General features: G+C 45.6%; 2 protein-coding genes across 2 annotated transcripts; both read right to left on the bottom strand.

Moving 5' to 3' along the window:
• Positions 1-17,963: 17,963 nt before the first annotated feature.
• Positions 17,964-26,022, bottom strand: GARIN1A (golgi associated RAB2 interactor 1A; the record flags this gene model as incomplete). Its single annotated transcript, XM_080701648.1, has 5 exons — positions 17,964-18,159; positions 19,575-19,693; positions 22,015-22,264; positions 23,883-24,067; positions 25,870-26,022. 5 exons carry the CDS (start codon positions 26,020-26,022, stop codon positions 17,964-17,966), a joined length of 903 nt encoding a protein of 300 aa, XP_080557774.1.
• Positions 26,023-35,780: 9,758 nt separating this feature from the next.
• On the bottom strand, positions 35,781-35,975 carry HILPDA (hypoxia inducible lipid droplet associated; the record flags this gene model as incomplete). The annotated part of the gene is made up of 1 exon (XM_080700967.1): positions 35,781-35,975. One exon carries the CDS (start codon positions 35,973-35,975, stop codon positions 35,781-35,783), a length of 195 nt encoding a protein of 64 aa, XP_080557093.1.
• Between the last annotated feature and the right edge of the window lie 24,973 nt (positions 35,976-60,948).

Here is a 60,948-nt window from a genome sequence, read left to right as displayed (position 1 = left end):
CTTGGGAGGCTGAGACAGGAGGATCGCGCAGGTTCGAAGCCAGCCTCAGCTACTTAGTGAGGCTCTCAGCAACTTAGTGAGACCCTGTTTCCAAATAAAGTATAAAATAGGTCTGGGAGTATAGCCCGGAGGTAAAAAGCCCCTGAGTTCCACCCCAGTACCACCAAAAACAAAACAAAACAAAAAAAACAAAAACAAAAAACAGTTGAACCACTAGCACAGTTTAACTTTAAAACATGGATATGTAATATAAAATTTTAAGTTAAAAAGCCATAAATATATACAAATAAAGAAGAAATACAGGTTTCTGGGGAAAGGTAGTGACATAAAGTTATATTACTCAAGATTTAGTAAAAGACCCAAAATAGAGTTTTGATTTTTCTCTTACACAGGAGTTCAAAGGCAAGGCAGCTGAAGTTGGTACAGTACTTCTGCCATTCCCTACAGGTGGCCCTCATCTCTGAGTTCCAAGGTGGCTGCTCCAGCTCCTGCCATCAGGTTGGCATCCTGGCCAGTAAGAAAAGGGAAAGGAAAGGGGCGTGCACACACATACCTTTCAAAGGCATGACCTAGAAATGGCATAATCACTATTGCTCACGTCCCATTGGTCAGAATTCAAACACATGGCCACACCCAGATACAAGGGAAGCTGGGAAATGTAGTTTGTAGTGGAGTGGCCACAAGCCTACCTAGACCTGGGGATTTGTAGTATTTATTACTTCAGGATGAAGGATACATGTGGACCATTAGCAGCTTCTGTGGAGAAGCCATGCCACAGAACTACTCCCCGCTGATATTCAGATTAACTGCAAAACATTTTTTAAAAGCAGAAGATGAACTAGGGAAGAGCTAACAAGGAAAAAGGTTAAGTCAATTGGCCCAAGAGCAGAGAGAACATAAGATCTGAATGTAGACTGATAATAGAGAAAAAGGCTAATTCATACAATGTGTGTGTTCTCCCAAATTACTTCCTCTACTTCCACACAAACTGGAGAGAGTCTGAGGAAGTGAGAAATCAGCTCAGAGAAAACAGTTCAAGAAAAATCTTCTCAAAGCCCTGTCAATCCCAGCGCAGTCAGACTCAGCAGAGGCAAGAAAGCTGAGCTGGACTCATTATTTTTTAGACTCTCAGGCTGAACTGATGGAAGATGACCCCAGGAGAGTACAAAACAGCCCCAACTAGAGAAGAGGGCGCAAAAACAAACCTTTCAGGTAGGCAGCTGAGAGCTGCTACACTGCTAGTTGAGGGGTGTAGCTTGGAGGTAGAATGTCCCTAGTTTCAATCCCCATTACCAAAACAGAAACAAAATGAGAGAGAGAAGCTGGGGGTGGAGGCTATCTATGGCCCTAATGGTATTGATGGTTTCACAGGTGTATACTTATCCCCAGACTCACTGAGTTGTGTACATTGAATGTGTACACCTTTTTACATGTCGATCATATCTCCATAAAGGAGTTTTAGAATAATTTCAGAGCTGGGTGTGGTGGTGCTCTCTTGTAATCCCAGTCCTTGGGAGGCTGGCACAGGAGGATCCCAGGTTTGCGGCCAGCCTCAGTTACTTAGTGAGGCCTTCCTCAACTTAGTGAGACCCTGTTTCAAAAGTAAAAAATAGAGCCAGGCATGGTGGCGCACACTTGTAATCCCAGTACTTGGGAGGCTGAGACAGGAGGATCACATTTTCATAGCCAGTCTCAGCTACTTCCTGAGACCCTCCGCAACTTAGTGAGACCTGTTTCAACATAAAGAATAAAAAGTAGGGCTGGGGGTGTAGCTCAGAAGTAGAATATCCCGGGGTTCAACCTCCAGTACCACTAAACAAACAAACAAACAAACAAACAAACAAATAAATAAATAAATAAATAAATAAAATAGTGCTAGGAGTGTAGCTTGGAGGTAGAATGCTTCTGGGTTCAATCCCCAGTTTTGTTTTGTTTTTGTTTTTTAAATAGTTGATTCCAAGTTGGGAAAGGAAAAGCATAAGATAAGACTGGAACATCTTGTTTGTAAGGAAGGAAGAAAGTGCTGGAACAGCATGGGGACAAGTCAGAAGAATGCAGAAGGCGACCTGGAGGCGCCGCCACCGGCCAGCCCTAATATCAGAGCAAATAATGACAGCAGTGACATACAAACCCTTGAATAAAACTTCAACCCACACGTCATGCTAATAGATGTTGAAAGATTCAGTAAATAAAAAGACAAAGCTTTTCCTCACAATAGGATGCTATTAATGGTAGAAGGGGTCATGGAAACCGAATTTGGCACCAGCATTTGGCACCATGGGAGGGGTGTTTGATCCAGACCGGAGTTTTTACTAGAGGTTGACGCTGGTGAACAGAGGAGGTTTGGCAGGAACCAAGTATGGATGCCATCCTGGCCTACCTTCCCAGGAAACCCTAGTGAACTACAAAGGGGAAAGCAGGTGTTACAGTGCAAAAATCTAGCAGACAGTAAGATGCTACCCCCTGATGAGGCTGAGAACGGTGTGGCGCCATTCCCGAGGTGTTCTGCCAAGAGAACAGGACCCAAGCCTGCTGGTGAGCAAACAGCGGCCAGACCCAGGTAGAAACGCAGAGCCTGCACTATCTGAAACTGTTGGGAACTCAAAGATGGGAAAGGCTGAGATACGGCTCCAGATCGGGGTGGGGAGGGGTTCCTGAACAGATGTGAAAAAAACAACAACAACAACTAAATTTCACGCATGTTCATGCATGCAAATGTTTACAGCAGCTTTCCCCACCCAAACCGGAAGCAATCCAGAAGCCTTCCAGCAGGTGAGTGCTATAGGTTACCGACCATTACATCCACACGATGGAATCCCACTGGCAGCAAAAGAATGCACTACAGATTTGTGCAACAGCAAGGCTGAGTGCAAGAAGGCAGAAGCCACGTGTGCACCGCCTGATTTTGTCTATTTCAACCCCTTTCCTCGACAGGGAAAGTTTGCTCTTCTTATAAATATTTTGTCATTTGTCCAATCCTAATCTATAATGCAATGTAGCTTCAGAATTGCTAACTAATATCGAGTGAGAAATGAATTTGCCAATTTAAGTGCAGCATTTCTAAACAGTTCTTTTTGGTCTTCAGTCAATCAGTACATTGTTTCCCAGAGTTACTTAGGTCTACTCCCCTCCCTTTCTCTCTTTCTCCTCATTCTCTTTCCTTTTTTTTTTTTTTTTTTTTTTTTGTAGTGTGGATTGAACCCAGAGGCATTCTACCTCCAAGCCACCCCTAGCCCCTTTAATTTAATTAATTTATTTGTGGTACTGGGGATTGAACCCAGGGGTGTTCTACCTCTGAGCTACACCCCCAGCCCTATTTTACTTTTTTATTTTAAAACGGGGTCTCACAAGCTGGGCGTGGTGGCACATGCTTGTAATCCCCGTGCTTGGGAGGCTGAGACAGGAGGATCACACAGGTGATCCAGCCTCAGCTACTTAGTGAGGCTCTCAGCAACTTAGTGAGACCCTGTTTCCAAATAAAATATAAAATAGGTTTGGGAATGTAGCTCGAAGGTAGAAAGCCCCTGGATGGTACCCCCAGTACCACCAAAATAATAAATAAATAAATAAATAAATAAATAAATAAGTAAATAAAATGGGGTCTCACTAAGTCGCAGAGGGCCTCATTAAGTTGCTAAGGATGGCTGCAAACCCTCAATTTTCCTGTCTCAAATACTTGGATTCCCAAATACTGGTATTAAAAGCATGCGCCACCATACCTAGCTTTTTTTTTTTTTTTTTTTTGAAACAGGGTCTTGCTAAATTGCTGAGGATCTAAGTGGCTGAAGCTGTCTATGAGCCTGAGATGCTCCTGTCCCAGCCTCCCAGGTCCTGAGATTACAGGTGTGTGCTAGCACACTGGGCTGGTCAACTCATTTCTTCTCTACCCCCTTCAATGTAGTGACGCCATTGGTCTGCCGTAGTCTGCATTCCACCTTTGCTTCCTCTGACATTACATTCTGGTTGACTCTTTCTTTCCTTTCCATACAGTAAAACTCACACTTTGTGGCATATGTTCTACAGGTTATGACAAATACACTGTTATGTACCTACAACATGGGGCCACCCAAGCATCGCCTCATGCTCCTTTGTAGTCAAACCTTCCACCCATCCTCCAAGTAGCACCACTGAAGTGCTCACCATCCTGCTGAGCTCAGCAACCAGTAGATTCTGGTATGCCATATCTTAATTTCCATTCAGTTCGTGTGTGTGTGTGTGTGTGTGTGTGTGTGTGTGTGTGTGTGTGATAAAGTCACAATGCAGCCAGACATGGTGGCTCACACTTGTAATCCCAGTACTTGGGAGACTGAGATGGGAGGATCACAGGTTTGTGGCCAGCATCAGCTACTTACTGAGGCCCTGTGCAACTTAGTAAGGCCCTGTTTCAAAATAAAAAATAAAATCAGTCTGGGAGTATAGCTGGGAAATAGATTTCCCCTGGGTTCAATCTCCAGCAACCCCAAAATATGTTTATTGAGTTTAATTCAGCTGGCATCTCATTATACCCCTCAAGGGACAAAGGTGAAACCGAGTCACAGACCACTCTGAGGACTTGAACCAGGTCACCCTGGAGTACAGGAGTGATAAGGAAAGACAATGATGGTAAATCACCACCCCAGAAGGCTGCAGATAATGCAGGACCATGGTTAAGGCCCCGCGAGAACCCTCACCTGCACCGACAGACCAGAAGAGGCTGGAGTTGGAGGCCCAGCTGGCATGAGTCAGGACAGGCGGATTGCAGTCACGGAGGAAGGACGTCCCACAGCTGGGGCTGTGCCTGGGAGGAGGTGAGGCCCGAAGGGGTGTGCTGGCCCTGAGCCAAGGAGAAGGCCTGGGAAGAACTGAGTGAAGAAGCCCAGAGGAGCGGCCCCAGAGGGAGGAAGTGGAGAAGGCGAAGGCGTTGCACTGCACCGAAGTCATCCCGGAAGTAGTGGGGAGGTCAAGGTGGACACAGTGGTTCCCAGCCCTGTCAGACCCCAGTCGGCACTGCCATCTTCTTTTGTGGCAACCAGGGTCCCACACATGATGGGGAAGTGCTCTGCCACTGAGCTATGATCCCAACCCTTTTATTTTTAATTTCTCTTAAAGAGAACTGACCTCCCAAAGCAAAAATAGTAGCAATGCATTGTGGGTTTGTGTGTTAATGTTTGTGGTGCTGAGGATGGAACTAGGGGCATTCTACCTCTGAGCTATATACCCTCAGCCCGATTTTATTCTTTTCTTTTGAAAATAAGGTCTCACTAAGTAGCTGAGGCTGGCCATGAACCTGTGATTCTCCTCTCTCAGCCTCCCAAGTACTGGGATCACAAACATGGGCCACCATGCCCAGCTGTATTGTGGGTCTCACTAAGTTGTGGAGGGCCTCACTGAATTACTGAGGCCAGCAGTCTCAGCCTTCCAAGTACTGGGATTACAAGTGTGTACCACCACACCTGGCTACAAGTCTTTTCTTAGTGACAAATATTTTGTTATATCATTTTACTATCCTGAAATAAATTTCAGTGATTATAACATACCTATACTGCCGGGCGTGGTGGCGTACGCTTGTAATCCCAGCATTTGGGAGGCTGAGACAGGAGAATCCCGGTTCACAAATAGCCGCAGCTACTTAGGCCCTTTGTGATTCAGTGAGACCCTGTTTCAAAATACAGAATAAAAAATAGGGCTAGGGGTATAGTTCAAAGGTAGAATGCCCCTGGGTTCCATCCCCAATATCACAAAAAATTATAAATTAAAAAATTTTAAAAACATACCTGTAGGCCGGGCATGGTCACGCATGTAATCCCTTTGCTTGGGAGGAGGATCGCGCAGGTTCGAAGCCAGCCTTGCTGGCTTAAGAGACCCTGTTTCCAAATAAAAAACATAAAAATAGGTCTGGGAGTGTAGCCCAGAGGTAGAAGGGTTCCATCCCCAGTACCACACACACAAAAAAAAGTACCTGTACATCAGATATAATAAAACAATACATATGCCATTTGTAAATGCTTATGATTGACTCCGTTAGAGACCTTGTACTCAAAGTATAGAAGTTACAAAAATAGACTCCTAAGGGTGTACTGAACAGGCTACTCAAAAACAGTTAGGCAAGCCGGGAATGGTGGCACACGCTTGTAATCCCCGCGCTTGGGAGGCTGAGACAGGAGGATCGCACGGGTTCGAAGCCAGCCGCAGCTACTTAGTGAGGCTTTCAGTAACTTAGTGAGACCCTGTTTCCAAATAAAATATAAAATGGGTCTGGGAGTATAGCCCGGAAGTAGAAAGTCTCTGGGTTCCACCCCCAGTACCACCCAAAAAAGAAAAGAAAAGAAAACAAACAACAACAACAAAACAAAACAAAAAAACAGGCAGCTGAGTATGGTATGTATGCCTATAATTCCAGTACTTGGGAGGCTGAGACAGGAAGGTGGAAAGTTCGAGGACAGCCTTAGTAACCAGCCAGACTCTCAGTAACCGAATGAGAGCCTGTTTAAAAAAAAAAAAAAAAAGTTTAAGTCAGGTGTGGTGGCGCACACTTGTAATCCCAGTACTTGGGAGGCTGAGACAGGAGGGTTGCAGGTTCTTGGCCAGCCTCAGCTACCTAGTGAGGACCTCTCCAACTTAGTGAGACTCTGTTTCAAAATAAATAATAAAAAATCGGGCTGTAGATGTAGCTTGGAGGTAGAATGCTCCAGAGGTCAATTCCTCTGGAATTGTACTGCAAAAATAACAATAATAATAATAATAAAATAAAATAAAAAATAAAAAGAGACTGAGGGTGCAGCTCAGAGATAGGATGCCCCTCAGCCTGCTCCTTAGTACCACCAAAACCAACAAACAAAACCAACCAGACAAGCAAACAAGCACACACACATAGTTAAGCTCCACTGCATTATTGTGAAGTTTATGTCAAGGGGTAAGGGGTCCAGCTTTGGTGTGGTGCCACCTGGTGCCACCTGGTGGCATCTCTCATTTTTCTTACAGAGCCAGGGCCAGGTGAAAAAATTTAGGTCTTGGGGGTGCTGGGATTTCCAGTAGGAGGCAGTAATTCCAGCACTCTCTGGTTACCCGGCACCCATCTCCTGGAGGTCTTGGGAATTTTTGAATTTGTGGAGGTGTAGCTCAGAGGTCAAATGCCTCTGGGTTCCATCCCCAGATCTTCAAAAAAAGAAAAAAAAAAAAAAAAAAAAAAGGACTGGGGTGGTGTTGATTGGACCTGAGGTTCAATCTCCAGTAAAACACACACACACACACACACACACACACACACACACACACACACACACACGGCTGGAGATGAAGTTCATCAGCAGAGCTCTCCTGGCTTCAATTCCAAAAACTGGAAAAAATAAAATCTAAAAAGTAATATTGTGAAACATCATATTATTTGATGCATTATGGCGTATGTAATACAGAATTTGTTCTCATGGGGCAGTTACAGGAAATAAATAAAACTGAAGGAACACAATAAGAAAGTAAAGAGATGCCCAAGAAAGATTGATGTTATTTTTTCTAACTGCATTCATTCTTCAGAGTGCTGGTTTCAAGGCGTACCAATAGAAATTGCAAGAGGAAAAGTGCTCTCAGTTCAAGTGGGTCTGGGCAGTGCGGTATGCGACATCCCCTGGTGGTGATCCTGAAAATGTCTCTGCAGACCCCGAGCTGCCCACAGGCCTCACCTGCGGCCCCCTGGATCCAACACTGCATTTGGGCCCCTGTGACACCTCTAACCACTGCTGCTCCCACCAGCTAGCCAGCACAACGGGGTGGAGGACTCTGGAGGCCACCCCAGGGAGATATGGACTCCCCTAAAGCGCATCTGGCCTGAGGGGCACCTTCCCAGCCTGGCTGAAACCTTCTTGGACTGTGCTCCAGCCTCAGGCTCTTCCCACGTGGGTCTCCATGCTTCTCCATTGGCCAAGTCCAGCCACAGCCAGCGTGGGCACGGGCCTTCAGGGATCTGGCCCCCAGAGGTTGGCATCGGCAGCAGGCAGGATGGGGTAGGTGGAGTGTGGCCTGGCCTGGTGCGGGTGGGGGACAGACCCAGAATAACACCAAGGGACTTGGTTTGGCCTGAACATACAGTAACATCTTTGAAGAACATAGCCGGGTGTGATGGTGCACACCTGTAATCCCAGTACTTAGGAGGCAGAAGGTGACAGAAATTCCATTCTTTGTCCAGAGCAAGTGCTTTCTGGGGGAATTTAGGGTAGTTATGGAACCCAACTTAGGGTAGAATATCTGAATATTTCTTTGCATGTCATGGATATGTGGTGTTTTTCTGGTTGCTATTTCAATATTGACACCTCCAAATGGTGTTTGCTTTGGCATAACTCACAATTTGGGTGGCGCTTTAATGAAACACATTATCCATTTCTGTAGTAGAGAAATATGCTTTATTCTAAGTCAGGGAAGGAATCAGAGACAGAGAGAAAATCAGAATAAACTTTTTGAGAATTCCTCTAGATTTTTGTATTTCTGGTTATTTTCATTCAAGTTATGGTTCCTATAAGTGGCTTTAGCCTTAATAATTGTGTGTGGGGGTACTTAGAATGGAATGCAGAAGCCTTATACCTCCGGGCTACTCTCCCAGACCTATTTTTTTTAATATTTTATTTGGAAACAGGGTTTCACTAAGTTGCTGAGAGCCTCATTAAGTAGCTGAGACTGGCTTTGAACCTGTGTGACCCTCCTGTCTCAGCCTCCCAAGCGCAGGGTTTACGAGTATGTGCCACCACGCCCAACAAGTTTTAATAATTCTAAGTGTTCACTTCAAATCATGGAGCATTACCCCACTCAGTGGTTGGTTCCCTGAGATTGTCTCCTCAAGTTTTGTTTTTCCCCCCTAGTCGATGGCTTGTGGTTTGGGGGAAGGGAGGGTCCACTGGTAAACCCTGTGGTACCTGGATGTGCAGATCAGAACTGCTCATTTCTTTTTTTTTGGTGGGGGGTACTGGGGATTGAACCCAAGGGCATGCTACCTCTGAGCTAAATCCCAGCCCTTTTTATTTTTTTATTTTATTCTGAAACAGGGTTTTGCTAAGTTGCTGAGGCTGGCCTTGAACCTGCAATCCTCCTTAGCCTCCCAAATACTGGGATGATAGGCATGTGTCCCACGTCCACCTGGAGCTGCTCATTTCCAGGCGCTCAGTATTCCCAAACTCTGCACCTCCACTGCCCGCGGCCACATCAGTACCAGCGGAGTCTCACTGACCCTCCATCCATTATTTCTCTAGAGACTTCCAAGAGTAGTCTGAAGTTTTCATCTCATTTCCATCACACACCTTAGGCGGGGGCCTCTTCATGTTATTATTCAAGGGCCTTCTTTTCTCTTTTCTCTAAATTCTATCTCAGAAACTCTGCAACACAAGCCGGGCGTGGTGGCGCACGCTTGTAATCCCGGCATTCGGGAGGCTGAGACAGGAGGATCGCGGTTCGCGGACAGCCTCAGCTACTTAGTGAGGCCCTCTGCAACTCAGTGAGACCCGGTTTCAAAATAAAGAATAAAAAATAGGGCAGGGGGTGTAGCTCGGAGGTCAAATGCTCCTGGGTTCCATCCCCAGACCTGCAAAAAAACCAAAAAAACAAAAAAACAAAACTCTGCAACACATTTTCTCGTTTTGCAAATGTCAAGTCCTGGCAGACTTTAATTGACTCTGGATGACAATGTTTTGTTTCTTTTTTGTTTAAAATGGTATGTTTATCCTATTAAAAGCTTTACCTATCCCTTGTGTGATGTTATTTTCGTTTAGGAAATCATCTCTGGGAATCAATTTCCCTGATAGACTATTCAGCAAAGGCTATAGTTTCCTCCTCCTCCTCCTCCTCCTCCTCCTCCTCCTCCTCCTCCTCCTCCTCCTTCTTGTGTGTTGTTGTTGATTGGGGTGGTGGGGAGACATGTGGATTGTCCTACAGCCTTTAATTGGGCATCTGATAGAAAGCAGGTGCTGGAGGATGCCCACATGCACGCGGTACCCGCCATTGGCATATGGATGCCTGTGTAGCAGCCGCTGTCCTGGAAACAGCACATCAACTAGGTTTGGTGGATGTACGAACAGAAGGGAACAGGTCAACCAGAGCCACGGAGGATTTGTTAGAGAGGAGTCAGGGTCTCTCTTGACACCACCTGGAGGTTAAGGGAACCAGGTATAGAGAACAGGGGAACCACAAGTGGACCACTAAGCTGGAGAGAGGCCAAGATGCTCACAGCCAGAGCCGCCTGCTCAGGATGCTGTCCCCATACCGCATCTGTGCGAAGATGAGTGATGCTTCTGCTCATGTAAAATCCAGTTAGCTAAGTCCATGGCGTGGACCTGAAGGGCAAGGGGAAGAAGAGGTTGCTGGACAGTAAAGGAGATACTCCTGGAAGAGGCTTCAGGACATAAGTGCTTTCCTCTGGTAAGGGACACAGCCAGCTTTATGTGACGCTGAGGGAGAGAAAAGTGGTCCTGACTCATTCTCCTCCTCTCTGGTCTCCACCTAGACTCTCCACTGGCCACTCCCGTGGAAACCGGAGCCCATGAGCCCTTTGGTGTCTGTACAGATCCACTGGGAAATAGGCAGGAACTATGGAATTCCCAACCATGGGAGATGGGAGGTGTGTGTGGGAGGGGCACTACGGATGGAGCCCAGGGGCATTCTACCTCCGAGTTACATACTCCCCCATTTTTCTTTTCTTCTTCTTCTTTTTTTTTTTTTTTTGGTGGTACTGGGGTTCCTGGAAGCCCTTCTACCTCCAGGCTACACTCCCAGACCTATTTTATATTTTTATTTGGAAACAGAGTCTCTTAAGCCAGTGAAGCTGGCTTCGAACCTGCGCGATCCTCCTGTCTCTGCCTTCCAAATGGGGATTACAAGCGTGCACCACCACACCCGGCTTATTTTTATTTTTAAGCAGGGTTTTGCCAGATTGATGAGAGTCTCACTACTTGCCAAGGCTGTCCTCGAACCTGCAATCTTCCTGATTCAGCCTCCCAAGAACTGGGATTATGGGCGTGCAGCACTATGCCTGGGTTATTTCCCTATTCTTCACATACACTGAATTTGTAACTCTCCTCTCAGTACACTCACCATTGGGCATCCCACCACCTTGAGCTCTGTGGAGACACAGGTAGTAGGGTCCTCTCTCCTGCTCCAACAGGAGCTGCTACCCGCCGTCACCCTGGGCTCTCCTCCGCTGTATCCTAAATATTCTAAATATCCTAGGGAATCCTTCACTTCTTTCCTACATGGAACCCACCTCTTTCCTGGGTCCATGTTTTGTTATTTGTGAGTTGACTTCATTTTAATGGAATAAATCATCCAGTAGTTTTCCAAGAGTTGCCTATAATTTAGAGTTGGAAGTTCCCTAAATGCCCACATGCTAAAGGCCTACTCCCCAGCTGGGCTCTAGTCAGAGTGGTTGAAGCTTTCAGAGGAGGAGCCTAGTGGGATGCTTCCTGGTCATTGGGATGTGCCCTTGAAGGTCATATAGGGACCACAGCCCCTTCTTCTTCCTCTCTGTCTTCTGGTCCCTGCCCTGAGGTGAATGGGCTTCCAACATGATATGCCGCCTGGCCACAGGCCCGAAAGCAACAGGGCCACCAACTGTGGACTGAAATCTCCAAAACTGAGCCAAATTAAACCTTTTTAAAAAGTTAGTTATTGCCAGGTGTGGTGGCGCACGCTTGTAATCCCCACGCTTGGGAGGCAGAGACAGGAGGATCGCGCAGGTTCGAAGCCAGCCGCGTGCGCTGGCTTAGGAGACCCTGTTTCCAAATAAAAATGTAAAAATAGGTCTGGGAGTGTAGCTGGGAGGTAGAAGGGCTTCCAGGAACCCCAGTACCACACACACACACACAAAAATAAAATAAAATAAAAAGTTAGTTATTCACACCTTGGGTATGTTGTCACAGTAACAGAGGGATGGTAACACAATATAGAAAATTTTTTCATAACTCGTGTGTCAGAATTTGAGCGATTTCAACATTTAGGAGTGGAAATGATTCCAGTTGGGACACAAAAATCATTCTACTCATTGAAAACTGAAGTAGGTGCTGCCATTTTGGGCTTCCTCTGACTTCAGGGGAGCATGACAATTATGTATATAAGGAGGTTCTGAAGTTGCTTGAAGTAGATTGACCCTTCCTATCAAGGTAAAAAAGAATGGCTTCCATAAAATAAGGGCAGGAATGAGAAAGAATGATATCCAGATGGAACTGAGATATGTCTTTACCATGCCCCACTCAGCCAAGAGAGGATCACAAACACCACACAAGAAAAATCATCAAGGGCTTAGATCTTCAGGAGTGAAAATGTGTGGTCCCCCTGCCAGGGAAATAGCTCCAACCAGGTGCTGGTCAAAGAAAGGAGTACATAAAACAGGTAGTAGAAAAACAAAGTCCTAAGTACCAGATACTAAGACTTTGGGACCAAGATGCAGGGACAAGAACTAAAGATTCTACCCCTACTTCTTTTTCTCTTTCTTTCTTTCTTTCTTTCTTTCTTTCTTTCTTTCTTTCTTTTCTTTCTTTCTTTCTTTCTTTCTTTCTTTTTCTTTTTTTTTTTTTTTTGTGTGTGTGTGGTACTGGAGATAGAACCCAGGGGCATACTATCTCTGAGCTACACTTCCAGCCCTAATTTTTTATTATTTATATTAAATGGGGTCTCACTGAATTGCAAAGGGCCTCACTAGGTAGCTGAGGCTGTCCACGAACTGTGATCTTCCTGTCTCAGCCTCCCAAATGCAGGGATTACAAGTGTGTGCCACCAAGCCCAGCTTGTTACTTCTTTCTTTTCAGTGACATAGATTACTGAAATTATCCTTTCTCTGACTTATTGCATATAGGGTGTGTTTGTGCCATTTAAATTTACCAGTGGGTCTGGAAGTTTGGGAACACCAGAATAAGTCATAAACAAGAGGAAGAATGGACATCCCCTGGCGAATCTGCACTCGGGGATGCACACAGTAACTGAGGAAGTTGCTATGAGCTGAATGTTCCTGTTCCCCAGGATTCAGATGCTGAAGCCTAATCCGTAAGGTATTAATAAGTGGGGTCTTTGGGAGGTGATCAGACCATGAGAGGGCAGCTCTTGTGACTGAGATTAGTGCCCTTATGATAAGCAGGCCCAAGAGAGGCTATCTATTACCTCCACCGCAGCAAGCAGAGGACACAGAGGATGCAGCAGAGATGCTACCCATGAGGAACAGGTTCTCACCAGACACCACATCTGCCAGCACCTTGATCTTGGGCTTCACAGGCTCCAGAACTGCGGCAGATAAATATCTGCTGTTCATAAGCCACCCAGTTTATGGCATTTTTGTTACAGCAGCCTGAACAGAATGAGACAGAGTTTTTGTGTACTTGCTATGAGGAATGTTTACAGCTGGGTATGGTGGCACCTGCCTGTAATCCTGCAAGTTTACAGCCAGCCTCAGTAACCTCTGAGACCCTCAGTAACTTAGCAAGAACCTGTTTCAAAATAAATAAATAAATAAAGTAGGGATGGGACTGTAACTTGGGGGCAGAATGCCCTTGGATTAAATCCCCAGTATCTCACACACACAAAAGGAATGTTTTCTTTAAATTGGAGGCATTATGCCGGGCATGGTGGTGCATATGCTTGTACTTCCAGCTTTCGGTAGGCTAAGGCAGGAAGATTACAAGTTTGAGGTCAGCCTGAGCAAATTAGTGAGACCCTATCTTCAGATTTGAAAATAAATAAATAAAAAGGGCTGGTGATATAGCTCAGCAGTAGAGCATCCCTGGGTCCAATCTATGGCACTGCGAAAGACAAACCCCAACACAAAACAAGACAATAACAACAAGCCAGGCATGGTGGCACACACTTGTAATCCCAGCACTTGGGAGGCTGAGACAGGAGGATTGTACAGGTTCGAAGCCAGCCTCAGCTACTTAGTGAGGCTCTCAGCAACTCAGTGAGACCCTGTTTCCAAATAAAGAATAAAAAATAGAGCCAGGGGTGTAGCTCAGAGGTAGAATGCCCCTGGGTTCAATCCCCAGTACTGAAACAAACAAACAAACAAACAACCTGAGACTGTCCTCAAGCCACAATCCTCCTGCCTCAACCTCCCAAGTACTGGGATTACAAGTGTGCACCATCATGCCCAGCTACATTTTTGTTATTTTTTGATACATCCTCTGTGAGACCTAGATTCTTCTCCAGCAATGCCTCCAAATCAACATATACTCTTATTCTATAATTTTTTACTATTAAAATAATCTCCAACTAACATAATGCTGCTTTGTCTTTTGAGGTTTGTTGGATTTTTGTTTTGTTTTGTCTTTGTTGTGGTGGTTGCTTTGTTTTTTGTTTTTGGTACTGGGGATTGAACCCAGAGGCATTTTACCTCCAAGATACACCTTCAACCTGATTTTATATCTTATTTGTTTTATTTATTTATTGTGATTTTCCTGTCTCAGCCTCCCAAATGCTGGGATTACAAGCATGTGCCACCACGCCCGGTTTAGTCTCCGTTATTTAGTGAGGTCTTCCGCAACTTAGTGAGATGCTGTTTCAAAATGAAGAAAAAATAAATAAAATAGGGCTGGAGGTGTAGCTTGGAGGTAGAATGCCCCTGGGCTCAATCCCCAGTAACACAATAAATAAATAAATAAATAAATAAATAAATAAATAAATAACAGGCATGGTGACACATACTTGTAATCCCAGCATTTGGGAGGCTGAGACAGGAGGATCACAGTTCGTGGCCAGCCTCAGCTACTTAGTGAGGCCCTTTGCAACTCAATGAGACCTCATTTCAAAATGAAGAATAAAAAATAGGGCTGGGGGTGTAGCTCAGAGGAAGACTGTCCCTGGGTTCCATCCCCAGTACCCTCCTCACACACACAAAAATGAAGAACAAAAATATTAAAAAAATTTTTTTGACTAAGTAAGCCAATGTACTTACCACAGTGACAAAGGTACTTAAAGTTGGCAAGAGGATTCACTGGGTGAAAGCAAGACGGTTTATTACCACCAGCAGAGCAAACAGCTGGAGCACAGCATGGCCGTACAGTCACCCTGACCCCAGCAACATGCGGGGCTCAGACAGGGTGGCCCTGCAGCTGAGGCCCACGGCTAAGGGCGCAGAGTCTTCTACAGCTCCCTCCCTGGGAGAGCAAGAAGCTGGAAGGTAATCATGTTGTGGTCACCTTGACCTTCTTAATTGCCTACAGTGACTAGCTACAGAAACAGCTCAGGGTCAGAGGAGAGGTAGGCCTTAAAATCTTGCAAACTTAGCAAGGCTGCGTGGAGATGCTCAACGACCACAGAAGACTGTCTCCCCCAAGAGGAGCAGAGAGTCAGACTACAGTGAACCTTTGTCATTGTCAGCACCAGGCGCCCATTCCTCTGTCCTCTTGTAACACCCCTCGGTCCCTTTGGGGAAACCACCCAGCGGGCTGCAGCACTGGACGAGGGACAATTGGCGGCCCCTCCCCGATCCCCAGGCTGCAGCGGAGTCAGCGCATTCCAAGAGCGGCTTTTTCTTCAGTTGTCCTTTCAGTTCTGTGAGCCAGCCCTTCAATGAATTCCTTTTGGTTTAAATTAGTCAGCTTCCCTTACTGGCAACCAAAGAATTCCAGCTGATACAAAATAGTGTCTGTTCTCAAAGGGTTCACAGTTCCACCATGGAGACAGACACACAAATAACCACAATGGGGTAAAGAAGGCTATAGTACCAGGCGCACACAGAGCATACTGGTAGCACAGAACTCTGCCAATAAGGACAAGAATCTGGAAGACAATAGGTAGGAAAATCTCGAGGGGAGGCGTCTTGGGTGGGGGACAGGATGTGCAGTGTCTGCAGTATCTAAAAGCACACTGCAGCCGGGCGTGGTGGCTCACACTTGTAATCCCAGTACTCGGGAGGCTGAGACAGGAGGATCACAGGTTCGCGGCCAGCCTCAGCTACTTAGTGAGGCCCTCTGCAAGCCAGTGAGACCCTGTTTCAAAATAAAGAATAACAAATAGGGCTGGGGGTATAGCACAGAGGTAGAATGTGCCTGAGTTCCATCCCTAATGCTGCAAAAATAAATAAATAAATAAATAAATAAGCATGGTGCATTTAGGGAACCAGGAGAAATTTGGCACGGTGGGAGCACAAGGTTGAAGAACACTGGCCAGTAGAGAGGCTGGAGTGTGGTTGGCAGTGTCCTGACCATTTTGTGTCAAGCAGTTTGGTTTTATTAAGGGGGAAACTGGCTATATGTATGTTTCAGAAAGGTGACAAGGTGGAAAGATGGTGTGGAAAGGGAGTAGATTGGAAAAAGACTGGAAGACCATCAGGAATGTGGACTTTGAGGTTAGATTAGGCTCAAGACCTAACTGCTACTTATACCTGTATGACCTCAAGCAAGCTCTTGAATCTGTGGCTGGGGTTCATCATCTATAAGATATGATCACGTGCCAGGTGTGGTAACACACACCTGTGATCCCAGTATTTGGGAGGCTGAGACAGGAGGATTGCAGGTTCAAGGACAGCCCCAGCAAGTAGTGAGACTCTCATCAACTTAGGGACACCTTGTTTCCAAATAAGAAATAAAGCTGGGTGTGGTGGTGCACGCTTGTACTCCCAGCATTCGGGAGGCTGAGACTGGAGGATCTTGGTTCGCGGATAGCCTCAGCTACTTAGTGAGGCCCTCTGCAACTTATTGAGACCCTGTTTCAAAATAAAGGATAAAAAAATAGGGCAGGGGGTGTAGCTCAGAGGTCGAATGTCCCTGGGTTCCATCCTCAGACCCGTGAAAGAAAGAAAGAAAAAAGAAAGAAAGAAAGAAAGAAAGAAGAAAGGAAAGAAAGAAAGGATAAAAAAAATAGGGCAGGGGATGTAGCTTGGAGGTCGAATACCCCTGGGTTCCATCCCTAGACCCACATTAAAAAAAAAAAAAAAAAAGGAACAGTTTGAGGAGCAAAATAGGCATGTACCATTGTGCCTGGCTTTATTTGTATTTTTAATGGAGTCAGGGATAAACCCATTGATATTAGGCATCCTTTCATCTCAGGTATCTTTTTTTTTTTCAGTACTAGGGATGGAACCCAGGGGCATTCTACCTCGGAACAACACCCCCAACCTTATTTTTATTCTTTATTTTGAAATAGTGTGTCACTAAGTTGTGAGGGCCTCAGTAAGTAGCTGAGGCTGGCTGGGAACCTGCGATCCTCCTGTCTCAGCCTCCCAAGTACTGGGATTACAGGTATGTGCCACCATGCCTGGCTCCTGGGCCACTTTGAGTAAATATTCCCTACTTGTCTGAAGGGTGGCCAAAGCTTTTACCCCACCCCCAACACAGATATAATGTCCTAAGTTTTGCCTTCATTAGGTGCTAGATGGAAACAGTCAAGCCAATCAGGGCTTCCAGGGATAGAGAGTCGCCACCATCCTTTCCAGAGGCCCTGTTTTCATTAGCAATCTAAGTTTGTGTGGTCCAGGGTGACTCTTTATGGCTAGTACACTAACAGAGAGTGGGAAGATGAAGTCTCAGTTCCTTGCTCGAGATAAGTAGGGTCACGCACACCTGTAATCCTAGTACTTGGGAGGCTGAGACAGGAGAATTGCAGGTTTGAGGCCAACCTCAGCACAGAAGTGCCTCCCAGTTGGGTGCCATCGTCCTCTGGGCTTCTTTCATTTGGGGCTTATAGCCACACTCTGCCTCTGTTTCTCCTGCCCCCTCTGAAAAAGGAAAGTGGGGTGTTCTGCCAAGGGCATTCCTCCGCAAGGGCTTTCTTGGCTTTGCTCACTTGTTCAACTAAGCAAACAGTACCTTTTTCCCATGTGTTTTTTCCAAGGATCACACTCCTGTGCCCCAGCCTAGAGCCTCCCCATAGCACAACCTGCACCAAGGGACTCACTTGGAGGTTTATTGGTGGATGTACAGAAGCACCTTGTTATCCACACCATCTCACCTCGCACTCAGCTCTTGGTGGGAAACAGCATCACAGAGGTGTGGTAAGTACCCGGACACTAGGGTCCTGTTTTGGCTGTTTCAAGGTCCCAGAAAGTGCTCTCCTAGGGAACTGGCTACAGGAGTCTGCAGGAAGGGATCTGCTGGGCCCTCCTGCTCCCAGAGGCTGTGGCCCAAGGCGGCTCTCATGGGTGTATTCAAGTTGATTGGAGATGCCACTGGTGAGGGTTTCTTGTGTCTCCTGCACTTGTCTATTTCAATGGTAGTACCGGTGTTTCTGTGGAAGTCCAGGAATTTCGGGGTAATTGGATGCAAGAGAAGAAAAAAATAAAACATCATTAAACTTGTTTATTTTTGTGTGTGTGTGGTACTAGGGATTGACACCGGGGACACTCTGAGCTCTTTTTGTATTCTTTATTTTGAAATAGGGTCTCACTGAGTTTCAAAGGGCCTCATTAAGTAGCTGAGGCTGGACATGAACTGCGATCCTCCTATCTCAGCCTCCCAAGTACTAGGATTACAAACATGTGTCAACTGTGCCCAGCTTATTTCTTCCTTTTATTCTTACTAAGTTGCTGAGGCTGGCCTTGAACCGAAATCCTCCTGTCATAGCCTCTCACGTACTAGAATTACAGGGATGTGCCACCATGGGTGGCAATTAAAATTCACTTTAAAAACCATTTGTAAGCCAGGCATGGTGGTGCACACTTGTAATCCCAGCATTTGGGAGGCTGAGACAGAAGGATCGCAGTTCGCAGCCAGCCTCAGCTACTTAGTGAGGTCCTTGCAACTCAGTGAGACCCTGTTTCAAAATAAAGAATAAAAAATAGGGCTGGGGTATAGCTTGGAGGTAGAATGCCCCTGGGTTCCATCCCCAGTACCACACACACACAAAAAAATAGGGTTGACGGTATAGCTCAGAAGTAGAATGCCCCTGAGTTCAATCCCCAGTAGTGATATAGGATAGAAGAAATAAGTAGGTAAAAGGAGACAGACAAGAAGGAAAAGTAAAATAAAACTTTAATATAAGAACCTGGAGCTGAAGTGCTCAGCCTCTAATCCACAAACCAGTTTTCTTTCCTAGGCCTGATGCTCCCAAATATTCCTGGGAAACCTCTAGATGCTAGAGTTAACTAAAAGAAACTATAACTGCCCCATGCACTGATAACAAGACAGATACAATATTTCCAAGAAACCTAAAATTTAGGATATTCCAGCTTATCCATAAATCAGCTAATGAGGACCCCAATCAGCCTGAAGACCCTAAGGCTGACAAGACCACCAGACCAGGAAGCACCTCGGGACCACTGAACTGAGATCATCCACCCTATGGCTGACCAGACCACCTGCCCACCATAAACTACTGGACCGAACTCATCCTCACATACCTTCTCTAGCCCACCCCTCACGAAAGTCCGCTATAAGAAGAGAACCCTGACCTCCCCAGAATGCCTTCCTCATCTTGAGGTGGCCTGCATTCTCTCTTGAGTGTATATTTCCTTCCCTTTCCCAAATAAACCTCTGTCCATGTCTCTGACTGGCGCGTGCTGAAATTCTTTTCCGTCATGTTAGCCAAGGACCCTGCAGATCCTGAGTTCCTAAGCCGAGGGCTCACCCCAACAGTAGCACACAAAAAAAAAAAAAAAAGAAAAGAAAAATAGCCAGGCATGGTGGCGCATATGCCAGACCCACCTGTTTGCTGTGAGCTGGGGTCTTCCCGGAAGTCCCAAGAAACCACTACTGGTCTGCTCAGCCGCCAGCAGCATGAGGGTCTCACTGGACTGGGAAGGTGACTGGAGGCTGCTCTCAGGCTGTATGGAGAAATATATGTCAAGTATGCTGGGTGTGGTGGTGCACACCTGTAATCCCAGTACTTGGGAAGCTGAGACAGGTTCGAGGATAAGCCTCAGCAAGTACTGAGACTCTCATCAACCTAGTAAGACCCTGTTTCAAAATAAAAACAAAACAAGAATGGAGGTGTAGCTTGGAGGTAGAATGCCTGTGGGTTCAATCATCAGTAACCCCCCCGCCCCCCACACACACACGTCAGAGACAGGCTGCCCACTGGGCATTCTTGGCTTTCTCAGGCAGAGCCTTGAATGAATTTGTGCAAGACACTGGAGTGTTGCAGGTTCTCCCTGGGAGCCTGTTCCTAAGCATTAAGCCCCAGAATCATCAGACCAAAAATAGGACTTCCAGCAGGATCGCACCCAGTCTCTGGATGCACAGCAGAGGCTGCTTGCTCTGTCTAGAACACAAGATCTGGGCATTAAAGCAGTTGACTTTCAAAGCCCGCGATAACACCCCTAAAGCATACAGCTTAATGAGAGAAGCCAAGTGTGCAGGTCTGAAATCTGAAGGTTCTAATCGGTCAAGCCTTCGTCCCTGTGCTTCCATGCTAAGCAGGTCCTAGGAAGGGCTTGTGGTGTCAAAGTAGCCCTAAGGCCTGGAGTACGGCTCAGTGGCCGACGGCTTTGCCCTGAGTTTGGTACATGAAGCTCTGGGTTTGACCCCCACACTGGTGGGCGGGGGGTGAAATAACTCAACAGGTAACACAAAAAGAAATAAAGTATAAGCCAGGTGTAGTGACCCACACTTGTAATCCCAGTACTTGGGAGGCTGAAACAGGAGGAGCACAGATTGTGGCCAGCCTGAGCAACCTGGTGAGGCCCTCAACAATTTAACAAGACCCTGTTTCAAAATAAAAAATAAAATAGGGCTGGGGGTGTAGAGGAAGAATGTTCCTGGATTCAATCTTCAGTAACACACACACACACACACACACACACACACACACACACGCACACACACACACACACACACTATATAAATGCTACTTTTTTTTTACCAATCACATTAGAAAAATTATTAAAACTTATGTTACTCAGTTATGGTAAGGATACAGTTCCTATATGATCAGAAAAACTGCCTATGATATAATTTAAAATTAAAAAATAACCCCCACATTCAGTAAAATACACAATTGTCCCTCAGTATCCATGAGGAACATGAGGAATGGTTTCAGAAAATCCCTCCAATAACAAAATCCACAGATGTTCAAGCCCATTATATAAAATAGCATAATAAGCTGGGCATGGTGGCGCACACCTGTAATCCCAGTACTGGGGAGGCTCAGACAAGTTTGAGGACAGCCTCAGCAAGTAGTGAGATTCTCATCAACTTAGTGAAACTCTGTTTCAAAATTAAAAATAAAATAGGGCTGGGGTATAGATAGGAAGTATAATACCTCTGGGTTCATTTACCAGTACCAGAAAATAAAAAATATAAAATAAGCCAGGCGTGGTGGCGCACGCTTGTAATCCCCGCACTTGGGAGGTGGAGACAGGAGGATCGCGCAGGTTCGAAGCCAGCCGCTCTTGCTTAAGAGACCCTGTTTCTTTCCTTTTTTTTTTTTTTTTTTTTTTTTTTGGTGGTACTGGGGGTGGAACCCAGAGGTTTTCTACCTCTGGGCTATACTCCCAGACCCATATTATATTTTATTTGGAAACAGGGTCTCACTAAGTTGCTGAGAGCCTCACTAACTAAGTAGCTGAGGCTGGCTTCGAACCTGTGCGATCCTCCTATCTCAGCCTCCCAAGCACGGGGATTACAAGTGTGCACCACCATGTCCAGCTAAGAGACCCTGTTTCTAAATAAAAAAATATAAAAAATAGGTCTGGGAGTATAGCCCGGATGTAGAAGTGTTTCCAGGAACCCCAGTACCACCAAAAAAAAAAAAAAAAAAAAAAAAAAAAAAAATATATATATATATATATATATATATATATATAATTATATATAATAAAATAAATGGCCTAGTATTGCCTATCACACCTTCCTACTTTAAATCATCTGTTGATTAACTTATGATACCTAGTGCAATGTAAATACTATGAATTGCTTAAGTAATGATAAGAAAAAAAATCTGACATGTTCAATATAGATGTCACTTTTTCCCAAAGATTTTTTTAATCTGATGTTTGTTGGATCCATGGATGTGGAATCTGTGGACATGGAGGCCCAAGTGTGTATTTGTACATATGCAGATCATAAAATAACATATACATGTACATACATACATATGCACACACAGCTACACTCATGCTACTGGAGACCAGGAGACTCCACTTACTGTTGTTTCGGTGGAGGGGCTGGGCATCTTGGGTACCAGGCAGTGAGTGAACTGGATTCTAGGGTCTTTGGTAGTGATGGATAGACCTTTCTGTAGAATTTTCACCAAGCGGATCCAGAATTGAAACACGGCCTCTGGGTGTTGTTGATGGAGCCTCAGGTAGTAGATCTTCTCAGTCACTGTCCTAACCCGCAGGATGCGTTGGGGCCGGTCATAGATTTGTAGTTCCACATACTTCAAGGGGAGGATCCTGGAGATAATCAGGAAATTCCCATGTTGGTGCCTCCCACTACTGGAGAAAGTTCGTGTTCTGAGGGTGGGAATGACTACTAAGGCTGACTTCTCTCTGGTTTCCACGACTTTTGTTATTAAAGAATTTGCCATGCTGGGAGAGGTGGTGAATACTTGCAATCCCAGCATTTGGGAGGCTGAGACGGGAGGATCACAGTTTGTGGAAAGCCTGAACTACTTAGTGAGGCCCTTTGTAACTCAGTGAGACCCTGTTTCAAAATAAAGAATAAAAAATATGGCTGGGGGTGTAGCTTGGCGGTAGAATGCCCCTAGGTTCCATCCCCAGTACTGAAAAAGAAAAGAAAAAAAAAAAAAAGAGAATTTTCCTAAACTGGGCATGGTAGCACATGCTTGTAATCTCAGTACTTAGAGTACTTAGGAGGATGAGACAGGAGGATCGTAGGTTCACAGCCAGCCTCAGCTACTCAAAATAAGTGAGGCCCTCACAACTTAGTGAGACCCTGTTTCAAAGTAAAGAATAAAAAATAGGGCTTGCGGGGTGTGTAGCTCAGAGGTAGAATGTGCCTGGGTTCAATCCGCAGTAACACATACACACACACACACACACACACACACACACACACACACAAAATAAGCCCAAGCTCAGTGGTTTGTCCAAGTTTAGATCTTATTAAATGGGAACCAGAACAAAGCTTTCCTGACTCTATCTCCAGACCTTCTCTCTAGATCTAAATTACCTGTGTTGAAAGGGTAAGAGCAAGCCAGACATGGTGGCCCATGCTTATAATCCCAGTACTTGGAGGCTGAAACAAGAGGGTTGCAGTTCTCGGCCAACCTCAGCTACTTAGTGAGGCCCTCTGCAACTTAGTGAGACCCTGTTTCAAAAGAAAAAAAAAAAAAAAAGAATAAGAGCAAGGATGCTATCTCCCATACATGCAGCATTTTATTTTTTAATCTGAACACCTCATAGTTATATTGACTTTCACGTCTCTTTCTTTTCTTTGGAACTCCCCCTACATCTATATTGACAATATAAAACTAGACAAAAGGAGCCAGGTGTGGCATCGCACGCTTGTAATATTAGTACTTGGGAGGCTGAGACAGGATGATTGCATGTTTGCAGCCAGCCTCAGCTACTTAGGCCTTCTGTAACCTGGTGAGACGCTGTTTCAAAATAAAGGATGAAAAAAAAAAAAAAAACATAGGGCTAGGAGTATAGCTTAGAGGTAGAATGAATGCCCCTGGGTTCAATCCCCAGTACCGGGGAAAAAAAAAAATACCCTCAAAAACTGGCCTTGAGCTGGGTGTGGTGGTGCATGTCTATAATCCCAGTACTTGGGAGGCTGAGACAGGAGGATCACAGGTTTGAAGACAACCTCAGCAACCTAGCAAGACCCTATTTCAAAATAAAAAATAAATAAATAGGGCTGGGGGTGTATCTTAGATTTAGAATGCCTCTGGGTTCAAGCCCCAATCTCTCTCTCTCTCTCACACACACACACACACACACACACACACACACACACACACACACACACCACGCGCACGCGCACACCATCCAGCTACAGAGCAGTGCTCTTCCCCCTCTCACGGCCCTCCCTCCAGCATTTCTTTACCTGCTGAGGGTGATGACCGGGGCAGCACCAGGGGTGTTCCAGGTAGAAAACTGACCCTGGGGCCAGGTGACATTGGCCATCAGGAGGACATTGGGGAGCGGCAAGGAGGGCACTGACGAGGTCACCCCAAGGATCACGGTGGTAGATCCTTCGTGGACATCCATCCAGTTCCCAGGCTTAGTGACCTGGAAATTGGTCGCAGGCACAGGGGTCAGAAAGGAGCAGAAGCTGGGTATGGCCGTGATTGCCTTGGGAGGCTGAGACAGGAGGATCACATGTTCGAGGACAGCCTCAAAAACATAGTGAGACTCTTGGCAACCTGTGAGACCCTGTTTTCAAACAAAAAGTTTTTAAAAGGGCTGATGGTATGTAGTTTGGAGGTAGAATACCTCTGGATTCGATCTCCAGTATCCCCCCAAAAAAAGCAAAAATAAATAAATAAAAGAGGGCGGGGTGGGAATGTAGCTTAGAGGGAGAACGCCCCCGGCTCAATCCCCAGTGCTACAATGAAAGAAAAAAAAGAAAGAAAAAGAAAAAAGGAAGAAAGAAAGACATTAGAATCCAAGTCTTGATCCCATGCTCCTTCTCCATAGACTGTTAGCAACCATCTCTCCCCAGGCTTGCTAGCTGATCCCTATTTCCTTGTTCCCCCAGGAAGCCACGAATACAACTTTCCCAAACTGGGGACCTGCAGATTAGGCCGCAGACGCCTCTCCAAAGCCTCCACCTTCTCTCCTCCGACTCCATCTGAATGGCTTCTTGGCTGGCAGACCGTCTGTGCATTCCAGCCCTGACCCGGGTACTTTGGAGTCCTGCTGCCGGGTACATCCTCCTCCTACTCTTCCATTTACCAAAGTCTCAGCAATACTTCAAGGAGAGACTTGCAACCCTATTTTCTGGGAAGGATTCTTCAGCTGTCAAAACCCAGAGAAGGTGCTCTGGATGACCTGGACACCTGCTGTCCAAACTCATGCCTTGGGTGTCTCACAGTTGGCCCACACCATCTAACAAACAACTAGCTTAGACAGTTATCATTCGTCAATGGGTAGACTCAACTCCTAAGCTTTTTGCCCAGGACACTCTCTGATATCCTTTGCATCTCCTGCCCTGCACACAGTAGGCATTTAGGCTGCGCCTACTGGTCGACTAGTTGGTTACGCCACGCTGAAAGGAATACAGGCACACCGGGTCCGGCCACACTGTGTAGGGGAGGCAGGTGGCCTGGGTAGGATCTGAGACATACGCAGACAAGCACCTGCCTGCCCGGCCAATGGTCACGTGACCCCTTTTTGCTTGGTAGAATCTGGGCAAGAAGGATTTGGAAAGTAAAGCAGTGGCCTTGCTTTTAAACACAGATGCTTGCTCTTTCTTTCTTTCTTTCTTTCTTTCTTTCTTTCTTTTTTTTGGTGGTACTGGGAATGGAACCCAGGAGCTTTCTACCTGCAGGCTATATTCCCAGACCTATTTTTTTATATTTTATTTGGAAAAAGGGCCTCACTAAGTTGTGGAGAGCCTCACTAAGTAGCTGAGACTGGCCTTGAACCTGCCCAATCCTCCTATCTTAGCCTCCCAAGTGCTGGGATTACAAGCATGGGCCACCACGCCCGGCAAACACAGCTGCTTCTAAACCATCCTGGAGAAAGGGGACTGGATCTCAGACCAGGGTTTCCAAAAGCTGCTCATTTATTCCCTAAAACCACCAAGTTCAGACCAGTAGCCCAGAGAGGGCCTCTGTAGACCTGCCTGGAAACAGCTCTGACTTCTGTGTAAGGTTTGAATCTAGTTCCTTAAAGCACAGGACCCACAGGGAGCCCCGTAATGCCACAGGCACAAACCAAAGTGAACTTGGGACGCAGACCCTCGGGTGCGCTCGGGCTTTGGTGGCTCCTTTCTCCTCCCCAGCAGGGTCCACAGCATCTTGTCACCAATCCCTAGGAACAGATTTCAGAAAGGGGAAGGCGGGCGGGGCAGAGCGGAACGAGGGTACCTGGATAAAGTGGCTTTCGAACACCACCGAGTTGGAGAACAAGTTAAATTCTGGAGAATGAATCAGTTGACAAAGAAGGCCATCTTCCACCCCGAGCGCCACTCCAGGGCCCAGCTCCCCGACCTGAGGACGGAGGCCCCTAATTGTACTCATTGGTTCTTGGGAAGGATGGGCTGGGGAGCATCCCTGGGGCTCCTCGCAGACCCAGCCCAACTCCACGGTGTTGGTGTGGTTGGTGTGACCGCTGCCCCCAGCTCCACAGCTCCACCTCCCTCCCCACCTACTGCTCCCCCCAGGGCGGGAGCGCCTGCCGGCTCACAATGGCAGGAGTGACATCAAGGAATGTGCTGGAAAACAGCTGGAAGGGCAGAGGATGCTTCTGTCCCTCTTTCTGGTGGCCACAAACTAGCACTGATGTAGCTTATGTCACTTTTTTTTTTTTTTTTTTTGGTGGTACTGGGAGTGGAACCCAGGGGCCTTCTACCTCTGGGCTACACTCCCAGACCCATTTTATACTTTATTTGGAAACAGGGTCTCACTAACTGCTGAGAGCCTAAGTAGCTGAGACTGGCTTCGAACCTGTGCGATCCTCCTGTCTCAGCCTCCCAAGCGTGGGGATTACAAGCGTGCACCGCCACGCCCGGCCTATCTCACTTTTCAAACTCAAACTGGGGTATAACTCGCAGGTGGAATGCCTTTGGGTTCAATTTCAGTGCTTTCCCCAAAAAGTCCCCCTTCTACTCCCTTACCGGCTCAGTTCCTGCCACCTTTCCCCAGATAAAGCCACTGCCATTATTTTATTATTTACCTATTTTTTTATTTATTGCTACCTTACTGTCTTGTCTCCCAAGTGTTGGGATTACAGGTATATGCCACCCTGCTCAGCTTCTCTATCCTTTTAGAAAATGTTTATAACAGATATAGCAATTTACATTTCTACCAATATTTCAAAGTTCATCCTTCTTGCAAATCTACCATCTCGATGTTATCAAACTTTTGAACCTGTACCAGGCTGAAAGTTAAAAAAAAAAAAAAAAGGTATCTCAACTGGGCATGGTGGCACATGCCTATAATTTCAGGACTTGGGAGGCTGAGATAAGAGGATCATAGGTTTGAGGCCAGGCTCAGCAACTTGGCAAGACTCTCAACAACCTATTGAGACCTTGCTTCAAAATAAAAATAAAAAGCTGGGCATGGTGGCATATACTTGTAATCCTGGTAATTGGGAGGCTGAAACAGGAAGATGAGAGGTTCAAGGACAGTCTCAGCAAGTAGTGAGACTCTCATCAACCTAGCAAGACCATGTTTCCAAATAAAAATAAAATAGGGCTGGGGGTATAGCAAAGAAGTAGAATGTCTGAGTTCAATCCCTAGTTATCACCAAAAAATAAAAATAAAAATAAATAAAATTAGGGCTGGGGTATAACTAGGAGGTAGAATGCTCCTGGGTTCAATCCCCAGAGCCACTAAAATAAAATATAATAAAGTAAGGCTGGCAATGTAGCTTGGAGGTAGAATGTCCCTGGGTTTAATCCCCAGTACTACAAAAACCAAAAATTGCCCTCAAACTACAATGGCAATATGGAAATGTCCCATGTGTGTGGATAAGGTCTAGAAGGAAATAATAAAAAAGTGTTCAAGTGATAAATTATGAGTTATTGATTTGGCATATTTCTACTATCTAAAGCAAATCAAGTCTGCAAGTATTAATGATGGTCTATAGGTAAAGCAGCATGCAAACGTTCTTACACCTGTTTTATCATTTTAAATTTGGATTGAATGAATAATTACAGTACTGGGGATTGAAGCCAGGGGTGCTCTACCACACAGCTACATCCCCAGCCCCATGTATGTGTGTGTGTATGTATGTATGGTCCTGGGGATTGAGCCCAGGGGAATTCTGCTTTTGAGCTACACCCTCAGCCCTATTTTATCATTTATTTATTTATTTATTTAGGGTTTGGGGGTGGAACCCAGGGGCATTCGACCTCCAAGCTACATTCCCACCCTATTTTTTTTTTCATTCTTTATTTTGAAACAGGTTCTTAGTAAGTTGTCAAGGGCCTCACAAGTATTTGAGGCTGGCCACGAACCTGCGATGCTCCTGTCTCAGCCTCCCAAGTACTGGGATTACAAGTGTGCACCACCACGCCTGGCTAATCTTCGTGTGTGTGTGTGTGTGTCTGTAGTATTGGGGTGGAACGCAGCCTTCTAACTCCAGGCTACAGCCCCAGACCTACTTTAATTTAATTTTTACCTGGAAACAGTCTTGCTAAGTTGCTGAGAGCCTCGTTAAGTTGTTGAGGCTGGCCATGAACCTGTGATCCTTCTGTCTCAGCCTCACAAGTACTGGGATTACAAGCGTGCACTACCATGCCGGGCTCCATATGTTTCCTCAGCCGTAAAATAAGAAGATTGAGTTAGTCCTACACTGTCCAATACAGTAGTCCCCAGCCACAGGTGACTACGGAGAGTAGTCCAAGAGAAGATGTAAAACTGAGCACATGCCTGTAATCCCAGTACTTGGGAGGCTGATGGGAGGACTGCAGGTTGGAGGGCAGCTTCAGCAACACAGTGAGGCTCTCAGCAATTTAGTGAGACCCTGCTTCAAAAACAAAAAGTTAAGAGGGGTTGGGGAGTACTCAGAGCTACTCAGATGGGGGGTACTAGAATGCTCCTGGGTTCAATCCCCAGTAACAAAATGAAAAAAAGGAGATAAAAGAGTAAAATGCCCACCAGCACAGTACACGCTTAATACAACAAAGATTAATTTAAAATAGCCGGGCGTGGTGGCGCACGCTTGTAATCCCAGTACTTGGGAGGCTGAGACCAGAGGATTGCAGGTTCATGGCCAGCCTCAGCTACTTAGTGAGGCCCTCTGCAACTCAGTGAGACCCTGTTTCAAAGTAAAGAATAAAAAATAGGGCAGGGGGTGTAGCTCGGAGGCAGAATGCTACTGGGTTCCATCTCTAATACCATAAGATAATAATAATAATTTAAAATATATAATCACTTGTACATTAAATATATTGATTTGAAATGATATTTTGAATAGATTGGGTTACTATATTGGGTTAAATATGTGAGTGTGTGTGTGTGTGTGTGTGTGTGTGTGTGTGTGTGCGTGTGTGTGTATTACTGGGGACTGAACTCAGGGGTATTCTGCCTTCCAGATACACACAGTCTTGCTAGGTTGATGATTCTACTTGCAAAAGATGTCCTCAAACCTGTGATCCTCCTGTCTCGGCCTCCCAAGTACTGGGATTACAGGCATGTGCCACCATATCCAGTTTAAATATGTTAAAAATACATTTTCTGCCAGGTGTGGTGGCGCATGCTTATAATTCCAGTACTTGGGAGGCTGAGACAGGAGGATCGCGCAGGTTCGAAGCCAGCCTCAGCTACTTAGTGAGGCTCTCAGCAACTTAGTGAGACCCTGTTTCTAAATAAAATACAAAATAGGTCTGGGAGTATAGCTTGGAGGTAGAAAGGCCCCTGGGTTCCATCCCCAGTAACACACACACACACACACACACACACACACACACACACACACACACACACTTTCCTTTTTCTACCCTCTAAAGTGGCCACTACAAAATTGAAAATTACATATGTCCTTTGCATTATATTTTTACTGAAGAGTGATCAACTACATCACATCTTCCAGCCCTTAATATTCTGGTATCTATCCTATATTAAGCTCTAAAGGAAGACTTTACAAATCCAGAGGGCATTTTGCAGCACATTTGTTTAAAGTAGTCCTTTGTCTCAGTGTCCACTAGATGGCCCTAGAGTTCAGACTTCAGGGTAATAGAAATTTAAAATCTGTACTTTCAGTTTTCTAGCATTACCCACATCATTCCCTCCACTCGGAAGCTCTTTCCTAACCTGACCAGCAGGGTGACAAACCTACTTATTTTTAAAGTTTCAGATCCTCTAAGAAACACTTCCTTAACATCCCCCTCCTGTCTGCAAATAACTTCAAATATTTGGTCTTATACAAATTTTCCTATGGTAAAACGATGACCCATTTTTTCCCACGCAGTCTCCTCTGTCTTATCTTGTGCATATCATCTGAGGTAGATATGATGAGGTCTTAGCTGATGCCTGGCATCCAACAGGCGCTGCGTGGAATGTTCAGAGCCCAGATATGTTGCAGTAACAAAGTCCCTGACATCTCAGAAGCTTAGAACAACTAAGCTTTATTTCTGTTCATCAGGGATCAATTTAGGGCCTTCTCTGTGTCATCCTTACCTAGGACCTACAGTAATCAAACAGCTGCAAATGGAGCCATTCTGGTCCGTCTAGAACAGAGGGAGAAAGAAGGAAGCTTTGTAGGTTTTGGAATTAGCCCTTAAATGCTCCGAACTAAGGGGGGCGTGGTGGTGCACACCTGTAATCCCAGTACTTGGGAGGCTGAGACAGGAGGATTGCAGGTTCTAAGCAACCTAGGGTGACCCTGTTTCAAATAAAAAAAAAAAATAGGGTTAAGGGTGTAGTTCATAGGTAGAATACCCCTGGGTTCAATCCCCACTACTGCAGTGAGATAGAGATAGAGGGAAGAGAGAGGAGAAAGGAGAAAGGAGAAAGAAGAGAGGAGAGGAGAGGAGAGGAGAGGAGAGGAGAGGAGAGGAGAGGAGAGGAGAGGAGAGGAGGAGAGGAGGGAGGAGAGGAGAGGAAAGGAGAGGAGGAAGGAAGGAAGGAAGGAAGGAAGGAAGGAAGGAAGGAAGGAAGGAAGGAAAGGTAAGGGCATGTACTGCAGGGCACAGTGGTGCATGCCTGTATCTCAGGACTTGGGAGGCTGAGACAGGAGGATCACGGGCTTGAGGACAGTCTCAGTAGTCAGATGCTCATCAACCTAGTGAGACTCTGTTTCAAAATAAAAAATGAAATCAGTTTGGCAGTGTAGCTCAGAGGTAGAATGCCCCTGGGTTCAGTCCCCTGTACCATCAAAACAAAACAGAAAAAGGCAAGCCCTAGTGCATGAAACAGCTTGAAATCAGAAGTAAAAAGTCAACCACAAGCCGGGCGTGGTGGCGCACGCTTGTAATCCCAGCATTCGGGAGGCTGAGACAGAAGGATCCGGATTTGCGGCCAGCCTCAGCCACTTAGGCCCTTTGCAACTCAGGGAGACCCTGTTTCAAAATAAAGAATGAAAAATAAGGCTGGGGATGTAGCACGGAGGTAGAATGACCCTGGGTTCCATCCTCAGTACGGAAAAAAAAATTAAAAAAAAAGTCAAGCACATTTTTGAGAGTACTACACTAACAAAAGACAAGTCATGTAAACCCAGCCAAGCCAGCGGTTAGGTTACCATGTGCCCAGAAGGTAGGGAGCTGGAAACACTTGGGAAACAGCACTACCACCAGTGTAATGAATAAATAAAAGTGATGCCTTCACCACTGGCTCCTCTGGTAGTGGCATTAAGGTTATAGAAGAACACTCAGGAAGCAAAACTGGTTTAACAGGACACCGTGCTCCGTTCTTTTTCTTTGGCAAACATAAATCAAATTCATGAAATGACGCAGGCATCCAGGTGGGAGAATAAAGAGGTATATTGCCAGCCGCAGAGCAAACACACGTAGTTGTACATTGGAACAGGGAACGAAGAAGTAATGGATCCAAGACCAAATGGAAAAAAAACAAACAAAACCAAAAGCCTTTCCAAATGTAAGCAAAGGCCAACCTACGTGGACCTGGGGAGAGAACAGAAATGATCCTCGGTGAGGCGCGACACCTTATCAGCTGACCTGATCGGAACTGAGCAGTCATTTGGGTGCAGACGTTGAAGAGTGCAGAAGGAGCAAGCCAACACTTCCTGGACTGGTATGAGCCCTTCCTCCAGACTCACTGTGGGGGTCTGGAGGAGGGGACCGTTTCCTATTTGGAGATGGACAGTCACAAGAGGGCTGTACAATCGTCCCTCTATGTATCTTGGAGGATTGGTTCCAGGTCCTAGGACCTGCCTTGGGTGATCAGGTCCCATATATAGACACATACATACAACCTCTGAACATCCCTTTTCTTTTTTTGCTTAGTGGAGATTGAACAAAGGTACATTCTACTTTTGAGTTACAACCTACTCCTATTTTTATTTTTTTGTATTTATTTTGTGGTATTGAGGGTGGAACCCAGGGTCTTTTCTACCTCTGGGTTACACTCCCAGCCCTAGTTTATATTTTATTTGGAAACAGGGTCTCACCAAGTTGCTGAGAGCCTCACTCAGTAGCTGAGGCTGGCTTTGAACCTGTACGATCCTCCTGTCTCAGCTTCCCAAGCGCTGGGATTACAAGTATGCACCACCACACCTGGCTATTTCTAATTATTATTATTATTTTTGTGTGTGTGTGTGTGGTACTGGGGATGGAACCTAGAGGCTTTCTACCTCCAGGCTACACTCCCAGATCTATTTTCTATTTTATTTGGAAACAGGGGGTCTCACTAAGCTGCTAAGGGCCTAAGTAGCTGAGGCTGGCTTTGAACCTGTACGATCCTCCTGTCTCAGCCTCCCAAGTACTGGGATTACAGGTGTGCACCACCATGCCTACTTATTTTTATTTTTTAAAACAGGGTCTCACTAAGCTGCTGGGTCTGGTCTCAAACCTGTGATCCTACTATCTCACTACCCGGATTACAGGTATGTGCCACCACATCCGGCACTCCAGTATACTATTTTTTTTTTTTTTTGGTGCATGCACGTGTGTGTGTGTGTGTGTGTGTGTGTGTGTGTGTAGTATTAGGAATTGAATCCAGTACCCAGAGACATTCTACCTTTGAGCTACATCCCCAGCCCTATTTAATTTTTATTTTGAAATAGGGTCTCGCTAAGTTAATGAGAGTCTCATTACTTACATAGACTGTCTTTGATCCTCCTGTCTCAGTCTCTCAAGGACTGGAATTATAGTATGCCACCATATTCAGCTGTTCCAGTATACTTTAAGTCATCCTTTTAGATTATTTATAATAGCTAATACAATGTAAATGTCATATAAGTAGTTATACTAGCAAGGTGCAGTGGCACACACCTGTAATCCCAGTACTATAGAGGCTGAGACAGGAGGCAGGAGGACCCCAAATTCAGGCCAGCCTGGGCAATTTAACATTTCAAAATTAAAAAAAAAAAAAAAAGAAAGGATTAGGGATATAGCTCAGTGGTAAAATACCTCTGGGTTTAATCCTCAGAAACCTCTCCTCACCCACACACAAATGTTTTTTGATTTTATTTTTTCGGTACTAGGGATGGAACCCAGGGGCATTCTAACTCTGAACTACAACCCCAGCCCTATTTTTTAGTCCTTTTTATGTTTGAAACAGGGTCTCAGTGAGTTGCAAAAGGCCCAAGTAGTAGCTCAGGCTGTCCGCCAACCTCCTGTCTCTGCCTCCCACCAGGTCTGTCAAGTCTATTTATTTATTTATTTATTTATTTATTTATTTATTTTCATGGTACTGAGGATTAAACCCAAGGGCATTCTATCTCTAAACTACACCCCCAGCCCTATTTTTTATTCTTTATTTTGAAACAGGGTCTCACTGAGTTGCAAAGAGCCTAAGTAGCTGAGGCTGTCCATAAACTGCGATCCTCCTATCTCAGCCTCCCAAATGCTGGGATTACAAGTGTGTGCTACCATGCCTGGCCCAGCTTCAGTATTTTAAATAACTATGTTTTTCAGGGACTGGGATGCAGCTCAGCAGTAGAGCACTTGCCTAGCATGTTGAAGGCCCTGTGTTCAATCCCTAGCATTAAAAAATATTACCTGTAGCCAGGCGTGGTGGCGCACGCTTGTAATCCCAGCATTCGGGAGGCTGAGACCAGAGGATCACAGTTCGCGGACAGCCTCAGCTACTTAGCGAGGCCCTCTGCAACTCAGTGAGACCTGGTCTCAAAATAAAGAATAAAAAATAGGGCAGGGGGTATAGCTTGGAGGGCGAATGCCCCTGGGTTCCATCCCCAGACTTGGGGGGAAAAAAATCTACCTGTAGTTGGCTAAATCCACAGATGTAGAATTTGTGAATACAACATGGAGGACCAAATCTTAAAGAGTTCTGGCCTAGGCTTAACTGGTTAGGCTTAACTGGTTGACACAGGGCAGACTGAACGGCCCCTACTTCCAAATTTAGATGTCTATTTAAACAAAGTGCTTTAAGCACTTTCTCACTCCATTTTTGTGGTTTTTGTGGCACTGGGAATTGAACCCAGGAGCATTCTACCTCTGAGCTAAACTTCAGGTCTATTTTATTTGCTTTGAAACAAGGGCTACCTAGGTTACTAAGAGTCTCTTATAGCTGATACTGGCCTCAAATTTTCCAACCTGTTTCAGTCTCCCAATACTGGGATTACAGGTGTGTGCCACAACACCCTGCTCAGAATCTTAATTCTTAGGTCTAAAAAAACAATTTTTTTGTAGTACTAGGAATTGAACCCAAGGGTGTTCTACCTCCAAGCTACACCCCCAGACCTTTTTTTTTTTTTTTTTTTTTTTTTTTGCGGTACTGGGGATGGAAATGAGGGGTATTCTCCTCCAAACTACATTCCCAGCCCTATTTTTTAGTCTTTTGTTTTATTTTTATTTTATTTTAGTGGTACTGGGGGTGGAACCCAGGGGCTTTCTACCTCCGGGCTATGCTCCCAGACCTATTTTATATTTTATTTGGAAACAGGATCTCACTAAGTTGCTGAGAGCCTCACTAAGTAGCTGAGGCTGGCCAAGAAATCTGTGATCCTCCTGTCTCAGCCTCCCAAGTCCTGGGATTACAAACATGTACCACTATGTCCAGCTTGACATTTTAACATTTTATAAAACTTTGACAAGGGTGTAGAGGGCTCACCAGTAATCTCAGTACTTGGGAGGCTAAGACAAAAAGATCGCAGTTCTAGGGCAGCCTCAACTTAGTGAGGACCTCAGCAACTGAGATCCTGTTTCAAAAATTAAAAAAAAGCCGGGCGTGGTGGCGCACGCTTGTAATCCCCGTGCTTGGGAGGCAGAGACAGGAGGATCACGCAGGTTCGAAGCCAGCTGCACGCGCTGGCTTAGGAGACCCTGTTTCCAAATAAAAAAGTATAAAAAATAGGTCTGGGAGTGTAGCCCGGAGGTAGAAGGGCTTCCAGGAACCCCAGTACCACCAAAAAAAAAAAAAAAAACAAAAACAAACAAACAAAAAAAAACAGGGCTGAAGATGTAGTTCTGATATAGAATGCCAGGGATTTCAATCTCCAGAACTCCCCCCCATACACAAAAAGACCCTTCTCTACCAAATACATATACAACTTTATTGCATTCAAAATATTCATCTAAGCCACATGGTGGCCACAATGCCCACATCCTAAGCAGGCTGTCATCCGAGTATCCTCTTCAGACCAAAATACACAAACATACACACTACGTTGAAATAAAAGCTTAAAAATGTAAAATAATGAGAATTTGACACTAACTATTCCATCTTCCCCTCCTTATAGCCAACCCACACACCTCAACTGTTATGCAAACAGAGAAGCGCTCATGAAAGAGACTTAACACCAAATAAACCAACCACGAAACACCCACATCCAAAGGAATTCTTGGCAGATGTTTAGGATGAAAGGGTGAAAACACCTCCATGTCCCAATAGCTGAGGTTGCAGCACAAGTCCCCATCTCTCGAAGCCACGTGGCCAAGTCCAGCAGAGCATGCAACAGACCTTGGGGAGAACAGTGAGATCACTCCATCCCGCAGCCACAGGCAACCCACTCACACCTGTGCATTAAACAGGCTTTTTTTTTTTTTTCCAGGGCAAGGAGCATCCAGTCAAATAGGCCCATTCATGCCTAGTAACAGTCCTCTGGAAACACTGGTGCTGTGAGCTTGCCTGCTAGGAAACGGGACACCTGGGTGGTGAGGTCAGTGTTCCAAGGTACAGCTGGCACAGGAGTTTTATTGCACCCCTCTGGATGGATGATCTGGAAGACCCTTGGGGGGTTCTGTGTTGGCTAGCTGACCTCTGGTGGTCCAGGCATTCCCAGGCAGTGGGCTCTCCAATAAGCCCCCTAGTGACTCCATCAGTCTAACGAAGATGGACAGCAGGGTCAGCGTCACTCCTAGCAGGTAGAGGTTCAACATATACTTCATGGCTGAAAGTTCCTTGCTCCTTTGCAGACAGTAAAGCTGCCTTCTATTTCTGGAAGGCCTCTGGATCCTGAGGAAAGAGAAGAAGGGGTTAATCTATAGCCTTTTGGGATATGCATCCATGTAGCCCCAACCTTTCTGTTTTCCTAGAAGCTGAGGGAAAGGCTCAGCCAGCCAGGGACATAGGGACCAGTGCATATTCTCCTACAGCAGAATATATATTTATATATATTATATATATAGTATAATTATATACATATTGTTGTAGCTCGGGGCATTCTACACCACCAGCCCCATTTTTTAAAAAATTTATTTATTTATTTATTTATTTTGGTGGTACTGGGGTTCCTGGAAGCCCTTCTACCTCCGGGCTACACTCCCAGACCTATTTTTACATTTTCATTTTTGGAAACGGGGTCTCCTAAGCCAGCGCGCGCGGCTGGCTTCGAACCTGCGCGATCCTCCTGTCTCAGCCTCCCAAGCGCGGGGATTACAAGCGTGCGCCACCACGCCCGGCTTTTTTTTTTTTTTGGTGGTACTGGGGTTCCTAGAAACCCTTCTACCTCCGGGCTACACTCCCAGATCTATTTTATATTTTTATTTGGAAACAGGGTCTCTTAAGCCTGTAGCTGGCTTCAAACCCGAGTGATCCTCCTGTCTCCACCTCCCAAGCACAAAATATTTTTTATTTTGAAACAGGGTCTCACTAAGTCCCGGAAGATCTCACTAAGTAGCTGAGGCTGTCCACAAACTGCAATCCTCCCATCTCAGCCTCCCGAATGCTGGGATTACAAACGCTGGGATTACAAACGTGTGCCACCACACATGGCTTCCAGCCCTATTTTTTATTCTTTATTTTATTATTTTTTTTCGGGATGGAACCCAGGGGCATTTGAGCTCCAAGCTACACCCCCCTGCCCTATTTTTTATTCTTTATTTTGACACAAGGTCTCACTGAGTTGCAAAGGGCCTCACTAAGTAGCTGAGGCTGGCCGTAAACTGTGATCCTCCTGTCTCAGCCTCCCAAATAATGGGATTACAAGCATGCGCCACCACACCTGGACTCCAAGCATATTTAAACTGAAAATCTGAGATGGGCATGGTGGGCACACTTGTAATCCTAGTACTTGGGAGGCTCAGACAGGAAAATGACAGGTTAAAGGATAGCCTCAGCAAATAAGACTCATCAACTGCCGGGTGTAGTGGCGCACGCTTGTAATCCCAGCATTTAGGAGGCTGAGACCCGGAGGATCATGCAGGTTCAAAACCAGCCTCAGCTACTTAGTGAGGCCCTTTGCAACTCAGTGAGACCTGGTTTCAAAATAAATAATAAAAAACAGGGCAGGGGGTGTAGCTGGGAGGTCGAATGCCCCTGGGTTCCATCCCCAGACCTGCAAAAACAAAAATAAAAATAGAAAGAAAAAGACTCATCAACCTATCAAGGCCCTGTTTCAAAATAATAAAATAAAATAAAATAGGACTGGGGGTATAGCTTGGAACGAGAATGTCCCTGGACTCAATTCCCAGCACCACTACAAAAAATTAAAAAATAAAGCAGCTGGGCGTGGTGGCACATGCTTGTAATCCCAGCATTTGGGAGGCTGAGACAGGAGGATCATGGTTCTTGGGCAGCCTCAGCTACTTAGTGAGGCCCTCTGCAACTCAGTGAGACCCTGTTTCAAAGTAAAGAATAAAAAATAGGGCAGGGGGTGTAGATTGGAGGTCGAATGTCCCTGGGTTCCATCCCTCCCCCCCAAAAAACAACAACAAACAACTTTTACTTCTAGCCCGGCATGATGGCACACACTTGTAATCCCAGCGTTTGGGAGGCTGAGACAGGAGGATCACACAGGTTTGAAGCCAGCCTCAGCTATTCAGTGAGGCTCTCAGCAACTTAGTGAGACCCGGTTTCCAAATGGTTCTGGGAGTATAGTCCGGAGGTGGAAAAGCCCCTGGGTTCCACCTCCAGTACCACAAGGGGGAAAAAAGAAAATAAAAAAAAAAACTTTTAATTCTCTCATTGGCGGATGCACCACATACAGGCACCTGAAGCAGAGACTCCTTTCATAGGGTGTAGAGAGGATATAAAATCGTGTGCTAGAGAACTAGGTCTGCCTAGAGGTCTCTTCTATATTACAGCCAGATTTGAGCTGAAATGCTGTAAAGTAGCTGGGTGTGGTGCACCCTTGTAATCCCAGCTTGGGAGGCTGAGACAGGAGGATCGGACAGGTTAGAAGCCAGCCTGTTACTTAGTGAAGGCTCTCAACAATTTAGTGAGACCGTTTCCAAATGAAATGTAAAAAATAGGGCTGGGGGTATATCCCAGAGGTAGAAAGCCCCTGGGTTCCACCCCCCAATATCTCACACACACACACACACACACACACACACACACACACACACACACACACACACACACGTTGAAAAGTAAAAAAGTCTTTGAGCAGGGTGTGGTGGCCCACGTTTGAAATCCCAGTACTTTGGAGGCTGAGACAGGGGGATGGCAGGTTCGCGGCCAGCCTCTGCCATTTAGTGAGCCTCCCCGCAATTTAGTGAGACCTTGTCTCAAAATAAAGAATAAAAACATAGGACTAAGCCCGGCGTGGTGGCGCACGTTTGTAATCCCAGCATTTGAGAGGATAGCGGTTCGCGGACAGCCTCTGCTACTATTTAGTGAGGCCCCTTGCAACTCTGTGAGACCCTGTTTCAAAATAAAAAATAAAATAGAGCTGGAAGTGTAGCTTGGAGATAGAATGCCCCTGGGTTTCATCCCCCGTACCGAAAAAAAAAAAAAAAAAGAACTGAGGGTGTAGCTCAGGGTGTATAATGCCCCTAGGTTCAAACGCTAGTACCGCAAAAATATCTACTTTGGAGTCATACCAAGCATTTATCCAACATACATCATATATGTTCTGAATACATATAGTGTGTTGGGCACCCAGGAAGGTACCAGAACCGCAAGGAACACACACGAGCCCTGCCCTCGTGAGACAGGGTTAGTACACAACACTCCAAAGGCTGGGGTAGTTAGCAGAGGCTGAGGGTGCACGGGAGGGCGAGGCGGGGATGGGCCGCCCCTGGAGAAAACAGTAAGGTTAGGACGTCTGGCTGGGTGGAGACAAGGGGGTAAGCGCCGGGAGGCCCCGCGAGGAACGCGAGGCAGCCGGCCCACCAGGCAACCCGGGGGACGGGGAGCCGGGGAAGCCCAGCCCACTCACCTCGAAGGGGCAAGAGCCGGAGTGGATCGCTCGCACCAGGTTGTGCAGAAGTCGGAAGGAGAGTTGGCCGAACGGCAGCCGCTCGCGAGCTCCACGCACGCCGCTCTCGGAGGACAAAAGCGCAGCGCTCCGCAACGCCCACGGCGACGCCGCGCCCGCCCCGCCCTTTATAGCCGAGGCCCCGCCCCTTGTAGCCGAGGCCCCGCCCCCGGAGGCGCCGGCGCACGCGCACTCGGGCCCTGCGCACCCGCCGGCACCCACGTCCGCGGCCCCGCCCCGCCCCGCGCGTAGCGGTCAGGGCGGGGCGCTGTGCCTGGGTGCGGGGCCTGAGTTGCCCGACGTGGGACGTGCCACAGTGTTCTGAATCGTGGCGGCACGTGTGTGTGAGTTGAATTGCCTTCTGCTGTTGGAAACTTCTGAAAGAGAAAGCACACTTATACCCCATATACCACGTCGGCGGAAAGCCCACCCGGGACGACCCCAATGCGCGGGCCTTTTTAGCTGATGAGGTCCCAGCTGTCGGCCGCGGGAGGGGTTCTCCAGAGACTTCCCCGAAGTACGAATGGTCGGGGCGTTTTCTCCATTTCAGGCACTGAAGGGCGGATTTATTTGGCTTTGGGGAAGAACCAAGATTCAGACTCCATCCCACCCTCTATTTCAAATCCTGAGGTTTAATTTGCCACCGACCTCTCTGGAATGGTGAGGCCCTTCCTCGTCGCCTTAAGCTCTGCTTTGAATGAGCGTTTGACATGTTGCTTAAGAGAATAAAATACTCCGGGGCCTGGAGTATTAACTGGACAATAATTGTCCTCACAGTCACCGCTTCTACAATGAGAGAACTGGCCGCTAGATTTGTTTATTTATAGCACTGGGATTTGAACCCAAAGGGTTCTGCGCTAGGTCCCAGCCCTTTTTATTTTATCTTGAAACAGGGTCTTACTAAATTGCCCAGGTTGGCCTCGAATTTGCGATGCCCCCCCTCCCGCTGGCCACTAGATTTTTAAGGGTGCTTTCAGCCTGAACAGGTAGGAGGGGACCAGACCTGGGAGCCGGGCTGCCTTACTGGGCACCAACTGCCCACCTACCAAAACAGGAGATCTCAGAAAAGGGTCCTGGGGTAGGGCTGGCCTCCCGGAATGAACTTCGTGTAGTGGAGGGAAGGCCGTGGGTAGCCTCAGCTCCCTCCTCCCGAGGAGGAGCCGGGGCGTGGGTCAAAGCTCCCGGGCGGGGAGGATTCTTGGCGCTGTAGCCGCAGCTCCCGGACTGGGTGCCGAAGCCCTAAGGGGCTAAACAGACCGGAAGGGTGGAGCCAAATCTCTGTCACGACCTTTCCCCTACTTTCGCGGCTGTCCGGGTCTGTAGGGAAGCCGGGAAGGAAGAAAGTTGGGGATGGAGACGTGCTGCCAGACAGGCACTTGGAAACCAACTTCTCTGTCCAACCCACAGCAGTATTTTTGGTCCTTCGTTACATCAGTGAGTCTGTGCCTTTAACCCAGAATTTGCTTCTAAGAATTATCCTTCAAACCCCTCCATGTGGAGAAAATGGAATCCAGGGACATTCTACCTCTGAGCTACACCTCCAGCCCTTTTTTGCTTCTTACTTTGAAACAGGGTCTCACTAAGTTCTGGAGAGTCCCTCACTAAGCTGTCAAGGCTGGCTTTGCAATTGCGATCCTCCTGTCTCAGTCTCCCAAGTACGGGGATTATAGGCATGTACCACAGGGCCTGGCTCTCATTAAAATTTTTAAAGGAGGACAAATTAAGGACATTTTGAAGTGACAAATAAAAACCAGAGTTGAAGCCGGGCGTGGTGGCGCAGGTTTGTAATCCCAGCCTTTGGGAGGCTGAGACCAGAGGATCACGGTTCGCGGACAGCCTCAGCTACTTAGTGAGGCCCTCCACAACTTAGTGAGACCCTGTTTCAATATAAAGAATAAAAAATAGGGTAGGGGGTATAGCTTGGAGGTCGAATGCCCCTGGGTTCCATCCCCAGACACACACACACACACACACACACACACACACACACTCTCTCTCTCTCTCTCTCACACACACACACACACACACACACCCCACAGAGTTGACCACTGGGGGTGGAGCTCAGAGGTAGAATCCCCCTAGGTTCAATCCCCATTATTAAAAAGAAGAAGAAGATTGGGAGATTGGGAGGCTGAGACAGGAGTTTGAAGCCAGCCTCACTGGCTTAAGAGACCCTGTTTCCAAATAAAATATAAAATAGGTCTGGGAGTGTAGCCCGGAGATAGAAGGCCCCTGTGTTCCATCCCCAGTAACACACACACACACACACACACACACACACACACACACACACACACATTAAAAAGAAGAAAGTAGAAAACTGAACCCATGGCACATGCTTGTAATCCTAGTACTTCAAAATAAAGAATAAAAAATAGGGTTGGGAGTGTAGCTCAGAGGTAGAATGCCCCTGGGTTCAATCCCTAGTTCCTCAAAAAAAGAAAGAAATACAAATAGAAATGATAAGTAAATATTTTAAAAAAACATATAGGTCAGTGACCATGATGGTACATGCCTGTAATCCCAGTACTTGGAAGACTGAAACAGGAGGATCACAGGTTCCAAGCCAGCCTCAGCAATTTAGTGAGGCTCTCAGCAACCTAAAGAGACGCTGTTTTTTCCAAATAAAAAATAAAATCAGGCTGGAGGTTTATTTCAGAGTTAAAACACCTCTGGGTAGGCCGGGCGTGGTGGCGCACGCTTGTAATCCCCGCGCTTGGGAGGCAGAGACAGGAGGATCGCGTAGGTTCGAAGCCAACCGCGCGCGCTGGCTTAGGAGACCCTGTTTGCAATTAAAAATGTAAAAATAGGTCTGGGAGAGTAGCCCGGAGGTAGAAGGGCTTCCAGGAACCCCAGTACCACCAAAAATAATAATAATAATAATAAATAAATAAATAAATAAAACACCTCTGGGTAACACACACACACACAGTTGGGCATGATGGCGCACACTTGTAATCCCAGTTTTTGTTAGGCTGAGACAGGAGGTTCGCAGCCATCCTCAGCTATTTTGTGAGGCCCTTTGCAACTTAGTAAGACTCTTTTTCAAAATAAAGGATAAAAAATAGGGCTGGGAATGTAGCTCGGATGTAGAATGCCCCTGGGTTCCATCCCCAGTACCATAAAAAAAAAAAAAAGGAAAGTTAAAGATAGTGCCAGGGATATGGCTTAGAGGGTGAATACTTGTCCAGCGTGCATAAGGTCCTGGATTCTACCCTTGGTACTGTGCACACACAAGAAATATTAAGGATAGCTATTCCCGTTTCTCTCCTTCCAGAGCAGTTTAGCCTTCAAGCTGTTAGGTAGAACAGAACATGTTTTTCTCAGTGAAGAGGAGGACCTGTCACCCAGAATGGACTGTCTTCTCTGCTGCATCCTCAGGGCTGGAAACACATTCAGTACATATTTGGTGAATGGATGGATGAATGGCTCACTCTCTCACTTAGAACTTTCTAGTTCCTGATGAAATGTCATTTCTCAGGGAGGCCTTCCTAAACATATGAAGAAATACCCAACACCCTCTTCATCTCTCCTACTCTGCTTTATTTTTAACTTAGTACACAATACTACCAATCCTGTCTTTTATGTGTTGATTATCTATCTTCCCCCATGAGAATGGAGCTCCTTGAGAATAAGGACTTGAGCATTTTGGTGAATTACTATGTAACTAAACACAGAGCAGTGTCTCACATGGTAGGTGGTCAACAAATATTTACTAAATGAATCGTTTTTGTATATCTGAGATATAAGGTATTTTTTTTTCTTTGTATGTGGTATTGGGCATTTAAACCCAGAGGCATTTTACCTCCAAGCTACATCTCCAGCCTTTTTTATTTTATTATTTGGAAACAGGGTCTCACTAAGTTGCTGAGAACCTCACTAAATTGATACAGCTGGCTTCATACCCGAGATCCTCCTGTCTCAGCCTCCCAAGTACTAGGATTACAAGTGTGTGCCACCATGCTGGAGTCATAAGATTTTTTTTTTTTTTTTTAAAAGCAGACCAAAGCCGGGCGTGGTGGTGCACGCTTGTAATCCCTGCATTTGGGAGGCTGAGACAGGAGGATCACACAGGTTCGAAGCCAGCCTCAGCTATTTAGTGAGGCTCTCAGCAACTTAGTGAGACCCTTTTTCCAAATAAAGTATAAAATAGGTCTGGGAGTATAGCCCAGAGGTAGAATGCCCCTGGGTTCCACCCCCAGTACCACCAAAAAAATAAAAATAAAAAATAAAAAAGCAGACCAAGCCAGACGTGGTGGTGCACGATTGTAATCCCAGCACTTGAGAGGCTGAGACAGGAGGATCATGCAGGTTCGAAGCCAGCCTCAGCTACTTAGTGAGGCTCTCAACAATTTAGTGAAACCCTGTTTCCAAATAAATTATAAAATAGGACTGGGGGTGTAGCCTGGAGGTAGAATGCCCCTAGGTTACACCTCCCAGTACCACAAAAAAAATAAAAAGTAAATAAATAAAACCAGACTAGCTGCTTCATGACTAATTATATTAATATGTATTTGTTGAACAGCAACATTTTTGTGTGTGTGTGTGGTACTGGGGATGGAACCCGGAGGCATTTGACCTCTGAACTACACCCCCTGCCCAACTTTTTATTCTTTATTTTAAAACAGTCTCACTGAGTTGTGGAGGGCCTCACTAAGTAGCTGAGGCTGTCCGCAAACCACGATCCTCCTGTCTCAGCCTCCCGAATGCTGGGATTACAAGCGTGCGTCACCATGTCTGGCTGCACAGCAACATTTAAACCATGATCATCTCTGGGTGTTATGATGATGAACTTGTTTTTTCTTCCAAGGGCATCTGTTACTTTTACAATCAGAGAAAAAAATTAAACTTTACTAACATTTTGTAAATTTACAGCTTGAGTAACATTGTGGCAACATATATGCAGGGAAGGAAAAACAAACGTGAGTGTGATGGGGAAATTGGGTCAAGAGCTTGGGGCAGGGATGGGATGTAGCTCCATGGTAGAGCACTTGCCTAGCACACATAAAACCCCGGGGGCAAGCCCCAGCACCTCAGAAAACAAAAAGTAGTGAGCAACTGATGGGAGGTGGCGGAGAAGGAGAGGGCTGTGACAGTGTGGAGCCCCAGGAAAAAGGCCCTGTGACCATGGCAACAGCCTTAAAAGATGAGCATCAAGTGTGGACCATCTGCCTTCATTAACTACAGGATGCCTAATGGACAGTGGGAGCAATTTAACGCTCGCTGATTAACACAGGCCGGCACTCAGAGGCACTAAGAACAAATCAATAACTTGGTGTTAATCATCCGAAAACAGAAAATAAACTGTGGCTGCGTTAATCCTGAAGTTAACTTTAACCTTTCATGTGACATACCTTCAGACGCTGAGAAACAGTAGACTCATTTCTTTTTGGTACTGGAGATTGAACCCAGATGCTTTCTGCCTCTCCTACCCCATTTTATTTCTTATTTTGAAACAAAGTCTCACTAAATTATGGAGGGCCTTGCTAAATTGCTGAGACTGGCTGTGGACCTATGATTCTCTTGTCTCCGCTTCCCAAATCCTGGGATTATAGGCGTGTGATACCATACCCAGCTAGAAACGGTAATTTTATTTACTTAGTGTGTGTATGTGTGTGGTACTGGGGATTGAACCCAGGGGCATTCTACTCTTTGAGCTATACACCCAACCCTATTTTTTATTTTTTATTTTATTTATTTATTTTTTGCAGTTATGGAGATGGAACCCAAAGGCATTCTACCTCTAAGCTACACCCCCAGCCCTGGTTTTTTTTTTTTTTTTTATTCTTTATTTTGAAACAGGGTCTCACTGAGTTGCAAAGGGCCGCACCAAGTAGTAGCTGAGGCTGTCTGCAATCCACGATCCTCCTGTCTCAGCCTCCTGAATGCTGGGATAACAAGTGTGTGCCACCACACCCAGCTTTTTATTTTTTATTTTGAAACAGAGTCTCCCTAAGTTGTGGAAGGTCTCAACTGAAGAGCTGAGCTGAGGCTACCGGCCAACCTGTGATCTGATCTCAGCCTCCGGAGCACTGGGATTACAAGCATGCACCACCACACCTGCTTTAGAACCAGTAATTTTAAAAGATGAATATCACAGAAGTTCACCATATAGTTATGGTTGTTTGTTCCTTGGTATCTATGGAAGATTGGTCCCAAGACCTCTAATACCAACCATCCGCAGATGCTAAGGTTCCTTCAATAACCGGGCCTAACCAGGCCCAGTGACACAAACCTATAATCCCAGATACTTGGGAGGCTGAGCCAAAATGACGCAACAGTTAATGTAGGCTGTGGGTAATGTGGACATCTTTCAGTAGGTGTGCCTAGGACCTGTGGAAGTTTTTTTTTTTTTCTTCTTCAGTACTGGGGTTGGAACCTAAGGGTATTCTACCTCTGAGCCTCACCCCCAGCCCTATTTTTTTCTCTTTCTTGCTTTCTTGCTTTCTTGCAGTACTGAGGATGAAACCCAGGAGCATTCTACCTCTGAGCTACATCCAACCCGATTTTTTAAAATAATTTATTTACTTATTTATTTATTTTATTTTTGGTTCTGGGGATGGAACCCAGGGCCTTCTACCTCTGGGCTACATTCCCAGACTTATTTTATATTTTATTTTGGAAACAGGGTCTCACTAAAGTTGCTGAGAGCCTCACTAAGTAGCCGAGGCTGCCTTCAAACCTGCACGATCCTCCTGTCTCAGCCTCCCAAGTACTGGGATTACACGCATGTACCACCATGCCTGGGCTTAATCTTTATTTTGAAACAGGGTCTCACTGAGTTGCAAAGGACCTCACTAAATAGCTGAAGCTGTCCACGAACCACGATCCTCCAGCCTCCCAAATGCTGATATTACAAGCGCGTGCCACCACGCCTGGCTTTAACCTGTGGAAGTTTTTAAGTGAGATGGGTAGATTGTAGAAGTTGGAATTTCCTGAGTTTCCTTTTTTTTTTTTTTTACTATGAGCATGTTCAGTCATTTTTTGGTATATGTGAAGAACTGGTTTTAGGATGATCCCACACACCCGTACACAAACACAAACACACACATGGAGATAGCAAAATGTATAGATGCTCAAGGGCTTAGGTAAAATGGCCTCATATTTTGCATGTAATATTTGCATACCTTCTTGAATACTTTCAGTAGTCCCTAGATTATTTATAATACCTGCCTCTAGATGTTACCATAGATTACTTATGTATCTTATGTTATGATATAAATGTTACATAGTTGTTCTACTGTATTCTTTAGGGAAAAATAACAAGAAAAAAGTTTATACAGGTCTAGTACAAACACATTTTTTTCCCAAATATTTTCACTCTGAGGTTGATTGAATTCACAAAGGCAGAACAAGGACACGGAGGGCCAATAATATTAAAAGAAGAAAATAACTCAATAATTAACCCAATAATTGCTTTGAAAATAGCATGTTAATAAGATTAGGAAGCCGGGAGTGGTGGCGTACAACTGTAATCCCAGCATTTGGGAGGCTGAGACCAAAGAATAGTGGTTCATGGACAGCCTCAGCTACTTAGTGAGGCCCTCTGCAACTTAGTGAGACCCTGTTTCAAAATAGAGAATAAAAAATAGGGCAGGGGTGTAGCTCAGAGGTTGAATGCCCCTGGGTTCCATCCCCAGACCCGCAAAAAAAAAAAAAAAAAAAAAAAAAAAAAGATTAGGAGTGAGATTCCTATTTCTTCACATCTTTTTCCCCCCAGGACTAAAGCTTGAACCCAGAGGCGTTCTGCCTTTCTGAGGTATACTCCCAGCCCTGTTTTATTTTTATTTTGAAACAGGGTCTCACTAGGTTGATAAGAGTCTCACTACTTGCTGAGGCTGTCCTTGAACATGTGATGTTCTTGTCTCAGTCTCCTAAGTACTGGGATTACAGGCGTGTGCCACCCTGCCCAGTTTCATCTTAGTGAATCCTCTATGGGGGTAATGCGAATCAAAAGAACACAGATTTAAGGAGTTTTTCTCATTCTGTGCTGCTCTCCACTTATATCCATCCCACCACATAGCATAAATCTGTGGGTCAACATCGGGCTCTCTACTTCCTGCGTAGAATCATCAAAGTATTGAGTGCTAAAATCTAGAAGGAAGGCCGGGTGTGGTGGCGCACGCTTGTAATCCCCGCGCTTGGGAGGCTAAGACAGGAGGATCGCATGGGTTCGAAGCCAGCCTCAGCTACTTAGTGAGGCTCTCAGCAACTTTGTGAGACCCTGTTTCCAAATAAAGTATAAAATAGGTCTGGGAGTATAGCCCGGGGGTAGAAAGCCCCTGGGTTCCACCTTCAGTACCACAAAACAAACAAAAAATCTAGAAGGATCCCAGGTTCAAGGCCAGCCTCAGTAACTTAGATTCTGTTTCAAAATAAATAATAAAACAGGGCTGGAGGAGTAGTTTGGAAATAAAATGCTCCAGAGTTCAATCCCTAGCACTACACAAAGAAAAAGAAAAATCGAGAGGGAGCCTTCTTCCTGTCCTGTCTTGGTGATGGGAGAGTCTGGGGCAGCTGCCATCAGCCAGGCCTGGAGCTTCCTGGTGTTTGACAAGCGGCATGGAGGAGGCCGGCTTCTGGCTGTCCTGGCAGGGAAGTAGAAGTACGGGGTAAAGGTGTTGGGAGCCAAAGGGATTCTCCTGGTTTCTGTGCTGTTTTCATTCATAATTACAACACCACCTCCTCCTCACTCACACGCCCTATTTCTACACACGTATGTGTAATTGGGCACATTTCCCCTCTTCCTAGCCACCCAGCACCTCTCCCCAGACACAGATGCCCAGACATTTCTGCTGCCAGCTGGCTGATTTCATCACTCTGCTCCGAGTTGGCTAGTAGAGGGCAGAGGGCTGTCCTGCGGCCTGTCCTTCCAGCCAAGAAGGACAGAAGCTGCTGCTGGGAGCAGGGGAAAAGTACACAGGCTTTGAGGAGACCCCATCATTTCTCCTTTTCCTGACTAAAACCCACCCTTTTGTCCATAACTAGAGGACCAGAAGAAAGATTGTCTAATTCTAGTGGGCAGCCTCAGTGAAGATGGGCCAGTCTCTCTCAGGTCCTCAGCTATCAAATACCTGTAACAAATGGTCCTGAAAGGCACCAAAACGGCCCATTGTCTCAGGCTCCCGGCTCTCCCACTTGGCTCTGGAAACTTCCCCCACCCTATCTATCTTTTGCTTGTTGGGGTATCATTTGCTGTTGTCATTCGATGTTTATACCTCTCAACTGATAAGCATGTTCTGTCTAGAGACCCTCTTTACTCCTCTGAAAAATTATTACAGGGTTGGTGAAGTGCTTACCCAACATTCATAGGCACAAAAAAACAACCCAGAAACAAAATCATATTCATATATCTACTGTTAGTTAAATTGTAATTACTTTGAGAAGTTATTTATTTATTTATTTATTTATTTTTATTTATTTGCAGTACTGGGGATAGAACCCAGGAGTATTCTACCTCCGAGCTATACCCCCAGCCCTATTTTTTTATTCTTTTTTTTTTTTTTTTTTTTTTGCAGGTTTGGGGATGGAACCTGGAGGCATTTGACCTCTGAGCTACACCCCCCCTGCCCTATTTCTTTTTATTCTTTAGTTTTTTTTTTTTTTTTTGTGGTACTGAGGGTGGAACCCAGGGGCTTTCTACCTCCCAGACCTATTTTATATTTTACTTGGAAACAGGGTCTCACTAAGTTGCAGAGAGCCTCACTCAGTAGCTGAGGCTGGCTTCGAACCTGTGCAATCCTCCTGTCTCAGCCTCCCAAACGTGGGGATTACAAGCGTGTGCCACCACGCCCGGCTCTTTATTCTTTACTTTGAAACCAGGTCTCACTGAGTTGCAGAGGGCCTCATTAAGTAGCTGAGGCTGTGTGTGAACTGCGATCCTCTGGTCTCAGCTTCTGGAATGCTGATGTACTAGTATTGGGAAGAGGTTTTTGAAAGGTTTGAGGCCCCTGCCCCACAGGGGGCAGGGCCAGAAGCTAGGAGGCAGAGCTTCGTGATTCACAGAAGAGACCACTCCCCTCGATTTAAGGTAGATGCAGCCACCTCAGGGACACAGAAGCTGGATAGAGACACGCAAACAGAGACAGGAAGGCGCGCTCTCCCCCACTAGCCCCTGCAGGCCCGCAGGGGCTGGCGGTCGACTCTCCACGAATAAAGGCATGCATATCATTATATCGGACTCCTGCATGTATCTGTGCGCCGATGGGACCCACTGCATTTTATTTTTTACAGTTTCAAAATGTATTAATGTACCAGTATTGGGAAAGATTTCCAATTTTGAAAATATATCATTTGTACTAAAGAAAGCCAGGAGTGTCAGGAAGAAGGGTCTTTTTACATTCCTAAAGAAAAGTAAAGAAAGCCCAGAGCCAGAGAAAAGGGTTCTTTACATTTCTGAAGAGAGACAAACTGCCTCAAGGATGGGAAGAAATCCCAGATCCCTAAGAAGCAACTTAACACATCTTGGGAGGGTAACAAAAGGACTGCCCACCCTGTCTCAGGACTGCCCACCTTGTCTCTCAGGAAAACTGGGCTAGAGATAGGGCAGCATATCTACATATCAAAGGACCTGCCTCAGACTTGGTCAGGATAAGAACACTCAGCATGCAGGGGTCTTTTGGGTGTATTCACTCGAGTTGCCCCCCCCCCATGCCATTCTGGCATGGGGCTGTAACTATCTTCTGTATATCTATTTTTCTGGGGTTTATTTGTTTGTTTCTTTCTTTAGGGAGTTTTCAGGAAATTATCCCCAGGGGTCTAACAAAGATCCCTGGGGACAGTTTCCCAAACCGTAACATATTTGGCGCCCAAGCGGGGCTGACTTTGTTTTGGGTCACCCCAGTATGTCACTCTGTGGCTTGGTGCTTTACTCTAAGCTCTAGCTTTCCCTCTTTCTAAGGGCGCCAAACCGTAACATATTTAGCGCCCAACGTCTTAGGGCAACATGGGGCATGTGGCTCTGTATTTTTCACAGGACTTTTTGGCCAGTGGGTCGGTGGGCAGCAGCAGCTTCAGTTCCAGCTGTTGAGCTGTTGAGCTTTAGAACAACTATAGAGCAGCCTTTGTATCACGGCACCTTTGGAAGTGACTTCCAGGGCATCTCCTCAGTGGTCCTACCTAGTACCACTGCACCCCAAAAGGTATGTACCTTCCTGGAACGATAAGGAGTTCCCCCAGAATGACCGTGACTGTCCGGCATCTGGGAGGCAATTCTGGTTCGTGGGGACCCCCCAGCCAAGGAACTAGCCCGCGGTCGAATCCCCTCCAGGAAAAAACCTCTTTAAATAGTGTAGGCATGATAGGCCCAATGGGTGCCCGTCCATTCTGCCCATATCACAGATGGGACACTTTTAAAAGCCCTATACAAGGTTAAATCTAAAGAGAAAGGTCCATGGCCCACTTTCAGAAAGCTCCCCAAACAGGAGATGCCAGCCAGCACCCATTTCTAAAATGGTAGTGAGTTTTTGTCAGGAGTTTGAAACCGGTTCTAGGGAGATAAGCTAGCTTGTTTTTAGTGACAGCATCTAGGAAGTGTTGCCATTGGCAACCGCAGCCACATGCAATAGTTCCGAATCCCTAAAAATTATGAAAGCCGAATGGGTAAGCTTTTAGCTTTTCCAAGAGCTCAAAAAGAAAAAAACAAAACAAAACAAAAAAAAAAACTAGTAAAAGTTTCAACCAGATAACTGCCAGGCAGGTCAGCTAGGTGAATGGCCACACCCAGGAGGCATTGTCAGGCATTCATCGGGCAGTTACAGCTCCATTTGCATAAGAAAGCCCTCAGGAAAGAGAGCTCAGGAGGAGGCCACGCCCCCGACAGCTGGTGGCTGGGAACTCTGAGGCCCCTCAGAAATTGAAATAGTTAAAAGAAAGCAAATTATTAAGATCATTTTTTTTTGAAAATGGCAATATTTTCAGCTAGAAAACCTCATTGAGAGACAGGATAGGCGCTGTGAAAGCGGTGGCAAGGAAGGAGGGAGGTGGCTACAACTCCAAGCTTGCACTGGTGTTCTGGTGGATAGTGAGGCCACAGCACTGCTCCATGCGGTCTCAGCTGGATGCCCCCGGCTGGACCACTGGCTTTAGGGGTGCAGGGAACTTCATCTGGACAGAGAAAGGTCACACAGACCTCTCTCTGTCTTAAGATGAGATTCCAGCAATATCCTAAATGCTAGGTAATTAATTGGTTTTTGAGTGGGAAGCTCTGGGGAGGGGGAGGCGACCTTGCCCAGACAGGCAACTAAAAACACACCCTTTCTCTCTCAGATGGGATCCCAGCAATCCAAAGTAAAAGCCGGTCACTCACATGTGTTCTTCAAAGCAGGGGGGAAAAGCTGGATCCCAATGCTAAAGAAAGTTCTCATTTTTTTTTTTTCTGCACCCAAGTATGGCCACAGTATGTGATGGGGGACAGAGACACCTGTCCCAGTCAGGGAGGTTTAAATTATAATAGCATATGGCAATTAGATCAATTTTGTAAAAAGGAAGAAAGATAGATGAAAGTAGCTTATCTTCAGCTGTTCTTTAACTTCAGAGACCACCCAGATTTCTTTAATGATTGCAGGGTTGAGACAGTTCCTAAAATGCAAAGATTCTTCAGCAGTCAAGCCCGGCCACAGTAAAGCCGAAACATCCCAGGCACAGCTTCAGCGGCCTGAGATCCACAGGGTCTTAGTGCCGCCAACTGAGTCTCCAATTAGTTCTGCCTATGGGCCTCCTTATACCACCTGGAGAGAAGAGTTTAGAGTACGATCCATCCATACACAGTTGTCTTTTATGGGCTGAGTTTAAAGCTATGTCACCAACTAAAACAATAGGTGTTGGCATTCTTAAATCTTTACCTGGTAGAAAAGGAGGCCATCCTCAGACTGCAGGCTGCCAATTCAGTTTAACAGGGACTTAAAAAGGGAAAGACAGACGGACAAAAGCCATTTAAGAATTCTGGCTGAGCACAGAAGCCTAGGCTCAAGTCTGTTTAAGGGTGGAAAGCAAGGGCATCTCTGGAGTAAATGTTCTCAACCAGGAAGCCAAAAAGGCCTTCTGAGGCCTGGCTCATGGTGCAAAGGGGGACCATTAAATGGGGTCCCCAGATCTAGGTTCCCAGTGAGTCCTCCCAACTACCACCACCTAGTTGACTAAAAGAGCCTTAGTTGATCACAGTGAGATCTCAGAGGCCAGATCTAAGGCTTTGCCCTTCTTTCCCGGCCAAAGGTCCAAAAGCTTAGCCAGGGTGGGGGGGCATCAGGCCAGCCCCCAAAATTTTTACCCAATATTCAGCCTGCTGTGTCCAGGATGACCTTCCATTCTCCCATTCTTAGCCATACCAGAGATTTCAGCTCTTCTGCTAACAAGGAGACATAATGTCAGAAAACAAAAGTTTTTTTTTTTTTCCTTTGCTGGCTGCACTAAAGTTATTGCTCAGAGATTTTTTTTTTTTTTATCTCATTCAGCCTTAGCTAAACTGGTAACTTCAGGAAAATTGTCCAATTAGACTCCTGTGAGATGTGATTAAATAAAGTTATTTTCTTCCTTGACAAAATTAATGTTTTAAAACACTCGTGATGCTTATGATGTTGTAGATTTCTGTGGTAATTTATAATATAGTTTTTAAGGTATAATCAGATAGGATATGCATTGTCTTTAATATTATTCCTTTTGCAAAACTAAGGTTTTAAGGTGCTAGTGATATTTACTTAATGTCTTAAAATTCAGTTATTAAATTAAAAAGGACAAAATACAATGCTTTAATTGGGGTTTTAATTGCTGGTATCTAAACAACATTATAAAATGGTATGGTTTTTGGTTTGCTTGTTTGTAACAACAAAAGACAGATGTAGAGAGTCTATAGATGTATTTCTTTATATTTTGGTAAATAAAGAGGACAAAAATTTTGTAAGACAAAGAAAAAGTATTGTAAGGTTTATCCTAAGATTGTCCCAAATGGGAAACAAAGGACCAGGATAGAAAAATCAGAGGGTTAAAGCAAATTATAAAGCGTTTGGAATGTTTGTTTGTTTGTTTGTAAGTTTTATCCTAAAATTGTCCCAAATGGAAAAGAAAGGACCAGGATAGGAAAATCAAGAGGGTTAAAGCAAGTTGCAAAGTGTTTGTGGTATGTTTGTTTACATATAAAAAGATGGTTTAAATAGTTTTAATAGGCCAGGCATGGTAGCGCACACTTGTAATCCCCGCGCTTCGGAGGCAGAGACGGGAGGATCGCGCAGGTTTGAAGCCAGCCACGTGCGCTGGCTTAGGAGACCCTGTTTCCAAATAAAAATGTAAAAATTGGTCTGGGAGTGTAGCCTGGAGGTAGAAGGGCTTCCAGGAACCCCAGTACCACCAAAATAAATAAATAAATAAATAAATAAATAAATAAATAAATAAATAAATTTAATAGTAAGCCTACCTCTCTTTAGACCTCTGGAGGCCATTTTATTTAAACTTATGTTTGGCCCATAGTTTCTAAATTATGTGGTTAAGTTTGTCTTCAACGGAGTTAAAACCATTAAGTTCCATGATTATACAAACACTCAAATTTGTGTCTTGTCACTTTTCCTACTTATACTCATTTTTCTGGATTAATTAACAATGAGGCAATTCATTTTTAATATTATTCCAATTGTTATATGTTCACTTGCTAAAGGATGCCATCATACAGCCTCTAGCTACAGCAATGACAGAGTGGCAATAAAAAAATTCCTTAATATTGCAGTGCTGGGAAAATCATAGTTCTCCCATAAGACTAGTAATATAGGTAAAAAAATACAAAACAATATTTTCTCATATAGCTCAACAGTCAAAATTTAAAAATTTGACAAATCAGTCAAAGCCTTTTAATACCAATTTTTCTGTTATTCAGCCTTAAGCCACTCTATTAAATACTGGCATCTATATTAAAATTAAAAAACAGTACCCTGCCAGGTGTGGTGGTGCACACTTGTAATCCCCGTGCTTGGGAGGCAGACAGGAGGATTGCGCAGGTTCGAAGCCAGCCGCGCTGGCTTAGGAGACCCTGTTTCCAAAAATAAAATAGGTCTGGGAGTGTAGCCCGGAGATAGACCAGCTTCCAGGAACCCCAGTACCACCAAAAAAAAAAAAAAATATATATATATATATATATATATAACATAAGAAATCATCTAACATCTGATGAGTTGGGTCCCGCACTCATGTGACCTCTTCGTGGGCGGGGTGGGGTGGGGTGGGGTGTGAAACCCTTGCGAGAATCATGTGTTCCCACAAGTAAACCCCTCCCCCCGAGATGCATACCTTAAAAGGAAGAGCCTGCCTCTCCCAGTCGCGGATGGGCCGTGCAGATGGGCTGCGTGGGTCCCCAGAATGGACCGGCTCCATTCCTGGGAGGGGCCGCACCAATAAAAGCTGCTATGCACCTTGGAGCCCCCCCCCCCCCGTGCTTTTATGCTTGCTGAACCTGTACTTTATATTACAACATCTTTATTCAAATTACCTCAAAGCCTATTCCAGGTCTCCATAGTACTAATTTCTAAATTCACATGGTACAAAATAAACTAATACATCCCACTTCTGTATGTTTCAGCCTAAGTCAACAAAACAGGTTTTAATTTCTCATTTAAATGCTAGGTTTAGTTTTTCATGGTTAACCTGTATTGTGAGTGGTGTCTCATAGGGTTAAAGCTTTCCGACAGACAGAACCTGACACATCTATTGAGGCCCTCTGGATTGGTCATAGACACACACCACATGGACCCATCTGATTCCCCCCTGCCAACTACATTCATGAATGTTACCCTAAAGCTGGGGCCCCCAACTTCGTCCCTGTTCAGCTCAAAGAAGTTTATGACCAACTCGACGTCCTTATTCCTTTGCTGAGGGGTACATTCATGTGATAAAAATGAGGAGAAAATTGATGCGAAATTAGCTCATGTCGAATGTTTGTAAAATTGTAAAAGTCAAAATGTATTTTCTGTACCTACCTTTGGCCTGACAGGTGTCAGGAAGTTACTAGACAGAGGGGGGAATGTACTAGTATTGGGAAGAGGTTTCAAAATGTATTAATGTACCAGTTTGGGAAAGATTTCCAATTTTGAAAATATATCATTTGTACTAAAGAAAGCCAGGAGTGTCAGGAAGAAGGGTCTTTTTACATTTCTAAAGAAAAGTAAAGAAAGCCAGGAGCCAGAGAAAAGGGTTCTTTACATTTCTAAAGAGAGACAAACTGCCTCAAGGATGGGAGGAAATCCCAGATCCCAGAGTAGCAACTTAAAACATCTTGGGAGGGTAACAAAAGGTGTGGAGGTCTGTGCCCCAAGACAGGGCTGCCCACCTGCCTCCGAGGGGGCAGATCCAGCTGGGATGGAGACAGCAGAAAACTGGGCTAGAGATAGGGCAGCATATCTACATATCAAAGGACCTGCCACAGACTTAGTCAGGATAAAAACACCCAGCATGCAGGAGTCTTTTGGGTGTATTCACTCGAGTCGGCCCCCCCATGCCTGGCATGGGGCTATAACTATCTTCTCTATTTCTATCTTTTAATAAACTTCTTTAACTCTTCAGCGACTGTCCGAGCTATGTATACCTATCCTTAGCTCAGGACAAGAACCTGAGGTTTTTCTGTTTGTGTGGTTGTGTTGGGGGAATTATTTCTCCCCTCACACACCAAACATATTTCACCATAACACTGGGATTACAAACGTGTGCCACCACACCCGGCTATTTTTTTTATTCTTTGTTTTTGAAATAGAGTCTTAGTGTGGAGGACCTCACTAAGTAGCTAAGACTATCCACGAACCCAAGATCCTCCTGTCTCAGCCTCCCAAGTACTGGGAATACAAGTATGTGCTACCACACCTAGATGAGAAGTTTACTTTAAGATTTTTGTGTGTGTGTGGTACTGGGGGTGGAACCCAGAGGCTTTCTATGTCTGGGCTATATTCCCAGACCTATTTTATATTTTATTTGGAAACAGAGTCTCACTAAGTTGCTGAGAGCCTCACTAAGTAGCTGAGGCTGGCTATAAACCTGTACAATCCTCCTGTTTCAGCCTTCCAAGCTGGAGGATTGCAAGCATGCACCACCCTGCCCAGCTATTTTAATATTTTAAAATATATTATCTCGGCTAGGTGTGGTGGTACAAGACCGTAAGAGGTGGAGACAAGGCCAGCCCCGGTAATTTAGTGAGACTTTGCTTCAAAAGAAGTTAAAGAAGGCTGGGCATGGTGGTGCACACTTGTAATCCCAGCATTTGGGAGGCTGAGAAAGGAGAATTGCGGTTCATGGACAGCTTTAGTTACTTGGTGAGGCCCTTTGCAACTCAGTGAGACCCTGTTTTCAAAATAAAGAATTAAAATAGGTCCGGGTGTGATGGTGCATGCTTTTTTTTTTTTTTTTTTTTTTTTTTTGGTGGTACTGGGGTGGAACCCAGAGGCTTTCTACCTCTGGGCTATACTCCCAGACCTATTTTATACTTTATTTGGAAGCAGGGTCTCACTAAGTTGCTTCACTAAGTTGCTTGAGAGCCTCACTCAGTAGCTGAGGCTGGCTTCGAACCTGGTCAATCCTCCTGCTTAGCCTCCCAAGAGTGGGGATTACAGGCTGCACCACCATGCCCAGCTGGTGCATGCTTCTAACTCCAGCATTTGGGAGGCTGAGACAGGAGGATTGAAGTTCAAGAACAGCCTCAGCTACTACTTTAGTGAGACCCTTTGCAACTCAGTGAGATCCTATTTCCAAATAAAGAATAAAAAATAGGACTGGGAGTGTAGCTCGGAGGTAGAATGCCCCTGAGTTCCATCCCAGTACCAAAAAAAAAATAGGGCTGGGGTTATAGCTCCAAGGTAGGGGTAGAATGCCTCTGGGTTCTATCCCTAGTTACACACACACACACACACACACACACACACACACACACACACAGGCTGGAGATGTACCTCGGAGGAAGAATGTCACTGGGTTCAATCTCCAGTACAGAAAAAAAAAATAAAAAGATCTCCCTGGTCTATGCTTTGCACAAATCAGGCGCCCAATGATTGTTGATAAATCTCTTCTCTTCAGCAGCACCAAAATATGAGTAAACTCCTGAGCTAGTCAAAGCCTTTCCTTAGAGGGAACCAAAGTAAGGTACCTACAATACCAAATTCAGGATCACCACTCCCTAGCCTGGAGCACCGAGCAAATCTCCCCTTCAAATCAAAACACTTAGACTCAGCTCCATAATGGCTTTAGCATTCCTTCTAGCTGATTAGACTCCAAACCTGAATGCTTTATTTATTTACTTATATATTTATTTTCCATACTGAGGATAGAATCCAGGGGCATTCTACTTCAGGAGATACCCCAGCTCTACTTCAGGAGATACCCCAGCCCTATTTTTTTTTTTTTTTGGCAGCACTGGGGATTGAATTCAGGGGCATTCAACCTCCAAGATATGTCCACAGTCTAATTTTTTATTCTTTTTTCTTTGAAACATGGTCTCACTAAGTTGTAGAGAGTCTCACTAAGTAGCCGGGGCTGGCAATGAACCTGTCGTCCTCCTATCTCAGCTTCCCAAGTACTGGGATTATAAGCGTTCACCGCCACGCCTGGCTCCTATATTTATTTATTTATTTATTTATTTATTTATTTATTTATTTATTTGCAGTACTGGGATGGAATGCAGCGGCATTCTACCTCTGAGCTACACCCCCAGCCCTATTTTTTATTCCTTTTTTTTGGGGGGGGGGCAGGTCTCAGGATGGGACCCAGAGGCATTTGACCTCCAAGCTACACCCCTGCCCAATTTCTTATTCTTTATTTTGAAACAGGGTCTCACTGGGTTGCAGAGGGCCTCACTAAGTAGCTGAGGCTGTCCATGAACTGTGATCCTCCTGTCTCAGCTTCCCAAATGCTGGGATTACAAGTGTGCGCCATCACGCCCGGCTAATCTTTATTTTAAAACAAGTTCTCAGGCCAGGCCTGGTGGCACATGCTTGAAATTCCATCATTTGGGAGGCTGAGACAGGAGGATCGGGATTCACGGAGAGCCTCAGCTACTTAGCAAGGCCATTTGCAACTTAGTGAGACCCTGTTTCAACAATAAAAAGATTAAAAAATAGGGCTGGCTTGTAGCTTGGAGGTAGAATGCCCCTGGGTTCCATCCTCAGTACTGAAAAAAAAAAAATTAAAACAAGTTCTCATTAAGTTGCCGATAGCTTCACTGAATAGCTGAGGCTGGCCTCGAACCTGCCATCCTCTGGTCCCAGCTTCCCAGTTAACCATGTACCACCACACCCATCTTACCTAAATGCTTTTACAGGGTCCTGGTAGTCTGCCTTTCTCCAGCTCCTCCCTCTCTCTGCACAACAGAGAGGTCAAGGAGGAGAATAGAGTCACCCTTTGCAGCAAATAAGCAGCTTTGTGACTCCCTCAAAATAGGGGCTTGATCCCAAATAATGGGCTTGGTGTGAAATAGGATGTGTACAGCCCAGGGGGCTCTGGGTGTGTAAATTAGCACAGGTGCGTGGGTACTATGAGCCTTTGCACCTGTCAGTAGCTCTGGGCTATTGATGTTTTCATTGTCTGGTGACTTCTGATGGCCTGGATCACCTGGGCCAGGGCCTGTGACCTTCATGGCCTCCTGGAACCGGTCTCTGAATCAAGGGGCATATGACGTTGATGGTGCGTGTACCTGAGACTGTGTGTGGCCTCACTGCTGCAGGAAGTTCAGGTTCTTCTGTTGGATTAATGAATCACCCAGGAGACAGTGACAGGGCTGCCTGTGCTTTTCTACTTTTTCTTTTCTTTTCTTTTCTCTTTCTTTCTTTCTTTCTTTCTTCTCTCTCTTTCCCTCCCTCCCTCCTTCCCTCTCTGTCTCTGTCTCTCTCTCTCTCCTTCTTTCTTTCTCTTTTTTGTGGTTCTGAGAATTGAACCTAGGAAATTCTACTTTTGAGCTACACCCCCAGCCCTATTTTATTTTTATTTTGAAACAGGGCCTTGCTAGGTTGAAGAGAGTCTCACTAATTGCTGAGGTTGCCCTCAAACCTGTGATTCTCCTGTCTCAGCTTCCCAAGCACTGCAATGACAGCCATGCACCACCACACCTGGGTGTGGGTACCTGTGCAAGGGGGGCGGGTCTAGGAATGGAACCTCTGACCCACATGCCCCGCCCTATTTTATTTTGAAACAGGGTCTTGCTAAATTGCCCAGGCTGGCTGCAAACCTGCAATTCTCCTGTCTCAGTCTCCCAAGTACTAGGATTCCAAGTGTACATCATTGTGCCTGGTTTACCCTACTCTTTCTAAGCCAGAAAAGAAAAAATCTCTCCCCTTTCCTCACTCCCAAAGGCCAGCATACCTTCCCACAAAGGATGTGCACTATGAAAAGCCACCCTCATCTCCTGAGGATGAGCTTAATTTCTGAGGCTCCTATGGGGAAAGATACAAAGTCAAAGTCATTCTAACATCTGGAGACAGGCCTGTTTGTTTGTTTGTTTGGTGTGTGTGTGTGTGTGTGTGTGCGAGAGAGAGAGAGAGAGAGAGAGAGAGAGAGAGAGAGAGAGAGAGAGAGAGAAAGAGGGAGAGAGACTGGGGATTGAACCCAGGACCATTCCACCACTGACCTACACTCCCAGCCCTATTTTATTTTTATTTGAAACATGTCTCATTAGGTTGATGAGAATCTCCCTACTTGCTGAGACTGTCCTCGAACTGGCAATCCTCCCATCTCAGCCCCCAAGTACTGGGATTACAGGTGTGAGCCACCATGCCCGGCTTGGAGACAGGTACTGACCTATAACCAAGTGCAGTAACCAATTCTGCAGGGAGAAGCCCCAGAGTGACATCACCCAGTTAACCCAGAAAACTTTTTCCTCCTCCCCTCCCCCTCCCCCTCTTTCCCTTCTTCCTCCTTCTCCCCCCACCCCTTCTCCTCTTCCTCATGCTGGGGATTGAACCCAGAGCTTTGCACATGATTAGGCAAGTTTTCTACCACTGGGCTATACCCTAATCAACTTGATTTTTTATTTTGAGTCAGGGTGTCAGTAAGTTGCCCAGGCTGGCCTAGGAAAAGGCATTGTTGTGTGCCAGACAGGACTGAAAAGTTGCTGCTGTCCTCAAATCCCAGGTTATCACTGTCCTGCTCCTGACATGGGCCACTGTGGCTTGTCAAGGCAGGACAGAGAGCTGGCCCTGCTCCTAGAGAATGTTACCTGGCAACTTGTGAGGCCCTGTTTCAAAAATAAAGAATAAAGGAGGGATGGAGGTGTAGCTAGGAGGTAGAATGTCCTGGATTTAATCCCTAGTACTGAAGAAAGAAAGAAAGGAAGAGAGAAAGAAAGAAAGAAAGAAAGAAAGAAAGAAAGAAAGAAAGGAAGAAAGAAAAGAGGATCACAGGTTTGCAGCCAGCCTCAGCTACTTAGGCCCTCTGCAACTTAGTGAGACCCTGTTTCAAAATAAAGAATAAAAAATAGGGCTGGGGGTGTAGCTCGGAGGCAGAATGCCCCCGGATTCCATCTACAGGACTGCAAAAAAAAAAAAAAAAAGGTGAGTTATATTGTCTGTGAATCATACCTCAGCTATCTCTGTGCTCTAGTCACACTTCCCATCTCCAAAGGCATTTGACTTTTTTCTTTCTTTTCTTTTCTTTTTTCTTTTTTTCTTTTTTTTTCTTTTTTTTTTTTTTTTTTGTGGTGTGAGGGTAGAACCCAGGGCCCTGTGAATTCTGTTTTCTTTTTGTTTTTTTGTGGTACCAGGCATGAAACC

The sequence above is a fragment of the Muscardinus avellanarius genome (genome assembly GCF_963383645.1).
Source record: "Muscardinus avellanarius genome assembly, chromosome: 9".
Taxonomy (NCBI): Eukaryota; Metazoa; Chordata; class Mammalia; order Rodentia; family Gliridae; genus Muscardinus; species Muscardinus avellanarius.
Note: the sequence above shows the minus strand (reverse complement) of the source record. Positions and strands in the feature narration are given on the sequence as shown.